Raw genomic sequence first — 71,317 nt, 5'->3', positions numbered from 1 at the left:
TTATTGAAAGAAATATAGAAAACATCTATTCTCTCACCTTGTCAATGAAGCAGGCAAATTGGTTGTTCAGGGTCTTCATCTGCTCCCTCTCGTGTTCTCGTGCCTGATGTTCTTGTGGGTCAACTCCTACGCAGAGGGGCTTCAGGAGGGACTCATCGACGCTGACCCCTCGGATACCCTCCTTGCTGCAATCGGCATAACCTCCGAAAGTTCCATAGCCTCTGGGTCCGCAAAGACCTACCCTGCCGCTAAAACCTCCAGAGTTGCCATAACCTGCACTGCCCCAACCTGAGCTACCATAGCCATAACCCCCGTAGCATCCAGCACCACTAGGGCTGCCCCCAGCATCGACAATTCTTATGCTTCCACCCAGGTGGCAGACACTCCTGCTGCTGTAGCCACTAACTCCACGTCTTTCGACCGGCGGGCCAACGGAGGCCGTGCAGGTTCGATGTCCGTTTAGGCCACAGACGTCAGAAGCGGAACTGAAGCCCTTTCGTCCAACGGTGGAGCTTGCAAAAAACGTCTGTCTGTTCATGGTGGCGTATTTGAAGTGGAAATAAGGGAGCTGCGGTGTGTGACAGCAGCAAAAAGTGAAGGAGAAAGGACTCCTCTGATGTGACACCTTGACATTACCCCTTATATATGCTAGCGAAGCTGGGCTTGGCTGGATCAGAAAATTAATTCCGAGTTTTCAAGGGTTTGGTTTGCCTAGCAGCAGGTGCTTTGCTACTTGCAATGGTTCATAGTAAACATTAACCACTTATGAAATAATAATGCATTTAAAATGCTTTGTTTGCAAGCTTTGCTCAGAAGATATTCTTGTTTAAAGTATTCTCATTTTATACTAATTATAGCTTAGCGGATGTATTCATGAGAGTCTTCATAGTTTGTTTGCAATTGTGGTTTTTATTCTTCTGTCCCTTCGGTTTTATAATGTGACAATACATTCTGCAGATTTGCCTTTTACGCATATAGTTTCAAGATCTGTCCTTTTTCCTCCCACCAGTGTGCTGGGCTCATGTTTGGTGAATTTTTTCAGTCAAACAGTAAACTTGCCAGAAACTGCATTTTCAGGGTGACCAAAGCTATTTACGAAAGCACGTCAAATGCAGCAAATAGCTTTGTTGGGGGGGGGGGGGAGATAGAAAAAAGTCAAAATTTATAGCATTTGCTAGAACCTACTAAGTTTATCCAACAGATCCTCAATTGGATCCATTTGATATGTCTGCACCTTGACCCCCATTATATAAGAGTTTTTATATCCACTCAAATAAAATCATAATTTCTTTAGGTTTGGTTGGGAATATGTACAAGTAACAAAAACAGACCACAGAGGAATCTCAGTCAAACCATCATGTTCATTGCATTTCTACGCCCCATCTAGCTAATGAAGAGAGCGTTCCTGTCTTTTAGCTCTTGTGGTGAAGTTAATTAATAAGTAAATGCTCTTCAAAAAAGGTTGTTTGGCTGTGCAGTCCCAGCCAATCCTAAATAGATGAACACGTCACCAATACCTTGAAAGGAGAAAATTCAGACACTTTCATTTTTTGCATGGCTTTGGGGAACTCACTGCAGAAGACTTTCGGGTGTTGAAACTAGACTGGGAGCAGGATGTGGACAGGGTTCCTCCCTTGTTTTTGAAGAAGCGTCATCTGGCTTGCAATTTTAACAAGCTCTGTATCATCTTGTCTCTAAATGAAGAACAGCAAAGTTCCCTTCGGGCCATCATTCTCCCACTTGATCTTGGCAGGGACCTGTGCTGCATTATCACAAGAAATCTGTCCTTTCTCTTTTGGCACTATGATCACTGAGCATTCAGAGAGGTAAAGCAGCAAGCACTTCAGACTCCTCTCTCGTGTTAATATGTCGCCGTACAGCTTGTTTATTAAGATTTTGGTCAGATACAAATGCCCAGCACCAAAAGGCACCCAGGCAAACATTGAAAAACCACAGGAACATAGGAGAGACAACCAAGGAGCAATTTGGTGTAAGAGCAACATTTCTTCCACTCCCCAACACGTCATTTAATCACCAGCTAAATGACCAACGCAACTTAAACCACCTCTGCACTTTCTCCACTGCCTTGGGCCTCCCTCAGTGCCTGCTCAGACTGATGGGCTTTCAAGGCAGAAGGTCAAACAACTGTGGCTATTTCAGACCACAGTGGGCATGCCAAAAGAAAAGAGCTGTTTCACGGAACACCCTGCCAGCTGCTTTCACCCCTTTATAACAAAGGGGGACAAGGTCAAGGGGGACTCAGCTTATCCCAGCTGTGACACTATGACATGTGGAGAGCAGTGGTGTTTTAAATAGGCAGGTTTCAAACTTGTTCAACATGCTAAACCTTTGCGGAGACATTTTCCAAGAGATGCTGGGGATCTTACACCCGTGTAACACACAAAGACAACGTGAAACTGTTGAGCACTCCTTAAAATATTCACTCCTTTGGTCCTGAATCCTCCAAAGGGGGGTTAAGTGGGACTTAACTACTGCACAGGTCTTCTGAATGAGTTGCCTGTAACAGGAGAAATTCTCAAAGCTCTCCGTGGTTCATTATTTCTCAAAGGATTCATTGTTTCAACTTATAACAGGGGACTGGACTCAATGATCCAGTGTCTTCCAGTCCTATGTTCGCTCTTTGTTTTCACATTGCTTGAATCTCAACTTCTGAGCACAAAATTAGTGATACCCAGTGTAAAGCCTGCACACGCACACTGCGATTAAACAAGCAAAGTAGGTCTAGGTTGGATATTAGGAAACACTATTTCACTAGGAGGGTGGTGAAGCACTGGAATGGGTTACCTAGGGAGGTGGTGAAATCTCCATCCTTAGAGGTTTTTAAGGCCCAGCTTGACAAAGCCGTGGCTGGGATGATTTAGTTGGTGTTGGTCCTGCTTTGAGCAGGGGATTGGACTAGATGACCTCCTGAGGTCTCTTCCATCCCTAATCTTCTGTGATTCTATGATGTGTACATGATGTACCAGTGCACAGTAATTAACGTGTAAATGTGATGCTGTAGCAAAGTACAAGCATACTTTGATCTTCCTCAAGAGGCTGTTCTTCCCCCTCCAGAACTACAGTGGTAATAAATGTGTGGTTTAATGGGACTCCCAAATACTGGGTTAAGAGATCTATCCATGGCTGTAAAAGTGCATATAAATCAAAGCCTGAATAAAACAAACACTAGTGACCACATCTAGGTCTTGGTTACACCCATCTGAATCTGGAATAATAGTTCTAAAACATGATCTACAAAGGCAGGCCAGAGAGAGAGAATGCTGGTGCCCCAATAGAACTGATTCTCTAGGTGAAGAGTATTCTTAAATTTCTGCAGTGTGATAGGAGGAATGGAGGAGATGGTATGATGGGATAACATGATTTTGGCAATTAATTGATCTTTAAATATTCATGGTAAATAGGCCCAATGGCCTGTGATGGGATGTTAGATGGGGTGGGATCTGAGTTACTACAGAAAATTCTTTTCTGGGTATCCAGCTGGTGAATCTTGCCCATATGCTCAGGGTTTAGCTGATTGCCATATCTGGGGTCGGGAAGGAATTTTCCTCCAGGGCAGATTGGAAAAAGCCTTGGAGGTTTTTCACCTTCCTCTGTAGCATGGGGCACGGGTCACTTGCTGGAGGATTCTCTGCTCCTTGGAGTCTTTAAGCCACGATTTGAGGACTTCAGTAGCTCAGACATAGGTGAGAGGTCTTTCGCAGGAGTGGGTGGGTGAGATTCTGTGGCCTGCGTTGTGCAGGAGGTCAGACTAGATGAGCATAATGGTCCCTTCTGATCTTAATATCTATGAATCTATGAATGCTAAATTGTAATCTCAAAATTGATTCACTGTGAATCATTCACAGCCTGATTTACTGTTTACCCCGCCCCCGCCGCCTTCTATTTGCAGTTTAGGACTATCTGAGTTCTGAAGTATGGTTAGAGGTTCAGTACTGCCAGAACTGTATCCATTCTTATGCTAACCCTGTCCCCGAGCACTATAATCCACTGCTCACCTGATCACTGTCTCCAGGGTTTCCTGATCTCGTTTACACAGGTTTTACAACACACTAACTCCATTGGCATAACTACCAAAACACTCTGGTCATGGGTGGCACGTGACCCGCAGGCTGGGGGAGGCTAAGCTCCCCAACTCCGAAGTGCCAGGAGGGCGGGCGGTGCGGCCCCAGCCTGAGCCGGGGACACTGCACAGGGGGTGTTAAGGCTGATTCCCCACTCTGGCGCTTCAAGTGCAGGTGGTGGGGGCCCACGAGGATTTTAAAAATTAATACTGGCCACTCCAGGCTTGTATTAAACTCCCAAGGTCACAGCTTCACTCTGACCTTGGATGGGTGGATGCTGCCACAACCCAAATGCAAAACCCCTTGGAACCCAGGAAGGCGCACTTGGAAATTCCTTCCTATGGGAGTGCCCTCAAGTCCTTTCACCCCCTGCCCACTCCGGGGAAGAGCTGAGAAAGGAAAACAAAGAAATCAGCTGTTACCACCAGCTAATTAAAAAACATGGCACAAACCTCTTAAGACACAAAAATTCAAATCCTGCTCTTAAAAAAAAAAGTAAATTTTATTAAAAACAAAAAGAAAGAAAATGCATCTGAAAACTCAGGCTATTGCTAGATTTCTTTAAAAGAGTAATTTCAAAAATTAAGCACCCAAAATAGTTTTCAGGGGGTTCAGCTTAAAGGTTATAAGCAACAAAAGCCTCTGGGGTTAAGCACAGGAGGGGTCCACAAGCCAATAAGAAATAAACAGAAATAAACCTAATGCATCTTTCTAAACATTCCTGATCTACTTACATATCTGGGTTGTTAAATAAGTAGTTCTAGATATGATCTGAGGATTTTCCTATCTGGCCTTCAGCTTCTTACAGCTTAACTGCTGCCCTGTTCCCCTCTTTCCCAGAGGACAACAACAGCACACAAAGGGAAAGCTTTCCCCCCCAGTTTTAAAAAGTTCTAGCCTTTCCATTGGCTTTTTTGGTCAGGTGCCCACACCCTTTCTTTACCTGTGGACTTTTTTAACCCTTTACAGGTAAAGCAAGCATAGAAAAGCCACCAGGAAGGACTTTATAGCTAACTGGTTGTCTGGGTGTCCATAAAAGGGAGCTACCCCCCACCCCTTCATTTATCACAGGGGGACTGGAGCTGCGCACTGGAAGGAGGGAGGCTGGGGGCGGAGCCTGGGTAGGGCCATGCCGAGCTATCTGGGGAGGTACAGCCTCCCCCAGCCTACGGTACCCGCCGCCCATGTCACTGGTGTACACAAGCTCAGACTCACTGATTAATGGTGGCTGTTGGGAAGGCATTAAAGCTGGTTGGGAAATGAAATCACACACCAAAAAAGTCAAAATGACATTGCATCTTCAGTTTCTGGTGCAGAGTGTGTTCAAACACTCTGGTGCAGAGTGTTTAGTGTGTGACACTAAACTGGGAGGAGTGGTAGATACGCTGGAGGGTAGGGATAGGATACAGAGGGACCTAGACAAATTGGAGGATTGGGCCAAAAGAAATCTGATGAGGTTCAACAAGGACAAGTGCAGAGTCCCGCACTTAGGACGGAAGAATCCAATGCACCGCTACAGACTAGGGACCGAATGGCTCGGCAGCAGTTCTGCAGGAAAGGACCTAGGGGTTACAGTGGACGAGAAGTTGGATATGAGTCAACAGTGTGCCCTTGTTGCCAAGAAGGCCAATGGCATTTTGGGATGTATAAGTAGGGGCGTTGCCAGCAGATCGAGGGACGTGATCGTTCCCCTCTATTCGACATTGGTGAGGCCTCATCTGGAGTACTGTGTCCAGTTTTGGGCCCCACACTACAAGAAGGATGTGGAAAAATTGGAAAGAGTCCAGCGAAGGGCAACAAAAATGATTAGGGGACTGGAACACATGACTTATGAGGAGAGGCTGAGGGAACTGTGGATGTTTAGTCTTCCGTTGAGAAGAATGAGGGGGGATTTGATAGCTGCTTTCAACTACCTGAAAGGAGGTTCCAAAGAGGATGGCTCTAGACTGTTCTCAGTGGTAGCAGATGACAGAACGCGGAGTAATGGTCTCAAGTTGCAGTGGGGGAGATTTAGGTTGGATATTAGGAAAAGCTTTTTCACTAGGAGGGTGGTGAAACACTGGAATGCATTACCTAGGGAGGTGGTGGAATCTCCTTCCCTAGAAGTTTTTAAGGTCAGGCTTGACAAAGCCCTGGCTGGGATGATTTAGTTGGTGTTGGTCCTGCTTTGAGCAGGGGGTTGGACTAGATGACCTCCTGAGGTCCCTTCCAACCCTGATATTCTATGATTCAAATGGCAAAGTCCACATTCTCCCTTTTGCTGGGATTGCAGGACATAACTGGACACCTAAACTTACTTTTGATGTTATTTTTGTATTTTGAGGATTTCCTGATGATTTATTGGTGTGACCTCTAGCTGAATTCTAAGATATTGACCTTCAGGGGGACTAATCAAATCTTTAAAGTTAAGTACACGCTTAACTGTCCTGTTGAATCACAGCCTAGAGATGAAAGAAACCACAAACTCTTCCACTGCTATTCCACTGTTGTGTAGCAGGTGGCAGCACCTTCTCCACTGTACGGCAATATGGTCCGCACTCCATTCTCAACTGAGACACACGTACACCTCCAGATGAGCATACTGTGATTGCTTCATTGCTCTTTCCAATTATATACCCAGTTTCGTTCCTTATATGGTTTTCTTTGTTAAGGATGGAGCTTGCTTTTCTACTGCTTACAGGTGAGGTAAGAGTAGAGTTGTTTACCCTTATCATGGAAAGAGGTCTTCCATATTTCGAAAATCAACATCTAACTATGCCGGAGACTGCTATTATAGTTAATGTTGAAATGTCATTACTCTGGAAGTAGTTTCCTGGTTAACTACCATGTAAGTAGATCTCCAGTTGTATCACTGTGTTCATACACTATCTGGTACAAAACACTTACGACCTGGTTCTCCTTTACACTTAAGGCATGTCAACACTGCAGTCAGGTGGCATGAACGAAAAAGTTTGGGGACCACTGTCTTAAAGAGAGATCTCCTTATTAGGCACATGGGTTACACAGACAGCTCAGTAGGTGAATGCTACCTTAGTGTGCGTGCAACTCAGGCATGAAAATTTCAACAGGAGCCCATGACCCAGGCAGACCAAGACATAAAGTTTAGGTGTAGAATCACCATGGCCAGAATGAAAAACATGTCCCTGCCCACTGACAGCAATTCACACTGCAATATCCATTCCTGATCATAACCATTCCATAGAAAACCAGACATGCCACATGGAAGTTATATTATCAATAATCCCCTCCATCTCAGAGCAGCTTTGCCAGCAAGATTTTAAAACAGAGATCCTTGTAACTTTTGGTTTATTTAGTGGGTCTCTAGCTGTCTTTAGGTATCTTGTCATGTTATTTATCAACCCCCTTTTGCTAAATGTGTTACTCTTCTCTCTGATTAAACGTATGCTGTCTACGTCATGGGTTGTATTTGGCTCTGAATTCTCTCTTTTCCTATTGTACCTTGGGAAATGTTTCAGGAAATGACGTAATGAGCTCTCTGGGCCTGATTCTCCTCTCACTTTCACCAATGTCAATCAGAAATAATTCTGCAAATCAATGGAATTATACCTCCGTGAAACTGGTGTAATGGGCATCAGAGTTGGCCTTGTAGGAATTGAATTTCTAGAACCTTTTTTAGTTGTCTTTGATCAGTTTAGACAGTCATCCCCTAACGAGGAACGCGAGTCAGAAAAATTGTCAAAATCCATTTCACTCTATGTAATCAGCAGTGAGTATTTACTGTTGCTTGTGTGCAGCAAAGTATTCTGACTGTGTTCTCGGTGTGTTCTGTGTGGCAAAGTCTGTGCTCTTTATACATAAAATGTACCACTATTCCCTGTGCTTTGATGTTTGTCTAAAGCTCTAAACTTTCTTCTGTACCTCCAGTAGAATGCACGAAGAATGAATGTGTTGTCACTGAGTTTGGAACATTTCACATGAGCACAAGAATCTCTCATTCCCAGATTATGTAACCATGCGTGAGTTGTCTACATAGCATTCAGATCAATCTGCCCATTAGAGATTATGAAGTAACCAGCCAAGATTTCGATCCTGTTCAGAGAACATGACATGAGCCAGATCCTAGGCTCCAGTGCAAATTGGTGTTGCTCTAGTGAAGTCAGTTGAGGCACACAGATTGATTCCAGCCAAGGATCTTGCTCATTGTATTTAATCGAAGTTTTAAGACTTACAAAGAGTCTAGTCTCTTTAGGTTTGTATGCTACATCCATCAGGATGGTAGGAGAGTGCCTGAGGCCCACTGTTATATGAGTTAAAAGTTGACTGCAACTAGGGTTATTCTGAAAATAAATTGGAAATAGAACATCAAAGTTGGAAGGGACCTCAGGAGGTCACCTAGTCCAACCTGCTGCTCAAAGCGGCGATCCCCAATTTTTGCACTAGATCCCTAAATGGCCCCCCTCAAGGTTTGAACTCACAACCCTGGGTTTAGTAGGCCAATACTCAAACCACTGAGCTATCCCTCCCTGCAAAAGCTTGTGTCCAAATATGATTGGTTGGTTATGTCACTGGGTAGGGACCGTCGAATCGTGGAAGTCAACGAATGGCTACGCAGGTGGTGTCGGAGAGAAGGCTTTGGATTCTTTGACCATGGGATGGTGTTCCATGAAGGAGGAGTGCTGGGCAGAGACGGGCTCCATCTTACGAAGAGAGGGAAGAGCATCTTTGCCAGCAGGCTGGCTAACCTAGTGAGGAGGGCTTTAAACTAGGTTCACCGGGGGAAGGAGACCAAAGCCCTGAGGTAAGTGGGAAAGAGGGATACCGAGAGGAAGCACAGGCAGAAATGTCTGTGAGGGGAGGGCTCCTGCCTCATACTGGGAATGAGGGGCGATCAACAGGTTATCTCAAGTGCTTATATACGAATGCACAAAGCCTTGGAAACAAGCAGGGAGAACTGGAGGTCCTAGTAATGTCAAGGAACTATGATGTGATTGGAATCACAGAGACTTGGTGGGATAACTCACATGACTGGAGTACTGTCATGGATGGTTATAAACTGTTCAGGAAGGACAGGCAGGGCAGAAAAGGTGGGGGAGTAGCACTGTATGTAAGGGAGCAGTATGACTGCTCAGAGCTCCGGTACGAAACTGTAGAAAAACCTGAGTGTCTCTGGATTAAGTTTAGAAGTGTGTGCAACAAGAGTGATGTAGTGGTGGGAGTCTGCTATAGACCACCGGACCAGGGGGATGAGGTAGATGAGGCTTTCTTCTGGCAGCTCACGGAAACTACTAGATCGCATGCCCTGATTCTCATGGGTGACTTTAATTTTCCTGATATCTGCTGGGAGAGCAATACTGCGGTGCATAGACAATCCAGGAAGTTTTTGGAAAGCGTAGGGGACAATTTCCTGGTGCAAGTGCTAGAGGAGCCAACTAGGGGGGGCGCTTTTCTTGACCTGCTGCTCACAAACCAGGTAGAATTAGTGGGGGAAGCAAAAGTGGATGGGAATCTGGGAGGCAGTGACCATGAGTTGGTTGAGTTCAGGATCCTGACGCAGGGAAGAAAGGTAAGCAGCAGGATACGGACCCTGGACTTCAAGAAAGCAGACTTCGACTCCCTCAGGGAACGGATGGCCAGGATCCCCTGGGGGACTAACTTGAAGGGGAAAGGAGTCCAGGAGAGCTGGCTGTATTTCAAGGAATCCCTGTTGAGGTTACAGGGACAAACCATCCCGATGAGTCGAAAGAATAGTAAATATGGCAGGCGTCCGGCTTGGCTTAACGGTGAAATCCTAGCGGATCTTAAACATAAAAAAGAAGCTTACAAGAAGTGGAAGGATGGACATATGACCAGGGAAGAGTATAAAAATATTGCTCGGGCATGTAGGAATGAAATCAGGAGGGCCAAATCGCACCTGGAGCTGCAGCTAGCGAGAGATGTCAAGAGTAACAAGAAGGGTTTCTTCAGGTATGTTGGCAACAAGAAGAAAGCCAAGGAAAGTGTGGGACCCTTACTGAATGAGGGAGGCAACCTAGTGACAGAGGATGTGGAAAAAGCTAATGTACTCAATGCTTTTTTTGCCTCTGTTTTCACTAACAAGGACAGCTCCCAGACTGCTACGCTGGGCATCACAAAATGGGGAAGAGATGGCCAGCCCTCTGTGGAGATAGAGGTGGTTAGGGACTATTTAGAAAAGCTGGACGTGCACAAGTCCATGGGGCCGGACGAGTTGCATCCGAGAGTGCTGAAGGAATTGGCGGCTGTGATTGCAGAGCCATTGGCCATTATCTTTGAAAACTCGTGGCGAACCGGGGAAGTCCCGGATGACTGGAAAAAGGCTAATGTAGTGCCAATCTTTAAAAAAGGGAAGAAGGAGGATCCTGGGAACTACAGGCCAGTCAGCCTCACCTCAGTCCCTGGAAAAATCATGGAGCAGGTCCTCAAAGAATCAATCTTGAAGTACTTGCATGAAAGGAAAGTGATCAGGAACAGCCAGCATGGATTCACCAAGGGAAGGTCATGCCTGACTAATCTAATCGCCTTTTATCATGAGATTACTGGTTCTGTGGATGAAGGGAAAGCAGTGGATGTATTGTTTCTTGACTTTAGCAAAGCTTTTGACACGGTCTCCCACAGTATTCTTGTCAGCAAGTTAAGGAAGTATGGGCTGGATGAATGCACTATAGGGTGGGTAGAAAGCTGGCTAGATTGTCGGGCTCAACGGGTAGTGATCAATGGCTCCATGTCTAGTTGGCAGCCGGTGTCAAGTGGAGTGCCCCAGGGGTCGGTCCTGGGGCCGGTTTTGTTCAATATCTTCATAAATGATCTGGAGGATGGTGTGGATTGCACTCTCAGCAAATTTGCGGACGATACTAAACTGGGAGGAGTGGTAGATACGCTGGAGGGGAGGGATAGGATACAGAAGGACCTAGACAAATTGGAGGATTGGGCCAAAAGAAATCTGATGAGGTTCAATAAGGATAAGTGCAGGGTCCTGCACTTAGGACGGAAGAATCCAATGCACCGCTACAGACTAGGGACCGAATGGCTAGGCAGCAGTTCTGCGGAAAAGGACCTAGGGGTGACAGTGGACGAGAAGCTGGATATGAGTCAGCAGTGTGCCCTTGTTGCCAAGAAGGCCAATGGCATTTTGGGATGTATACGTAGGGGCATAGCGAGCAGATCGAGGGATGTGATCGTCCCCCTCTATTCGACATTGGTGAGGCCTCATCTGGAGTACTGTGTCCAGTTTTGGGCCCCACACTACAAGAAGGATGTGGATAAATTGGAGAGAGTCCAGCGAAGGGCAACAAAAATGATTAGGGGTCTAGAACACATGACTTATGAGGAGAGGCTGAGGGAGCTGGGATTGTTTAGCCTGCAGAAGAGAAGAATGAGGGGGGATTTGATAGCTGCTTTCAACTACCTGCAAGGGGGTTCCAAAGAGGATGGCTCTAGACTGTTCTCAATGGTAGCAGATGACAGAACGAGGAGTAATGGCTTCAAGTTGCAGTGGGGGAGGTTTAGATTGGATATTAGGAAAAACTTTTTCACTAAGAGGGTGGTGAAACACTGGAATGCGTTGCCTAGGGAGGTGGTGGAATCTCCTTCCTTGGAAGTTTTTAAGGTCAGGCTTGACAAAGCCCTGGCTGGGATGATTTAACTGGGAATTGGTCCTGCTTCGAGCAGGGGGTTGGACTAGATGACCTTCAGGGGTCCCTTCCAACCCTGATATTCTATGATTCTATGATTCTATGAAATCCTGTGCGCACTGATTCAGAATCTCAAGTCAGATCAAAGGGAGAGCTCCAGGGTGTGGGAGTAACTTTATTTTGTGCTTGAACAGATAAAAACAAATTGGCGGCACCACAGAGAGCTGAAGTGGCTTGAGATTAAGTTGATAAGAACTAACTTGAGCAGCAGAGAAATACATCAAATCATATAGAACCTAGGAGATGGTTTAAGTAGGTGAAGAATATTTTTCAAGAAGGAAGAAGGGATACTTGACTCAGAAGGAAGATCTCCTTAAAGTCTGGAATATGAAGCACGTCATTACTAGCTGTCCTCTGGACTACATTTATGGTGCATAAGAACATATGAACATAAAGGCCATACTGGGTCAGACCAAAAGTCCATCTAGCCCAGTATCCTGTCTTCCGAGAGTGGCCAATGCCAAGTGCCCCCAAGGGAATGAACAGAACAGGTCATCGTCAAGTGATCCATCCCCTGTTGCCCATTCCCAGCACCCTCTAGCCCCACCCCCAGCTGCAGCTCCGGTCCCAGCCTCGACTCTGGCTCCAGCCCCCGGCTCCAGCAGGGGCCTAGACTGGTAGTCTCTCTACTTTTTGACACGCTGGGATGAGCAGTAAAATAATGAACAATGCTAGTATTTCAAGTTTCACAGGTGGTGTCTGCGTTAGCACCTGTTGTAATTAACAAGGCCGTTCACACCTCTGAGTTGTTTCAGAGTAACAGCCGTGTTAGTCTGTATTCGCAAAAAGAAAAGGAGGACTTGTGGCACCTTACAGACTAACCAATTTATTTGAGCATCAGCTTTCGTGAGCTACAGCTCACTTCATCGGATGCATACCGTGGAAACTGCAGCAGACTTTATATATACACAGAGAATATGAAACAATACCTCCTTCCACCCCACTGTCCTGCTGGTAATAGCTTATCTAAAGTGATCATCAGGTTAGGCCATTTCCAGCACAAATCCAGGTTTTCTCACCCTCCACCCCCCCACACAAATTCACTCTCCTGCTGGTGATAGCCCATCCAAAGTGACAACTCTTTACACAATGTGCATAATAATCAAGTTGGGCCATTTCCTGCACAAATCCAGGTTCTCTCATTCCCTCACCCCTTCCAAAAACCTCTGAGTTGTTGTTTCAGGCTCTCTGCAAATATAAACTGGCATCACAACATCGGTTAAAACTCAGGGCTTGTCTTCACATACAGTGCTGCCCCAGGTCCAGCTGTGCCGCTGTAACACTTTAGTGACGACGTTACTAAGCCAAGGGGAGGGCTTCGCCTATTGGTGTAATTAATCCACCTCCCCAAGGGCTGGCAGCTGTGTCAATGAGAGAAGCTCTCCTGCCAGCCTAGTGCTGCCCACGCTGCGGGTGAGGTCAGTCTAACTACATCACTCCAAGGGTGGATTTTTCACATCCCGGAGCAACGTATTTATACCTACATACGTTTGTAGGCCTGGCCTCCGATATGTTTTTAAAGCAAACCTTGAAAACTTTTTATTTTAAATGAAACCACACACTTTGGAGAAAAATTCAGAGGCTGGTGTGCATCCTTGCCCCCAGTTCCCTCCACTCTGGGCAATCGTCCATGCCTCTCCTCACAACATAGGGACCATTGCAGAATTAACTTGAGTTATCTACATGCAAGAAAAGGAGGACTTGTGGCACCTTCGAGACTAACAAATTTATTTGAGCATAAGCTTTTGTGAGCTTATGCTCAAATAAATTGGTTAGTCTCTAAGGTGCCACAAGTCCTCCTTTTCTTTTTGCGGATACAGACTAACACGGCTGCTACTCTGAAATCTACACTCAAGTTCCTCCTCTCTCATTAGCCTCGTTGGGGGTGAGAGCAGCTACGCTGTGAAATACGACCCAAGCTGCTGTATCCACATGGATGTTGCACTCTTTTGTGGGTGGCACTATCCTTTTGCCCCTGGAAATCTTAAACTACATTTTTAGAGCAGCGCAGTTTCCTGAATGGAGATCTTGCAATATTCTTCCGTCTGTTTCTCCTCATTATTATACTAATGCCATCCCCGTCGTGTGTTCACAGAGATCATTTCCCCCACATCCAACTCTGGTACGATGCACCCACCTGTTCTCTTCTCCCTCCAGCAGCGTCTTGTATATGGCGATCTTAATATCCAGGGCCAGCTGGACATGCCGCAGCTCCTGGTAATCACGCAGCATACTTCCCAGCTCATCCTTGGCCTTCTGTAGGGCATGCTGCAGTTCAACATATTTCTCCTGGCCATCTTTAAGGGCACAGTCACCCTGTTGCTCAGCATCACAAATGGCTGATCGCAGACTGGCAACCTGTCACGGGAGAAAACCGAATGCATCACTTTCTTTTTCTCTGTACCTTTATCTAGCTTCTTAGCAATAAGAAATAAAAAATTCTCCGAAAGCCCCAAACTCAGAAATATGGACTCAGCCTAAACAAAAACAAAACAAAACCCATGTCTCCTCCTGGGTCATTAACTAACTCTCCGGTATTATGGGGATGGTGGTTGCCCTTCCATAGTTTAAGGCGGAGATGAGGGGTTTTTTTTCCCCCCCAAAGAGGCGTCAGGCCTTGTCTACATGTACAGCACTGAAGCGGCACAACTGCCCTGAGAGAGCTTCTCCAGTCGGCGTGTCTACACCGAGGGTTAGGTCAGTATTACTCACATCTGTGTAACTAACTACAGCACTCCGGGGTGGGGTTTTCCACAACCCTGCGTGATGTCGGTAGACTGATGTAAGTTTGTAATGTACACAGGGGTGAAAGTAAGGCAGTACAGTCTACTGGTAAAAAGTGGCCCCCAGTACCGGCCTGTACCCGGGTGACTTTAAAGCACCGCCGCGGCAAAGAACCCTGCTTAAAGCACTGCCATGGCAACACTTTAATGTCGTTGCCCCTTCCCCCCCACTGCCGAAGTGGGGGGCAAAAGGAGCAGCTGCCCTGGGGCTGGCAATTTAAAAGGGCCCAGGGCAGCACGGGCTAGGCAGTGTGGAAAGGTTGGCTGGGGGACGCTGACCCCCCAGGCCCACCCCTTCCACCTGTGGCCCTGCCCCCTTCTGGGGGATGGAGCTGGCCCCCATACCGGTAAGTCTTTGGCGTTACTTTCATCCCTGAGCGTACACCTGGCCATAGCCTCCTGGTGATTATAGGTGGTGTTGGTAGCAACACCTAGGGTTAAGCTTGCTTAACACTTCGCCTTATAAGAAAAATGAAGGATTCAGGGAGTCCTCCCAAATCACTTAGGGTTTGTCTACACAGCAACACAGTCTGGACTAAGGGAATGCAAGTTGTAGAGCACTCTAATGAGTTGCACAGTGAGTTGCTCCATGTAGATCCGGCTAAGGAGCTGTGCAGACAAGTTCTTACTCTATGAAAGCAGAATTATAAATGGATCATAGTTCTGGGATACTGTGTGTTTAACTTTTCTCAAAAGCTTAATGTGTTATTCACTGCCAGAGGTTTGTTGGACCAGTTGTTTCATCTCCTATGGTTAATCCAATGGCCTGATGTCCATTGGCCACTGTCGGAAGACAGGATACTGGGATAGATGGACCTTTGGTCTGACCCAGTGTGGCTGTTCATATGCTAGGCTGCCGATAACTCTTCAAAGAATGTTAGCAGGATTTTTTTTTTTTTTTGGTCCCTTAGGCAATTAACTTTGAAAAGGAAAACTATCTGGTCAGATTTAGTGAAGCCACAGATATGGAACCACCGTGACATTCAAAAGAAGAGAGCATGGTTCAGTCATATAGCTTCTGATTTCAATGCTATATACACAAAATAAATCCAGTCACTGGGGGTGGCGGGGAGGGAGGCGCCAAATGGTCTGTCGTACCGGTTTCTTCACATTTTCAGAGTCACTTTGCAATCTCTGGATCAGCCGTCTCAGCTCTGCAATCTCATGCCGGTTGCATTTTAGATCATTACAGTATATACCCTTGGCCTCCTGAAGTTCCTGGAACTGATAGCAAGAAAAGAAAAGAAAAGAAAAGAAAAGAAAAGAAAAGAAAAGAAAACCTTGAAAAGTTAATATCAAGTAGGATATTCAAAAGTCCCGAAGTGATTTAGGAGCCTAAGTCCCATTTTCAAAGGGCCATATTTTTTGTAGTTAATTAAGTGCCTAAACATGCAGATAGGCACCTAGTGGGATTTTTCAAAAGCACCTAGGTACCCAGTATCAATGGAAATCCCAAAATGAGATGCTTAAATGGGATCTTATTTTCAAAGTATGGGTGTACAGAACTGGAGAAAACTTATAGGTCCCTGATTTTCACACAACTGGGCACTCAAAACCCAAAATCACTAGTCATTGAATATCTTAGCCAAGTCAGATTTTCTGAGTCCTTAAGGATGCTCAACTGGTATGGACTTTAACTGGGGTTGTTACTGTCCAACACTTCTAAAACCCATTCCCAAAGGGACTGATGCTCCAGTCCCTTGCACTATTTTTAACCTAATGTTGCACCATTGGCTTTGATGGAGTTATATTGCCATGGAACCAGTGTAACAGAGGGCAGAATTAAGCCCACATTGTTCTCACTGATATACTGTGTATCAGTGAAAAGGCATTGTATTCTGTGCTTATGTTTTCGTGCAAGCATTACAGATACATCTCCATACACAATAGCTGTGTGATTACTCACTCTAGCAAGGTGCAAAGCCTCAACTTCTGCTTTGCTTCCTTGAGCAATCTCCTCATACCAGCATCCAACACTTTTGATGATACCACTGATGTCCAGATCTCGGCGGTTGTCCATTTTCACAACTATGGCGGTCTCACAGAGTTTTCCTTCTATCTGAGCAATTTCCTACATGCAACATAAAGTCTTATTCAGCTGCCAGGTGCTTTCCTCTCCAGATTCCTTCTTTCATACTCCAGGATATGCTGTCTCTCTAGAAACACATTGCTAATTGCTTTGATCAAACTATGAGCTTGGAAGTAAATCCCATATCAAAGGAGCTTTGCCTTGGGCAATATGGGGCTTAGAGGTTCTTGGAAAACACATATTTCTCTTCCTTAACTGAGAAAAGAAAAACATGGGCACATGATCTACATTTAGCTACTGCAGAATAATGAGAGAAGGTCAAATTGGGGCCTGCTCTTCCTCTCTTGACTCAGATGTCTATTGAATCAACAATTCAAAACCAAATGAAAAATGGTCATTTACTTTTTGGAAACAGCAACATTTTGGTTTTCCATTTCGGTTTGGATATTTGGGGGGAGGGCTTACTCCCCTTTTTCTCAGTCCCCACCCCCAAAAGAACTTTAAAAAAAAGTCAGACAAACTGTACGTGTTGGGGGAGGGGAGCTTTTTCACAGTTTTGAAAATGTTTTTTTCCCAAATTTGCAAAGAGTTTTGGCACCCCAAAAAATGCATTTTTCAACAAATTTCTACTCGCCATAAAAATGTGACCCGCCTTGAGATACAGATACTCACTGCAGTGTAGACGTAACCATAGGAAGAAATTTGAACTGGTTTCCATCCTGCCAGTTGTTCTGCACTGGTGGACCCCACGTACCCTCATGGACTCGGAATGGGTTGCAGGATTGGGACATAAGATGCTTCTAGGAGAAGTTAGTGTTATTTCCTAGAGGACTAGACTGAAAAAAAAAAAAAAAAAGATTCTTACCCCCGCGTACACACACCTCAGGAATTCTGTCTCCTGCTTCAGTCTTTCCACCTTTGCTTGCAGTTCCATCTTGGCCTTATAGACACAATCCACATCCTGAAAAAAGGTCACAGATACTCTGGAATGATTTATATTCCAACTCTGAGTAAATGGTGACTTGGTGACTGTGGGGAAAACCTACAATCAGTTTCAGTCTGGTTTTTTTTTGGAGCAGAATCTCTCGGATTACGAGGTTTCGTTGAGAAGTTCAGATACCACCCAGAGCAAAACTGTATAATCCTCCAATTATAGGACAAGGTATGTTGAATATATATACACACAATATTGGCCATCCTTAGCATTAAAAAATTTGGAGTCATTCCCAAAAATCATGAGACCGGTTTTAAAATCATAAATTTTTAAAGAGTAATAAATGCTGGGTTTTTGTTTCTGGGCCTACGTCACATTTTCAAGCTTTTCTCCACTGCCACACTGGCTAGAAACTTATTCTCACATAATCTGCAACTGACACCGAGGTAGGAGGCGTTGCAATCACTTGGGAGGGCCAGATTAGAATTCAAAACAATCTTAACAAGTTGGAGAATTGGTTTCAGTAAAAACAAGTACTTCACATAGGAAGGAAAAAAAAAATCAAATCACAACCGCAAAATGGGTAGGCAGTAGTACTGCTGAAAAGGACCTGGGGTTATAGAGGATGAAAAATTGAATGAGAATCAACAATGTAATGCAGTGGTGAAAAAGGCTAATATCATTCTTGGGTGCATTAACAGGAGTGTCGTATGGAAACCACGGGAGGGAATGGTCCCACTCTGCTCAGCACTGGTGAGGCCTCAGCTGGAAACTGTCTCTAATTCTGGGCACCACACTTTAGGCAAGATGTGGACAAATCAGAGAGTCCAGAGATGAGCAACAAAAAATGATCAAAAGTTTAGACACCCTGGCCTGTGAGGAAAGGTTAAAAACACGGGGCATGTTTAAGTCTTGAGAAAAGAAGACTGAGGGGGGACAGCATAACAGTCTTCAAATATGTTAAGGGCTGGTATTAAAAAAGAGCACAGGGATCAATTGTTCTGCATGTCCACTGATGGAAGGACAAGAAGTAATGGGCTTAATCTGCAGCAAAGGAGATTTAGGTTGGATATTGGTGGGGGACGGGGGGACGGACATTCTAACTATAAGGGTAGTTAGCCTGTTCCAGAGCTTTTCTATAGAGGTCATGGAATCTTTATCTGTGGCTCAGACTTGGCTCTAATGACAGGTTTCAGAGTAGCAGCCGTGTTAGTCTGTATCCGCAAAAAGAAAAGGAGGACTTGTGGCACCTTAGAGACTAGCAAATTTATTTGAGCATAATGAAAGCTTATGCTCAAATAAATTTGTTAGTCTCTAAAGTGCCACAAGTCCTCCTTTTCTTTTTACTTGGCTCTAAGGGGTTAATAGAGCCCTAGGGGAGACTGCGCAGGAGACAGCCAATCAGAGAAGGGCTGAAGGGAGCAGCCAATCAGGGCCAGGCAGGCCCATATAGAAAAGGGAGTGGCATGGCAGAGGAGGGCAGTTTTCTGCTGGGAGCCCAGGGAAGTAGGACTATCGCGGGAGTGCTGAGAGAACCGCCAGCACCCTGGACAGAGCTCTCTACTAGCAGGGACCGGGGGGGATCGAGAGACAACCTCTTTGGCTATTTGGAACTTTGGAAAAATCAGATACAATCCTCTTTGGAACCCCCCCCCCCTTCAGATAGTTGAAGGCTGCTATCAAATCCCCCCTCACTCTTCTCGTCTACAGACTAAATAAGCCCAGTTCGCTCAGCCTCTCTTCGTACGTCATGTGCCCCAGCCCCCTAATCATTTTTGTTGCCAGGCTAAGGCTATGTCTGCAGCGCACTTGGAGGTGTGACCACAGCCCGAGCTGGGTAGGCAGGCCGGAGACTCTGGCTGTGCGCATGCATGGCTAGCCTGTGCCCTTGCTATTTGGAGCTGGTGTGAGCCTGCCAGCCCATACTGCAGTCCCACAGCCGGCTGCGGCGGAGACATACCCTAAGAGGGACGATGATCAATCACAAACCCTCCACCCACTCTCGGACTCACCAGGACACAGAGTAAGTGTGTGGTGTGAGCTGAGAATCAGAAGAGCTTCTGCACGGTGCTAATGAGGTGCTTGGCTCCGTTTTCTCCTCTGTGGACTCATCCCTGCCACGATGCAAGAGTAACTTGGTGGCTGTGCAGCCCCCGTCTCATTAATGCAGGTCACTCTCCCAGTCAAGTGCGTCTATTTTTTTTAAATCTTGCACAGTGCAGTGATACTAAGACTGTGGCTGTAAATGTGTCTCCTGCAGCACACGACATTGAACCATTGATTTAATTAACAACCAATCAGGAGGATTTTATTAGATTATTAACCAATTAAGTTATCAATTTCCACTAAATTCATAGAATCTCAGGGTTGGAAGGGACCTCAGGAGGTCATCTAGTCCAACCCCCTGCTCAAAGCAGGACCCATCCCCAACTAAATCATCCCAGCCAGGGCTTTGTCAAGCCTGACCTTAAAAATATCTAAGGAAAGAGAGACAAGTTCACTTGTTTGCTGTGAGGAGATAGATATATCTAAACATTTTCCCTGTCATACTGTTTAAATATGGCTAGTACTATAGTAAATGAAACAATGAATTCACATGACTGTGGTTCTTTTGGGTAAGGTTGATCGCTAGTTTGGCTCCTGAACCACAGAGGTCTGAGTATCTTCGCGCAAAAAGATCAGGTCTGCATAGGGTCAAACATGGCTAATCCCTATATTCTTTTCAGACACTAGTAAAAACGCAAAGCCTTGGACAACCAGTGACTAGGACACTGGACTAAAAATCAGGACTTCTGTGGTGAAATCCCAGCTCCATGGAAATCAGTGGAAGTTTTGCAACTGATTTCAGTGGGGCACAATTTCCCCCGGGGATTCTATTCCTAGCTGTTCCACTGGTTTTCTGTGAGACTACATTGATGCTCTGTGCCTCAGTTTCCCCATCTGTCAAATTGAGGTAATAATGCATCCCTTCCTTTGTAAAACACATCGAGAACTGTAGAAGAAAAATGTTAAACACCAAGGACCGAATATTATTGTTAAATCTGGATGGTTAAATTTTATTATATATTCAGTCCAAATTGTGTGTGTTTCAAAAAGACAACAATAAAGGAGACAAAAAATACAGAGTGTATCGTCTGACTATGGTTCCGATTTTCAAAGGCAAAAAGAGCAACTAAGCACCCAATGCACACTGCAAGCTAATTGCCTCTGGTGGCTCCCTTAAACAGCCAAAAAAAAAATTGTCAATTTCTGAAATTTGAAAAAGTCAAGAAAAATGTCAGTGCAATTTCTACCTCTAGAATTTTGGTGTTTAAAATGTTCAGAAAAGGGGGGAAATTTGATTAAATGTTTGAGAGATTCTCCCCCCACCCTTTTTTTTAAAAAAACCAGCTCTAGCAAAAAAGATAATATCAACCATAATGCTGTAAAGCAATATACCTGTCTTGTCTGCTATCTGGTCTCTAATAGCGATCAATGCCAAACATTTCAGAAGATATGTAACCCCCTAAACACCTCTCAATAAGCCAATCCTCTCCAGTGGGAACATTACTTCCAAAAAACAACAAAAAGACTAATTTACAGGGTGAAGAAGGAAGATCAAGGATTAGCGTAACTGCAGGTTCCTGACAGCGCTACCAGTCATGCCCACGTGGAGCAGAAGCAGGAGCGAATGAATTCCTAGCTGTTTTAGGGCCCTGCTTGGACTCAGCCATAACTAATGCAGTTCCAAACCTGAACAACTAGAACAACTGGATTGGATTCTGGCATGGGGGACAATCCCCCTGGAGCGAGTCTGGAGCGAGGTGTTTTCTTTCTCATATAACTTAACATGGGTGTGGACAGAAGGAGCAAACATCTCTTCTCTCTCCAATGATGCAACAGACACAGAGATTGGCATTTTTGACATATCACGTTAATATGAAAACATTCTGTGGGGATCTCTCTAAAAACTTGCATGGGAAGAATCCATGGCTCTGTGCCCAAAAAGTAGAAGACAACTGGACTGCAATGCAAAGCTGCTTGAACATGCTGTGTGTTGGGTTGAGAAAAAGAGCTATATTCTGATCTCAGTTGTCTTTGTCAATCCAGAGTAACGTCAGAGATTTCTGTAGGCTTCAGCCTTGCCAATTCTTGTGGTTTTTAACTGTGAGTCTTGAGAGCGGATGTTTTTCCTAAAGCCCCAGCTCCTGGTGTCATGTGAGTCTGTGTCTGTGTGTGTTTCTCATATATATATATATATATATATATATATATATATATATATATATATATGGTTTTTGTACATTTCTAGCCTTTGTAATTGTAGAGTAAACCTTGAAAACATCACACACACACACACACACACCCTAAATGCTCACAATCCAGAAGATAAATAAAGGTTTATTCCCCACCTCAAATGAGCTGAGTGTTCCTTAGCCTCGGCTAACAACCGGTGCCAGTTCTTCAACGACACTAGGACATTCTTGTCCTGAAGCCAGCAGATCCAGATCCTTGTGTGGAGCAATCCCAGCAAGTCCTAACTCACATCCACCCTGGCTGCCAGATCAGGGGGCATGGCTGGGGAAAATTACACTCAGTTACAGTGGTGAAGGAGGCCATGAAAGAAAGGTGTGGCCAGGCAATTTCTATGCCTCGATTCACACCAGCTGCCCAAATGGCTCCTTGGAGCCACAAGCTGACAATACAACCCTCAGGCAGCTCTTAATTGTTCTGTGGTAGGTGTGGGCGCCCGGCTTAGCACAGTTGAGTCCATAGATTAGGGGATCATGAAGGATGATCCGTTCTGGCCTTAAATGCTATGGCATCTTGGCATGACTTCCCCCTCCTAAGAGCTGTCCAGATTCTTTTCATGTGTTGTTTAATATTGGGGATGGTTTCACTAGCATTAAAATATCTATTTGGATTCAGATGATGGAGTGTTTTGTTTACATGCCTGAGCAAGCTCTCCTTTTTTTATTATTATTTATTGTTCTGGCTGCAAAGATAATCTCTGCTAAATTCTTCCCTGTCAGGAGTTTTGGAAAGAGGCCCAGGAGAAAGGGGGAGGGCGTGCAAGGGAATCATTTTCATCTGTGTTCCTTTGGAAGGTGAAGAGCACTCAAGCATCTCCAGATCTTGGGAGCACTCGTGACCAGAGATGAAATCAGTTCCGTTTTTGCCACTACTGCACAAGTTCCTTTCTTCCACCAGGTGGTGCTCGCTGATGCACCTCTGAATCTTTTAGTAGGGATGGGAATCCACTTTGTTTGTGTTGTCATCAATTTGCTAGCAACAAAACCAGTCGTCTCCAGTTAGTGGTGCGCTTGCATGCAGTTAGTGGTGCCTCCAGCACTTGTGAGGATGGGTGCTCCTGGGCTGACACCCTGCCTCTGAGTGCAATTTCACTGCATGGAACGGCGTATCTTACTCAACTCTAAGTAACCCAGTGAACCAGCCACAATCCATTCAGCAAGAGCCAGCTCAAAGCACTAGATAGCGAAGTTTATTTAGAGGCAGTGGAACAAAACAAATGAATCATTGAAGCTAACAAAGCAAATCCTCAAGCAAAGAACACAGGAGAGCGCTTGGCTCCTCAACCCTGGTTAGACCTGGTCGCCCCATCTCTAAAAGGATATATTGGAATCGGAAAAGGTTCGGAAAAGGGCAACAAACTTATTAGAGGTATGGAACGGTTGCTGTATGAGGAGAGATGAATAAGACTGGGATTCACGTGTGGGAGTGGGGCAGCCCCTGGCCCTACCCTGGAGGCTGGGTGGTTTCCAACCATGGCTTCCAAGGGCCAGTCCTGAGCATTAGCCCTCCTTAGCCCCTAGGTTCCTGTGTGAGACTGAACACACATCAGGGCCACGACCCCACTGCAGTCCCAGCCCTGCAAGCCTTGGGAAGGGGTGGAATTTGCCCCACACACACGGCTTCATTGGCCTGGCTGGAGGGTCACTGCCCGCCCCAAATATGGAAGTCAAACTACACCTATGCCTGAAAGCCTCCTTCTGCTACAGGCTAATACTCTAACCACAAGAGCACCCTTCTTTCTTGTAAAAGCAGGAGAGTATAGCTTTGGCACGGCTATTTGAGGTTGATGTGTGGTATTGGAGTAGAAGGCTATGCAGGGACAATATCATTCCTTTTGTACCTATTCTATAATAAAGCTGCTCCCTCTGACCCGGAAACACCAAGGGAACAGAGTGGCTGTGAACCCCACCTACCTGCAGTGCGCCTATGACAGCTTCACGCTCGGCAAGCAGCAGGCACTAATGTCATATCCACCATCCCCATAGAGGAAGCCAGCGATAGGACACTTGTTCTTCAAATCCAACCATTGCACAGGCTTCAAATAGCTGAGCCTAGCATTTAGCCTCTCTGTGGGAAGAGCCACTAGATGGCGCCATGACTCACTCCACCGCTTCTACCCACATTATTAAATGCAGTATTGCAGCAATGGTACCACTCAGAGCAGCACCCCAGTGTGCTAGGTGCTGTACAAATACAAAGCAAAAAGACAAATAGGGGTCTTAAACAGTAGGAGTAGAGTGTATTCGGCACTGGTTGCGATCACTGCAAAATTACTGGGTCCAGTTCCGGTTCCCACAGCTCAAGGAGGATGGTAATAAAGTGGAGGGGGTTCAGAGAAGAGCTGGAAGAATGATTAAACAGTTGGAACACGTGCCTTACGATGATAGGCTCAAGGGAGTCAAATTTATTTAGCTTAACAAGGAGAAGGTTAAGGTGTGACTTGATCACAGTTTATCAGTGAGCTTGGCAGAATTCGATTGTTATCATTGTGACGGATAGTACCCATGTTTAGTTTTAAGCATTTAAAATGATATCTATTTACATTTTCCCAGTTGTGGAAAATTATGAGGGGGGGGGTTCAGAGAATGGCAAGGGGGTCAGCCACTAATTTAATGATGGTAGATGTTGAGATTGAAGAAGTTAAAGCTTAAGGTTAAGATTCTTTTGCCCTGAACCTCATGTGTTTATTTACACAGTGCATGGGTGCTGGAACAATTCTATAGTGAGGGTGCTGCAAGCCATTGAACCAAACTGTAAACCCTGGATATGATGGAAACCACTTCAAGCCAGGGGTGCAGCAGCACCCCCAGTTCCAGCACCTATGCACCAGTGTACAGCGTGTTGAAGACACTCCCAAATAAGGGAGGGAAGATTTCACACCAAGTTTGCATTTAATTTTCACCGGCATAAGTGACTACACAAGATGTAAGCTAACAGAGAACCGGACTGTAATGGTCATAATGTGATTTCAATTGCGCCCATGTCAAACTGGAGTCAATCCACCAAGCTAAGTGGAGTCACTCTCAATGATGCCCCTGAGATCTAAACTGCAGCAATGCTGGTGGTGTTGCAATTTCTCCTCCTCCTCCTCCTCCCAGCCCCGCATCGATAACCAGTTCCCAGTCTCACCCTGTCCGTGAAGGAGGCAAATTTGTTGGAGCAGATCAAGACCCTCAACCTCTCCTGCACTTGCATTCCCTGGACCTCTGTGTCCATCGCCACATTTCATAGGGCAAGGAAGTTCTTCCGGATGGTTGCTTTATGGATACCACCAAGACTGCCATCTGGAACTCGGCCACCAAACCCTCCAACACCCCAGCCACTGGTGCCAAAACTTAAACCATCCCCGATGGCGCTGCCCAGAGTGGCACTACGGCCAACACCTCCAGCAAAGTTGCCGATCGCTGCACCTTAGCTGACGCCCCCACCACTCCCAACGCTTCCGCTACCACAATCTCCGCCACGGACGTTACCTAGGCCAGCAGAAACCCTTACACTGCCGTCCTAGTTATAAAGACTGTTGCTGCCCAAGGGCAGCAGAACCCAAACTGCTGGCCCGTCTTAATTCCCCCTCCCCCACCAGCAGTAGGGTAACCAGAGATACCCCTTCTCCTACCCACTGACACGGATCTGGAACTCAATGGCCAGATCATTGTGGCTTCTTGGAGAAAGAAAGGTTAAACAACATCAGTTACAGGAGATCAGAGGGGACCAACAGCACCCTGTGGTGGGAGAGCAGGAGATGCTCCCGATATGAATTTGAGGAGCAAAGGCCTTGGTTGCTATGAAAGTGAGAACATTACTACAGAAGATTTGTGAGTGGAGCTTACCTGGGAGTAACGAGTTCTCTTGTAGTTATTCAGCACTTTCAATCTATCAGACCACTTTGAAGGGTCAAAACTGCTTGGCTTGTAGCCTTCACCCGCCAGGTGCTGTTTTATGGAACATGCTGTGTTTTGCACAGCGGGGCTGGGTTACAGGATCCAAAGCAGCTGTTCCGCGGTACAAGCAGGGGGCTGCTTTCCTGTCTTTCCCATCAGTATATTTTTTAAAGCATTGTGCTAGGGCACATCAACTGTAGCCCCATTTCTTCCACAAAGTCAGGACACTCTGAGACCTTTCTTGCTTGTGAACACCCGCATGTAGTTAATTTACAGTGTCTCAGTCCCGCCACTAATGCATTTTGGTGCTTCCCCACCTTTGCGCTGTTTTCCAGCTTTCTGGCCCCTTCTCCAAAGAGGGGGTGGGGAGTGAGTGGGCCCTACTCAGAGGGCTCCCCTAGCTGGCTTTCCCCTCCTTCTGTCTCTCTCCCCCTTTCTTTTCAAAGACTGCCTTCCTGTGCACTTTTTAAGCCCCTTGACTGGTAATGGGCTAATTAGCTCATTTGCTTCCTAACCCAGGTGTGGCCTGGTAACCAGGCACACTCCTGATCAACTAGGCCTTCTTCCAGGAAATCTAATTAGTGCTAATGGAGATGAGACTGCTGACTCAAGCTCCATCTCTAAGAACTCTGTCACAAGGGTCTAAATCAGGGGTGGGCAAACTTTTTGGCCCGAGGGTCACATCGGGGTTCTGAAACTGTATGGAGGGCCGGGTAGGGAAGGCTGGGCCTCCCAAAACAGCCTGGCCCCTGCCCCCTATCCACCCCCTCCCACTTCCCACCCCCTGACTGCCCCCCTCAGAACCCCCCACCCACCCAACCCCCCCACTCCTTGTCCCCTGACCGCCCCTCCCCGGGACCCCCTACCCCTAACCGCCCCCCGGGACCCCACCCCCTATCCAACCCCCCCTGCTCCCTGTCCCCTGACTGCCCTGAGCCTTATCCACATCCCCGTCCCCTGACAGGCCCCCCGGGACTCCCACGCCTATCCAACCGCCCCGTTCCCCGTCCCCTGACTGCCCCGACCCCTATCCACACGCCCACCCCCAACCACGCTCCGGGACCCCACCACTTATCCAACCCCCCCACACTCCCTGTCCCCTGACTTCCCCCTGGGACCCCCTGCCCCTTATCCAACCCCCTCACTCCCCACCCCCTTACCATCCTGCTCAGAGCCCCAGGACTGGCAGCCGTGCCACCCGACCAGAGCCAGCCATGCCACCGCACAGGGGCAGGCCCACGGCTCTCGCAGCCGCATTGCCAGTCAGGAGCTCACAGCCCCGCCGCCCAGAGCGCTGGTGGCGAGGCGAGCTGAGGATGCAGGGGAGGAGGGACAGCAAGGGAGGGGCCGGGGGTGAACCTCCCCGGCCAGGAGCTCAGGGGCTGGGCAGGACGGTCCCGCAGGCCAGATGTGGCCCGTGGGCCATAGTTTGCCCACCTCTGGTCTAAATGCAATGCCCTCTAGCAGGAGATGCTTTGCACAGCTGAGCTGACAAAGCAGAAATTTGGACTAGTTCCTCTATAGCAGAGGTCCCCAAACTGTGGAGCATGTCCCCCCCCCCCCCCGGAGGGCACAGAGGAACGTTCGGCGGGGCGCAGCTGGGGCCTGGGCCAGACCCCATGGGGGGTGGGGAGGAAGCACCACCTAGCTCCTCTCCTGACCCTGGGCTCTTCTCCCTGCCCCGCACCTGAACCCCGGGGGTGGGGGAGGGGCAGGGGTACAGGGATAAGGGGGGCCATGACCCTGAAAAGTTTGGGGACCACAGCTCTACAGGCAGAAGAGTGGGTTTCCTGACACAAGTTTTCACAGCTGAGAGGCATAAAGAAGACGAGCATGTGAGGGTTCAAATAGAGAGTCAAACAGCCACCTGAATCACCAGCCATTGCTCAGGCTGGCTCCATGGTGTTGATAATGTCTTCTATTGAAAATCAATGGGAGTTCAGCACCGAACTCACTTAATCACTGCAGTAAATCCCGCTAGAGGCCTGGCTGCCCCTTAAGGCACCTAACTACCTTTGGGAATCTGCTCCTCAGGAGCTTAAGTCTCATGGAAAGTCAGTGGGATGGAGGTGCCTACGTTACTTTTGAACATGGGACTTAAGCTACAAAGTTCACCCAGGTGCTTTTGAGCCCCGTGTCTATTGGATGCCGCGTTTCGAAGAGTCAAAGAACTGCACAAGAGCCAGGTATTAAGCATGGTCACAATCCCCTGCCCCTGTTAATGCTGCCAGCTGCCAGTTTTGTGCCATGCCTCTGCCCAAAGCACCGGCCCCAATTTGACCCAGAGTGGGGGGATCCGTTCTAAAGATTAACTTGTAGGAGTTTTGCAGTTACCAGGGCCGATCTTGCAGGGGTCTATAAAGCACAGAAGCAGGAGCATTGGGAGTGCAACAACAGTGCAAGGAGTCCATGTGAAACTTCAGCTTGTACAGAATTCCCACTCGCTGCAAGCATACCTGATCCCCAGGGAGGGGCAGCAGATTTGTATAATTTTTGGTGGTGCCCAGAACGGGTTCAAGTCCCCACCCCCACACCTGCCCTAAGGCTCTGGGAGCAGGTTTGGGTGTGGGAGGGGTGTGGGCTATGGGAGTGAGTTTGGGTGCTGCGTGCGGTCTCTGGGCTGGGGTGCAGGAAGGGGGTGTGGGCTCTGGGAGGGGCTTTGGGGTGCAGGATCTGGGATGGAGTTTGGGGGCAGGAGGGGGGCGTTGGCTCTGGGAGGGAGTTCGGGTGTGGGGTGCAGGCTCTGGGCAGGGGGTTGGGGTGTAGGAGCGAGTTTGGGGTGCAGACTCTGGGAGGAAGTTTGGATGCGGAAGGGGGTTTGGGGTGCAGACTGTTGGAGGGAGTTTAGGTGCAGGAGGGGGTGAGGGGTGCAGGCTCTGGGAGGGAGTTTGAGTGTGAGGTTTGGGCTCTGGGCTGGGGCAGAGGGCTGGAGTGCGGGGGGGGGGGGTTCAGCACTTACCTCGGGCGGCTCTTGAAAGTGACCAGCACCCCCCTCTGGCAGCGACTCCAAGGCAGGGGGCCGGGGGTCTCCAGGCGCCACCACCCACAGGCACCGCCCCCGCAGCTCCCATTGGCTGCAGTTCCAAAGGCAGGGTCGGCGCTTCGGGCTGGGGCAGCATGTGGAGTCACACCTCCCGGGGGCCGCAGGGACATGCCGGCCGCTTCTGGGAGTGGCGTGCTGCGCCGAGCGACGGTGGGCAGGAAGCCACTTCAGCCTCGCTGCACTGTCGGCAGTGGTGGCGGGGGCCACTGGGTCCTTTTAAAGCCTGCACCCCTCACCCCCTCCTGCACCTAAATTCCCTCCGACAGTCTGCACCCCAAACCCCCTTCCGCACCCAAACTTCCTCCCAGAGCCTGAACCCCTCACCCCCTCCTGCACCTAAACTCCCTCCAACAGTCTGCACCCCAAACCCCCTTCCGTACCCAAACTTCCTCCCAGAGTCTGAACCCCAAACCCGCTCCTACACCCCAACCCCCTGCCCAGAGCCTGCCCCCCAAACCCTCTTCCGCACCCAAACTTCCTCCCAGAGTCTGAACCCCAAACCCGCTCCTACACCCCAACCCCCTGCCCAGAGCCTGCCCCCCAAACCCTCTTCCGCACCCAAACTTCCTCCCAGAGTCTGAACCCCAAACCCGCTCCTACACCCCAAGCCCCTGCCCAGAGCCTGCACCCCGCACCCAAACTCCCTCCCAGAGCCCGCACCCCCTCCTGCACCCCAACCCCCAGCCCAGAGCCCATACCCAGCGACGTGTGGAGACCCCCGGCCCCCTGCCTAGGAGCCACTGCCAGAGTGGGGCGCAAGGCACTCTGTGGGAGGTGTTTAGGGGCTGCAGGTGGGGCCACGGGAGAGACCTGGCCCCTAACATTGGTGGAGCCGGGGCCCTGTGCTCTGAATATTGCTGGAGCACGGGCACCACGGGCCCATACAACTTGCTGCTCCTGTCCCCAGGAGACCCATAGAGAGACATGGGGTAGAAAAGATGGTTTTGACCACGGACAATTTCTATTATTCCATGTCCCAAAGCCATCTCTTATGCAGCATCAATTTTGCTACTTTGTCTCCCGCTAGCACAAATAAGTGTGGACACGCATCTGGGGCGGCAGATTCTTAACGGGTATAAATCAGCGTAGCGCCATTAATGCCAGAGAAGCTATGCTGATTTATGCCAGCTGACGATCTCTAGCCCATAGCTGTTCACTTGGCAGGAAGTCCGGGGTTCTGAGGCTTAAGAGATGAGCTGTGCAAATAACGGACTTTTATCGGGCAGTTCCGTAAAAAAATATTAAAATTGCTTTGGCTGGAACCAAGAATGATCATTTTTTGGGACATTTTTGGCAAATTAAACCCTGGGGGGAAGCAAATCATTTCAAAACCAAAACATTTTAGCTCTATATGTTTCATTTCCGTTTTGACCCTTTGTAAACATTTTTGATTTTTAGCCAATAAACTTTTGAAGTGACAAGCCATTTGGGACCAAAAACATCAGCAGGTTTTGTTTCCAAAATGGCAAAAGGAAACATTTTTATTTTTACCAGAACAATTTGGTGAAACCAACACAAATTTGCAAAATGTTTCAGTGTCACCAAATCATCATTTTTCACCGGGAAAAAAATATAGGACAATTTTTTCCCAGCTGTAGTTAACAATCTATTAACAATTTTTCAACGCAACAAATCCTGCATCTTGGCAGGGCGTTAGACGAGATGACCCTGGCAAGCCCTTCTGATCCTATGATTCTTTATTGTCATCCATCTTCATATGTTTTTAGTGGATATGGAAACCAAAAATAATACCTGCAAAGTCCTATGGAAGTTCGGCCAAAGACTGAGTAACCTAGTACATCAAGGGTGTGAGCCTAATTCTCAGTTACCGCAGTCCCGCAACAAAAGACGAACCCAACCAGGAGTTTAAGGCAAGAGCCTAGTTTAAAAACTCAGCCGTGTGACGTTAATGACACAATGCAGTTTATTGGTGATGCGCAGAGTGAAAAGCAGCTGGTCCTTTAACAAGAATGAGGCATTTTATGAACATCACACAGGAGCGGGCCCGCGGAAAGGAAATAGGAGGGACACGTTGACTCAGGGCCTCTATTAACGTTCACGATGCTAAATGGGTGGGATTCATGCCCTCTGCGGAAAGCCAGGACAATTCACCGTATTCCTTGTCCTGACCAAGCCCTGAAACACATATGAGCTGATGCAGTGAAATTCAGGAGAAAGTGGCGGAGTGGAAAAACCCAGGGTTACTTTATGAGTGTGGAAATAACCTTGGACATCCACAGCAACCAGAACGCTGAAAACGTAGGGCCTGACTCTGATTTCACTTACACTGGCGTAAGTCAGGAGTTCGTCAACGGGCCTGATTCTCTGCTATCCTGCGCAGTTATTTATGGGGAGTCTCACACACACATTGCACCACGGCAGGGCAACAGAGAATCGGACTTGATGGAATTACACCAGTGCAGGACAAACATAAGGGAGAGGAGAATCAGGCCCCCGGGCACTACACTGGACTAAAATTGGTGCAGTTGACTACAGAGCCAAGTCCTGAATGAGGCAAAGCTATAGGAAAGTATATCCGCGCTGCTACAGTTCTCTCAGTTTCCCAATGAGCAATGAGTCAGATGCCATCTCTACTCTCTCAGTTACTCCCATTCAGACCTATTGACTTCAGTGCAACTGAGGGCAAAATTTTGTCCCAAGATGAGGGGTTTTTTCCCCATGAATGTTGAAAGGTGAGGTGGGAGTTCCCGTCGCCAAGCAGCAAAAACCTGGGTTAATTCAAAGGTCCCTGAGTTGAGTTTTTACGCTCTATCTAATTAATTTTTTGCTTGATGAAGAGGATGTCGAGATATATTTTACGCTAGAGCTGCTTCCCCCTCCCGAAGTGACCCCCCCTCCATAGCCAAAACCGCTTCCTCCTAAACCAATCCCACTTCCGCCAACACTGATCCCACTTTTGCCACCAATTCCAAAACCACTCCCACTGCCAATTCCAAGGCCGAAACTGCCTCCGCCACCACCAAGACTGAGGCCACTTCCACGACCTCCACCTCCTCCACCAAGGACATATCTGCTTCCAACTCCGCCACCGTTGCCAGCTACGCTCGTGGTGCTGTTGACCACAGCTGCAAGAAAAAGATCCCTCTGGTTATTCAGAAAGCAGCTTGTGATTTCCAAAGAGAGACAAATTCTGGTGTTACATCTAACTAAGCTGGTTGGAAATTTTCTACCACTGTTTTATGAAGGAAATTTGGGGTTTTGACCAAATGAAATTTTTCCTTGGAAAATTGCAATTTTTCTTTGAAAAACCAAATGCCTGAAAACCTAAGTATTTCAATTCAGAAATGCTAATGAAGTGCCTCATGGGAGTTGTAATTCGGACATGTGCCTCATGTCCCCATTCCCCTCTATGGGCCAAGCTCCACAGCTGGGCAACCGTTCCCATAATGCATCATGGCCAAAGACTTCATAATGCACAGCCTCTGTTCACCAAGAGGGGAGACCATGGTGCATCATGGGAAATGTAGTCTGACTAGGGACCCCCGCCTATACAAGAGAGTGGATGTATGAGACACCCAAACTACAACTCCCCGAGGCACTGTGGTGGCATTTCTGAATTGAATTTCTTCAGGTTTTGGCTGAAATATTTTGTTTTTTGCTATTTTGGCCAAAATATCAAAAATACGCACACTGCTTCATTTTCAGACCAGCTCTAATTCTGACAAATGAAAGTGAATCCTTGAGATACTTACAGATGCTCACAGGATCAGCATATTCTCCAGACATCCTGTTGGGGAAAGAAAAGTAATTAATGTAAATCACCCCATAAATCACTATAATACAATTACTAAACTTTGAAATATAGAGGGCGTAAATGCTTCCCAAAAGGACAAGGGGTCTGATTCTCATTCACACTAATTATGACAAAATTTTCAAAAGGTCTCAGGGGCAGATTTTCAAGGGCTCTGCACCCAAAATTTTCATACAAACCCAACATCTCATGATCAGTGGAACTAGAATCAAAAGGCCAACGTTCCCCGCCTGGACTTTTATTGGGAAGACACCAGGGGAACAGAGAATGTGGGGAGTTAGTCTGGAAGCAACCCAGCCTCATGGGCAGAAACTTTGTTGATTTATTCCAGCTGAGGATCCAGCCCCATAATTACCACACACTATTTGTGTATTGCATCTACCTGCATTCTTCTCCCTCCAGCAGTTTCCTGTAGGTGGCAATCTCAATATCCAGGGCCAGCTTGACGTTCATCAGCTCCTGATAATCACGCAGCAAACGAGCCAGTTCATCCTTGGTGGTCTGAAGGGCGTTCTGAAGATCAGCAAGCTTACCCTGGGCATCTTTGAGGGTCAGCTCCCCGCGTTGCTCAGCATCGGCAATGGCCGTTTGCAGCCCTGCAATCTGTAAGGGACAAATCATGAGATTCTAGTACTGGGAATTGTGATAAGGCTCATTCATGTCTGCGGAATGAGTCTGGAGATGATACTTATGCTGACTCACCCTACCCTTTGTTTGGATTTGGAGTTGTTTCTTTTATAAGCTTGCTTAAGTGATATTTTGAAGGTTGCTCTGTGGGTGATGTTTTGACCATAGGATGTGCCTAAATTGGGCCACAATGGCTATAAAATATGTGCTGCCAAGGGGCAGTCAGAGAAAAACAGGAGAAAGTCCATGGTATTGAGTAAAGAGGATAGTAACCTGTGTACGCGTGCATGATCAGCGTGTGATCAGTGGTAACGAACCACCTGGAAAAGAGCAATAATCAAATGAAAACAGTGTGGGCGGCAAAAGTCCTGCAAACAGAAGCTTGCACAGGCATCCTGCATGTGTTGCATAAAACATGTAATACTGTACTGGATGGTGATGGAAAGAGAACTGATGGATTTGTAATTTGGATGTGTCTAAAATGTGGTAGACTGTAAGGGGTAGTCGGAGGTACATAGAAGAAATCCAGCAGGACCCCCTACGCCACAAGAGAAGGCAACTGGCCATTGTCTTTTTCCTGTATATCTGTCATTCGTCGCTTTAGTAGTAATTGAAATCACAAGGCATGCTTTTGGGTCAAGTCAAGGTTTGAATTAATAAACCTAAGAGTATGTGCCGCTGTAGCACTTCAGAGCCGAAGCAACCTATGCTACCGGGAGGGGTTCTCCTGTCGCTGTAGTTAATCCGCCTCTCTGAGAGGCGGTAACTAGGGCGATGAAAGAATTCTTCCGTCAATCCAGTGCTGTCTACACTAGTGGTTAGGTCAGAATAGCTATGTCTCTCAAGGGGTTGGATTCTTCACACCTCCGGAGAGATGTAATTATACCGATGTAAAATCCTAGTGTAGATCAGGCCTGAGTGTCCAGCAGCCAGTGTCACCCAAAGGGCAAGCTATGTAGTTCGTGGATTTCTAGCCCCTTGGATTTCTTTCTCTCTTTGCAAGATAGAAGGAAGAACATGGGCACTCAACTCTTAAACCATTTTCGTCCCTGATTTCTCAGCCTTCTATGAAATATCTCTAAGGTCCTGACAGAGAAACACCTGCAAACAGAAGGCTTACGACTGGGAGTAGTTCCATTGAAATTCTTAGGGCAGGTCTACACTATGGAGTTAAGTCGACCTAAGTTACGCAACTCCAGCTATGTGAATAATTATGGTGTCTATATCGCGGTGTCTACATCGCGTTGGGTCGACGGGAGAAACTCTCCCGTCAACTTACTTTACGCTTCCTGTTCCAGTGGAGTACTGGAGTCGATGGGAGAGCAATCTGTGGTCGATTTCGCAGGTCTTCACTAGACCTGCTAAATCGACCCTCAGTGGATTGATTGCCGCAGCGTTGATCCATGGTAAGTGTAGACATACCCTTAGGGTAGAAAGTACTATGGATAAAATTCTCAAAAGTATCTGATTTAGTAGGCTAAGTCCCATTTTCAAAAGGAATGTAGGCCCAGATCCAAAAAGGTACATACACTCCTAACTTCCAGTTTCAATAAGGGTTAGGCGCCTGGGCTCATTTGATAATGCCTCTTTAAGTGCCTAAGCCACTTTTGAAAATGAGATTTAAATTTCTAACTTACTTAGACACTTCGGAAATTTTTGCCTTTAGGTGCTTTTGACAGGTTTACCCTACATTCCTTACTGTTGTAAGGGTCAGATCCTGCATATATAACTGACTGAATTAAGCAGTTTCCAGGAGTTCTGATATTTATTATTGGTTTTAATGGTGACATACCAATCCGGGTCATGGAGGAGAGCGTGTTTTATTCCATACCAAATGACATTCCTTTCAGAATGCCAGACAGCACTGTTTGAGATACCTGTGACTATTCCAAGATGCCTTGAAATGTCAGAATAATTTTGCACTTAAATATAATTGGCCATATCCTCAGCTGGTATAAATCACTGCAGCTCGATTGATTTCAATGAGTCAAAAAAATCACAGAAATATAGGGCTGGAAGAAACCTTAAGAGGTCATCTAGTCCAGCCCTCTGCACTGAGGCAGGACCCAAGTATACCTAGCTACATGAGGATTTGGCCTAGAGAGCTTAAACAGAATCCTTTGACTTAGCAGCTCCTTACATACCAGAAATCCAGTATTTCTAACCCCAACCATTCAAAAATCCACAAAATCATAAGACTGGCTTTAAAATCATACGTTTTTGTGTGTGTCCAGGTTTTTGAACCTTTATGACACAATGGAGACTCATTTCCAAGCTTTACTCTGCAACCATGAGAGCTAGAAACTTAATTAAAAAACAAAATAAGTAAATAAATAAATATAAGTTGAGATTCTCAACAAATAATTAGACTTAAAGAGCCGGGGCTTTAAGCAAAACACCAGCTATCACAAGAGTTGGCAACACAGAGAGTAGGTATCTCTCACAAGGTCACAGAGCTCATTAAAATAGTATGAATAAACACCATAAATCATGTCAATTCCATATTAAGATCTTTCCCACCTGTTTTTTCACACTATCTAATTCAGCTTTCAGCCTCTGGATCACCCGGCTCACTTCAGAGATCTCATTCCTGGTGACCTTCAGGTCTTCACCATGTGTCGTGGCTGTGACCTGAAGCTCTTGATACTGAAAGACACAAGCCATAAGGGTCATTAGAAAAGATTTTCATAACTGGAGTTGAAGACATGTTTCAAATTTCCAATTTCCCAATTTCAAATTGGGAAAAAATTGAATGCAATTTTCCCTCCTTTTTTCTACCACTTGGATGATTTTTTTTACGCTGTTGAAAATTATCCTAATTTTAACATTTTTCAAAAAAAATTCATATTTAAAATAAATAAATAAATAAATTGGAGGAGGAACTAGATCGGGAGATGGAAAAAACTGCTGTCCAACCAGCTGTCAGCATAATATCAAAGGAAATGTTTACCAATGCGTGTGAGATATTCAGATCATAGAGTCATAGATTTTACAGTCAGTAGGGACCACTGTGATCATCTAGTCTGACCTCTTCCATAGCACAGGTCACAGAACTTCCCCCAAATAATTCCTAGAGCAGATCTTTCAGAAAAACATGCAATCTTGATTTTAAAATGGTCAGTGATGGAGAATCCACCACGACTCTGGGTAAATTGTATCAATAGTTAATTACACTCACCATTAAAAATTTACACCTTTACATTTACACCTTTACATTTAGCCACATTAAAACACATGTGTTTGCTTGCGCTCAGTTTACCAAGCCATCTGAATCAGTGACCTCTCCTCTTCATTATTTACCACTCTGCCAGTTTGTGTCATCTGCAAACTTTATCAGTGATCATTGAAAGTTTTGAAAATTTTATCCTCTGTCTTTATTACCATTGGGCAGTGGATGGAAGCTTCATTTCATGAAAGATTTGAGGTTTCAAAATTTGTAATTCTCCGTGAAGGCAAATTCAAAAAAAATATTGTTTGGGGATGATTGAAACATTTGTTTTTGAACAATCCAAACATTTCATTTTGATTTCCAACTGTTTCTTTTGTAATATATTATCTCATTTTAAAAATTGAAATGAAAAGCCCTTTCTCCAGGAAAAAATAATTGAAATGTTTCATTCTGAACATACTCAAACTTTTTTCCCCTCGGTTTTCTTCCGAAACGAAATTCGGGTGAACTTGACCTGATTTTGTGAAGTGTTTTGATTTTGGCTGGATGGCTTAGTCCAAAGGACTATGGCTCCATCAGAATTTCTCCAGCCAGTCTTTAAGTTTGTTTCATAAGGCATTGAGCACACTTTTAGGCCCACGTGAACAAATACTTTAATAACAGTTACTAAGCAGTGATATGACTGACATTAGAAAATCCATATGGGTCCCCTCACTTATCCATAGGTATCATGTAAGGATATTCCAAGGGAATCATATTTTGACCCCAGAAAATGAGAGCACAACTGTGGAAGTTGAGGCTGATGGGATTAGGATGGCTTGATATGCCGAGGAGCACCATGGGTAACCTCCCCTGGAAAACCTGACTTGTGGTCACAGTGTACTAGACTGACAGAGCTATTGTCATTGAGAACATAAGAGACTGGTTGAGAACTTGGTTCTATTCCCATCTCTACCACTGCCTTGCTGTGGGACCTTGGGCAAGGCATTTGGCCTATCCGTGCCCCAGTTTCCCCATCTATTATAAAGCCCTATGTAATGTATGGATGAAAAGCAATGGATAAGAGCTAGCTGGTGATACACCAGTTCCAACTGGGTCTTGCCAGGGCCTCTTAGATTTACAGAGTCACAGAGTTTAAGACCAGAAAGGACCACAAAATCATATAGCCTTACCGCCTGTATATCACAGGCCACCAGCCACACCCAACATTCATTAAACAACTGAAATTAGACCAAGGTATTGCAGCCCTCAGGAGACTAAACTCTTAAAGGTACAGTTCCCTATGCTAGGCACTATTATTTAAGAAGGTGAGGACGGATCATTTTGTGGTTAAATTAATCAGTAGAACTGGGTTCTATGCCTAGCGCTGTCACTGATCTCCTGGTTGACTTTGGGCAGGTCACTTTCCCACTCCGTTTCCCCATCTCTGAAGTGGTGATAAGAAGCCGGCATTCTTTTGCCAAGTGCTTTGAGTGCTATGGCTTCAAAGCACTAGGTCACAGCGACCTCTGAGGAGAATTCTCAGTCTACTCTTATACGCTCCTTAGCAGCATGATGACTCACCCTACTTTGGTACCAAGCCTCCGCCTCAGCCCGGCTCCTGTTAGCAATGTCTTCATACTGAGCTTTGACCTCGGCAATGATGCTGTTCAGGTCCAAATCTCGGTTGTTGTCCATTTGCAGGATGACGTTGGTGTCTCTGATCTGTCCTTGCACCTGAGCTAGTTCCTGTAGGTAACACAACACTGAACATAGTATTCCACTCATGACCTGAATCATTCCAGGAGTTGCATCATGCAGAGAAAAATGTGACAGGTCTTTCGATTACAACATTGTCATTGGGGAAAGAGCAATGTGGTCCCATGGGAAGGAGCCTCTGAATAGGAGCCTTACCGCTTCATAGACAGCTCGCAGGAAGTTTATCTCATCAATGAGGGAATCCACCTTTGCTTGAAGCTCCACTTTTTTCGTGTAGGCAGCATCCACTTCCTAAAAAAACACGCCAAGTGTTGGGACAATGCTACCAAGGACAAGAGCTATTGGGTATGATTCTGATCCTGTTTATACTCAGGGTTTGTCTTCACTGCAAAAGTTATCGCGAGTTACTCCACTCGAATTACAAGCTCCAGCCACACTGGAAACAACACTGAACCAACCCAGAGCTGTAGCCTGTAGCTGAGTCCCCTGCATTACTAGCTTGAGCATCGACAACACTTTAGCCTCAAACCCCTCCTCCCACTGACGGGCCACATAGGTCAAGTTGAAAACGCTGCTCAACTTGAGCGAGAGATTTGTGTGTGTGGACAGGAATTGGGTTGGGGCCACACTCAAGACATACCTAGGGCTAACACTGCATTGAAGGCATAACCTAAAGCTGCTTTACATCAGTCTGGCCCGCCAAAGCAGTCTGGCCCACCAAAGCAGTGTAAAGGGGCCTTTGTGCAAATGGCCCAGGCGTGGGAGTTATATTACCTTAGAGTTTGGTACCAAAACACCTTGGAGGATCTAGGTCTTAGTTACTGCAGATTCAAGCTGATGTAACTGAGAGCTGAATTTGGCCTTTTAAATGTTTTGGCTGCATTTTCTAAGGTTCTGTTTATAAATGGTTAACGGATGTTATAAGCGTGTTACAGACATGTATTGGTGGCGGTTATCACCAGTTTGGTTGATGGTGTTATAAGCAACCTACTGGTCTGTTGGACTCCATAACAAATGACAATAATCTATTTTTTTAAAACTATTAACTAATACATGTTTTAAAAGAGACCTTAATATAAAGCATGGCCAATTTTTCTTTGTCATTTCTTTCAAGAAAAATACACCTGTCCCCCCAGAAATGACAATGCAATAAGTAAGACACTTAAATTAATGCAACAACTGTGACTATCAATACAGGATGGATTTGTCCTGGATTTTAACAGCAATTATAATACATAGGAATTTTTCTTTGCAGTATTATCGTTTTGTTTCTTGTTCAGTGTCTACAGTTCTAGACTTCTGCAACAGCCTGCTGCCTTATCCTCAGATAGCTACAGAGTAATGAGAGAGAGAGAGAGAGCGCGCGATGCATTGCCCACCTTTTTGAGCACCACAAATTCATTTTCTGCAGATGTGCGCCTGTGGATTTCCTCTTCAAATCTGTTGGGTAAAGAGATGTGTTTGAAATCTAGCTTCTCAACTACGAGGCAAAAGTAGTAAGCAGTAGTGCAAGGCATGTGTCTGCCAGGTTCTCACATACAATGCTAATCTCTGGCAACTTCATTTGGATGATGACTGCTAACTTTGCAGCCTCCAAAGTAACACTTTGTTGCAGTGGATCAGAGACATTATTCAACACATTACACTCTTCATTCAGTACACCAGTAGTTTGGACCTGGAGCGTTGCTGTTTTTTTCTGAACAGTATAATAGTTTTGTTGTTACATCATGAGTGTGTCCCCTTTATCATCTTTGAGACAAGATTATGTTTATCTTGGTGTTTATGGCTGAGATTTCCAAGAGAGTTTACATGGAGTTAAGCACCCAAATTGTACGAAAAGATACTACAGTGATGAGCATGTTAGACGGATAAGATAAGATAAGATGATATAAAATAAATATGTCATTGGTTAGATTAGATAGATAGATAGATAGATCAAGGGGGTGCATGGGGATAGATAGATAGATAGATAGATAGATAGATAGATAGATGATTTCATATGCTATAAAAATATTTTTTTCTGAGGTTGATGAGCATACCATAAAATCTGTATACAGTTCAAGGCAAACAGATTGCTTATTATGTTAGTTATGGCTCTGAGAATTGTCCTGAAAGCAGAGCAGATTTGATTATCCTGTAACTACACGATTTAAAAGCTCTTGTTATTTTAATAGGAACAAAAATAGCTCCTGCATGAACCACAGCCAGAAATCCATGCCAAGGAAAGGCAACAAAACCATTACATTTCCCAGGTTGGTCTTTCTGACTTACTTCTTTCTGAAATCTTCCAGAGGATCCTGCACGACCCTCAGCTCTCCATCTAGCCGACCTCTGTCAGTTACTAGGCTATCTAGGTGTCGCCTCAGGCTGTTGATATATGCCTCAAAAAGGGGGTCGATAGGGATCTTAGTGATTGTGGTGTCCTGCTGCTGCAAGAGGTCCCATTTGGTCTCCAGCACCTTATTCTGCTGCTCCAGGAATCGAACCTGAAACCCAACAGGCAAGAGGATATAATTGTTGGACAATATCCCCATGGCATTGGGCCAGACTCTGCTGTCAGTTACACAGGTGTAAATCAGGCTCAGCTTCATTGAAGTTGATGGAATTACTCCCACTAAGAGAGATGAAGCAGAAATCCTTCTTGGTTCTTCTTTTAGAATCAAGACGAGAGGGGAAGCTATCACATCAGAACATTGATGGACCAGCTCCTCAGCTGGTGTGAATCCACTTAGCTCCGTTGAAGGCTTTGGAGATATACTGATTAATGCCAGCTGAAGCTTTGGCCCTATTGATGGGAGCCAGTTTACAATAGCTGCTGATTTGTGACAGTTAAGAATCTGGCCCTATATAAGTGCTAAGCAGAGAGGCAGAATATTCCACTGTGACATTTTCAAGGAAAAATTAAGATAAGGCATAATAAAAGGAAGTTGGTTATCCCCAAATAGCTGCATAATAAATAAAAAATATTAATAATAAGTAATAATAATAATAATTAGATAGATAGATAGAGGGGGTGGATGGAGATAGATAGATAGATAGATAGATAGATAGATAGATAGATAGAGGGGGTGGATGGAGAGAGATAGATAGAGGGGGTGGATGGAGAGAGATAGATAGATAGATAGATAGATAGAGGGGGTGGATGGAGAGAGATAGATAGATAGATAGATAGATAGATAGATAGATAGATAGATAGAGGGGGTGGATGGAGAGAGATAGATAGATAGATAGATAGATAGATAGATAGATAGATAGATAGATAGATAGATAGATAGATAGATAGAGGGGGTGGATGGAGAGAGAGAGATAGATAGATAGATAGATAGATAGATAGATAGAGGGGGTGGATGGAGAGAGATAGATAGATAGATAGATAACTTTATTAAACCATATAGTAAGTACATTGAAGTCACTTTGGACCGGATTCACTCATGTGAGAAGTCCCATTGAAATCCACGGGCTGACTCACACGCTTGATGCATCATAGTGCAATTGCGCCCATATTTAAGTATCTTGTCAAATCCAGTCCCTTACAGCTGAGATTCAAATCAGCTGCTGTGTTGCGGAGGCACAAATGTGTGACATACAGCCATGGAGACAGAGGGAGACACATGGGTGGGGGCATGGAGAGGAGAAAGAGAGAGATTACGTTTCATTTGTACCGTTATAAACACCTGAAAAAAATGTGCTTGGCAATAGCATTGCCAATAACTCCTCGTTACTGCATGTCGTTTTGCGCATTCATGTCCAACCCGAACCCGGGGCCCTGACTTGACTTTTCAGTCAGTCTTTACTTGACACCAATAATAGGTTGCATGAGTAAGGAATGAGTAAAAATGGAATAAGAACCTAACTCCTAACCAGGATGCTGCCTCGAGATGTGGTCTTCAAGGCCAACATCCAAAAGGGCTATTAACTCCTTCTTCTTCTGTGGGACACGGATGTCTCCCGTGCTGTTGGATTCCTCGTGCCTGGGATGCTGAATTGTTGGTCTCACCTTGTCGATGAACGATGCAAATTCGTTGTTGAGGGTCTTGATCTGCTCCCTTTCCTGCACTTTCACTTTCTGGACCTCCGGGTCAATTTCGATGTTGAGGGGCGCCAGGAGGTTGGGGTTGACGGTGACTTGCTGGATGCCGCCAGGAGACAAAACAGGGCCTGCTCTGCCTCCACCACCGAGCCCGCTGCCACCGTATCCCCCACCAACCCCATATCCTCCACTGACATACCCACTAGAGACAAATCCACTACTGCCACCAAATCCACCACCACCACCACAACCAGCACCACCGAATCCAAGCCCCACGCTCCGGAAGCCTCCACCCCCTATGCGGATGGAAGTGCTTTTGTTTCCGCCCAGGCTATGGAGGCTTCTGCTGCCAAAACCACCACCGTACCCTCCGCTTCTTCTCCCAACGCGAGACAAAGAAGCCGAACTGAAACCCGCTCTGTTGCCACTGGAAGTGATGGTGGTGGTCGCAGCGTGTCCACTGAAACCCCTAGCCCCGCTCCCAGACTTAGAACTGAGCTTCCTGTTCATGGTGACCTGTCAGAGAGAAGAAACCAAAGAGTGTGACTCAGGATGAGAGCAGAGAGAGAGAGAGAGAGAAAACGAGACTGAGCCCCCTCTGAGATGGAAGCTGTGGCTTCTCCTTATATACTGTTGAAGGGCTGGGCTTGGTTGGAGCTAGTTAATTCATTAAGATTGTTTTCGGGCTTGGTTTTGCCTTGCAGCAACTCACCCTTTTCAACCCCCTTACACATTCACCTTTGAAGTGGATAAAAACACAGAAATCGCTTGTCGGCGTTCATGGCATGAAATTATGTATGTTACACAATGATTGTCTCACCTTGCTTGTCTTTTTTTCCCCGCACAGAACACATTAATGTAAAATAATTAAAAGGAATCTACAAGGTTTTTAATTATTAGTGTGAATGCTCTGCAACATTTTACTTCAAAGCTGCATGCTTGGGACATCTCCTTCTCTCCGTTAGCAACTAGAAGTTTCATGGCCACATTCAGCTCCCACTTAAATCGGTTTTATATTACAACTTTAAGGGGCTTAGGCCCGGATTCCCGAAGGTGTTTAGGGTACAATGTAAAGAAGGCGATTAGTAATATCTATCTATCTATTCTAAGTGACATAGGCACTTAGGAGCCTAAGTGTCATTGAAAATCAGTGGATCTTAAATCACGTAGGTGCTCTTGAAAATTTCACCCAGCTCCTCAAATAGTGGATATTGGTGCAGCTGCTGGATCTGGCTCTATGAATTCCTTGAAGTTCACTCTCACTTTACTCAGATTTCATCCCCGCCAGAGGCTGCTGTTGTATTGTGACCAGTGCCTATCGCCAAGATTGTCTCACTGTTTCCTTACACTCCCCCATCTGTCCGTACCCATCTGTTGTCTCTCGTCTTATACTTCAATTGTAAGTTCCTTGGGGCAGGGACTGTCTTTTTGTTAAGTGCTTGTACAGCACCTAACACAATAGGGTTCTGTTCCATGACTGGGGCTCGTAAGTATTACACTAAGACAAATAAATAATAATACACTGGCCAAACAACCTGCACTGCTAGTTACCCATGTTCTACCAGCTCTGGACCTATCCCAGCACTCCTGACTGATAGGTAAAGTCCAATTTCTGTTCACTGGGAATTTTGCCTGTGCTACAAGTGAACCACTGAGCCTTTCTTCTGCAAAGAGCAGGGTCTACTGAGCATCCACAGCTCCAGCCAAAAGCAACGGGAGCTCCAATTGCTCAGCATTTCCGAAAGCTAAGTCAATATGGTACATTTCACAAGCACTGTGTTTTCCTGCTATAAATAAAGACGGCCCCCTTCTGGTGTTTTGTCAGGAGCCTTATACTTAGGAAACTAATAATGAGCTTTGGCCTCCGTGAAGCATTTTCTTCCTTGCAAGAGCGCGTGTCATGGCAAGAGGGTATTAAGGCTCTTGAGTATGACTGAACGATATTGATGTTTATTTATAATACATCGAACAGCTAATATTACATTTCCTCTTCCCCCAGAGCACAAACGTTTGTTGGGTCAGATCCCCCACTGATGTAAATCAACATCGCTTCACTGATGTAAATGGAGACACGCTCATTTACACCAGCTGAGGCGCTGTTTGAAAGTGAGGTTGGAACAAAGGCCTGATTCTGATCTCAATTACCCCACAGCAAATCTGCAGTAACCCAAGTGAATTCATTTAAGCCTAATTGTCCAGTGCCTTGCATGCTGCATCGTCAGTTTCACCTGTGCACACTAAGTGAGCATAAAGTCTGTGTCAGATCTCTCCCTTTTTGATATAGTGCATGTGAAAATGACTGCACAAGGGGCAAAGGTGGTGGGGAATCCGACACTGTTACTTTACAGAGCCCACACATTTCCACGTACGAAAGGCCAAAGGCATGACTCTTCTCCCATGTAAACTGACGTGAGTTTCACCACTGACTCCAGTGGATGCATGTTTGGCTGCCAAGCCCTGAGTGAAGCCACCGGGAGTTTTGCCAGTGGTTAAATGAGAGCTGGGATTTGGCACAAACCCTGGGAATGGCGAGGAAAGTGCAAGGGGCTGACCTAACTTGTGCTTTCATGCAAGAGCTTGGTTCAAAACTCAAGAGAGCAATAGGAATTGCAACAATGCTGTTTCCCAGCAACAGGCAGCGTCGAGCTGTTTGCAAAAACTGGTAGCATGGTTATTTTATATGCACATCAGAACAGCATTTTTGGAGCCTAGCCAACCAGTCACAGGTGTTGCATTTAGTGCTGGACATCTTCCTGGCCACTGACACTAGCAGATTTTGCATGGCTATACGACAAGGCTCAGGAAGCTGTCCCACAGGTGTGAGCATCTTCCATGCTTGCAGCATGCTCAACCCTGGCAATGTACCTGCCATTCTACTGTACTGTACTCCTAGGTGTATGGCTCAGCAACATGGTATTTCTTATGCCTGCTTGCTTCCTTGTGTGGCGTTGGAATGATGGGTGCCAGTAGCAACTTGCATGTTCCTTGACATTCATGTGTTACCCTGTCCATGGAGCATGGACCCCTGAATATCTGTCCAGATTAGGCTCTCATCAAGTCCAAGTTGCCAAGTACATACCACAGCAGTAGTATAATGGTGTGGACTTTACAGACCCCCCATTGACAAGCCTGATGCTTTAATCAGCCAGGCGGCCCCTAGAGGGAGAGTTTAGAATGCTAGCGGTCCTGGGTTCAAATCCCAGGCCAGACCTAGCAGAAATAGAATTGCTTTCCCTGTAGTTCTCCTGGTAGCAGCTTGGGCTGCTGCTGCTGCTTCAAAGCTCAGCTTATGATGGGGGTATGGTCGTTGCAACTCTGTATAGCAGTGTTTCTAGTATGGGTGGCAGGAAGGCGGCATGAAATTCTCCGCCTTGTGTTATACTCAAGATCAGATTAGAAGTTATTAACAGTCCCTTCTGGCTTTTAAAAGCTATTAAAATAGACATGGCTGTGTAGCAGACCATGGACTCACCAGTGCAGCGCCACCTGCTGGTCAGTCCAAGAATTAGCTCTTTCCCGCCTCAGAGCGCCTCCTGCTGGCTGGTTTCTCCCTATTGGTACCTGCTTCCTCATCTCCACCACCTCTGGCCCCGTGTCCCTCCCAGACCCCGGTGCCCCTTTCCTTGGGGCACTGCTCACAACAATGCCCCCACATTCTGGGTCTCCCCTCCCAGGGGAACCCCCAATCCCTATGCCCACATTGCCTCAGCAGCTATTGCCAGTCATTGTCTAGCCCCCCTTCTCTGGGGCAAACTGTAGTCTGTAATGGCCACTCATCATTTGCAAGGGGGTTGGACCTGCTGCCTTCTAGCCCAGCTATCTCCCTGCAGTCCCAGCACCTCCTTAGGCCTTCCTACCAGGTCTCAGCCTGAGGAGTAGCCAGGCCTGGGCTCCTCAGCTCAGCCTACCCCTTCCCCAGCAGTCCTCTGCCGAAGCTACCCTGTCTCTCTCAGGCAGCTAGGTCCTTCTCACTCCGGCCCTGGAGTGAGACTCTCTCAGCTCCTTACTCACAGCCCTCTTATCAGGGCCAGCTGTGCCCTGATTGAGCTGGCCACACCTGTGGTCAGCTACCTAGCCAGCCTCCCTCAGCTGCTCTCACTCCTCCTATCCCAGGAGCGGGGTAGCCACCCTGCTACAGGCTGTTAGTACAATCCAAATCCTGGGACTGGGACTCTGACTGCGGCCAGCCTTCCGAGGCTAAAACTGTCTCAGGCCCTTCTTCTCGCTAGCAGGCAAAATGCAGCAGGCCCCTTACCCCTTGATAAAGAAATGTCAGGAAATTAATCTTAGCACCCAGCAGCTCCCACCCTGGCGTTGCAGTGGTGTTTTGTTAACGTAGGCAGCAACTGCACCCTTGTAGGAGCACGGGCAGACGCACAGCAAAAGGAAAATCGAGCAACGCCGCGTAGCTGAAAATGGCCGTCGGCTAGCTGCAAGCCTGGAGAGCAGTGTTTTAGGTCTTGCTGGCTGATGTTCTCTCCTGACCAGAGGTAATAAACAAACAGGAGCTTTAATTAAAGTCATTAGTCCAAGCGGCGGGGTGGGGGACATCTTGTTAGTATATAGGCTTGTTTGTCAGCCTGAGACAGAATTTGGGGTTAGACTTTTTGATACTCTTATATCTCATGCTAATATGTGTGAAGAACAATGAACAAAGACACTGTGTGCTGCATTTCCTACAACCAGAGGGGGCTTTTAGTACAACAGGAAGAGATAAAGGAGAGAGCAGTGAAAGTGTTACAGGGTATGGTGGGAGAGTAATATATGAGCATACACTGGAATGCCGCCTGGCTCTTCTCTCAAGCCAAGATCAGGAACCAGTTGGAAGGGGAAGGGGGCTGGGGGAAAGGCATAAGATACACTAAAAGCCAAAGAAAGGCCTGTCTTTGTCCAGAACATAATCTCAGCCCTCCCATAAAAATACAAAAAAGTGTGGGAGGGGGAACGAAGACCCCAGACCCATGACCCTCCAAAACAGAACATGACCATAAGTCGTAAGGCGTGCGACCAAGGGCATGCGTTGCAGGTATATTTGGGCCTGTTAAGGAGGTGGGAAATGGGGAGGGGGAAATAGGGACACAGGCAACGCTCTGCAGCATCAGAGCTGGGAAGGGGGACATGGGGTAAATGCTCTGCAGCATCAGAGCTGGGAACGAAAAACTGGGGAACAGACTCTGCCGGCATGTAGAGCTATGAATATGCTTGCTTGGAACTAATCCCAATAAACATCACATTGCCCGCCCTTCAGACTGCTGGTCTTCTGCTTTCAGTCTGCATGACAAGAACCAGGGGTGGGGGTGAAGGGAAATCCCTCTAACACATCTCTCTGTTTTAGGTTTGATTCTCGTCTCATTGTCAGCTGTTTTATACAACTCCTCCTCCACTGCGCCCTGTGATGCTTGTCCAGCCATGTAAAGTGGCATTAAAGCAGGCAGATCCAGCCCAGCTGAAAACCCCCTCTTGCTAGGGGCCTCCCCATCCGGTTAAGCTCTACAGTTTTTCCTGCTCTCATCTTCCACTGTGTATCCAAAGCACACTGTGCTATGGTCATTATTTCCTTTCCAAGATCCCTGGAAACCAGAGAGTAAGTGAAAGCTTGAAAAATGTGACCCACCTGTATCTTCCAACACTGAAAGGCACGGGAGGGGGAAAAAACATGGAGGGGTTTTTTTTGTTTGAAATCTCGTGATCTTTGAATGATTGGAGTTTGTAGAGCTCCAATGCCATCAAAAGAGCTAAAGCTGATTAGCACCGCATGTAATTGGGCTGATTTCTTTCGCAGCCGTGTACAACTGATATAAAGCCATATGGGTCAGATCCTCAGTGTACCACCTGCTGAGGGTTTGGCCTCAGATGACCCACCCACTCAAGCTCTCTCACGCTCTGAACCCTGACTGACAGCTGCAGTTTATTGGGGATACACCAGGAAGCATGGAATGTTCAACAGTGCACATCAGCACGGAGGTGACCCTTGCCACCCAGTACGCACGCAACATACAGAAACCACATACAGACAGAGTGCATCCTCCTGGCTGGTTTGTCCAGTGAGGACCTTTCCTGAAGCCAGAGGATTTTCTTGAGCTCCCTTTGAATCAAAGACACTTTGGGGGCGTGGAATATGAAGATAAACATACAGAAGTTCTCTTGCTAGAAATTAAGAGCCGAAAACTTTCGCAAAGGCCACGGCTATAGCTGGAGTGCACTAGCAGAATAAGAGTATCCATATACTGCACTCGCAAAGCTGTGCTTTTTGCATAATGTATTCCACCCTCCCTAAGCAAAACAAACCACACTGGTTTTGCCAGTGTAAATGTGTCTACAATAGGGGATCCTGGTGGCAAAGTGGTACTGATCAGGGATCACGCCTTGGAGACCAACACAGCTATGTTAGCAGAAGGCTATAGTGTAGACAAGGCCCGAGTCCTTATTCAAGCGAGACTCCTATTGACTTCCCTGGGAGTTTTAAGGCCTGGTATACACAGAGATTGTGTACTAAGAACTATTTCAGTTGGGGGGGTGTTTTTGCCAAAATAGTTATGCTGGTACAACCCATAATGTGGACAGTCATATAAGAGTGCTTCTACCATATAGTATCAGGGGGTAGCCGTGTTAGTCTGTATCCACAAAAACAACGAGGAGTCCGGTGGCACCTCAAAGACTAACAAATATTTGTACTCATTGTTTTTCTACCAGTATAACTTATTGCTCTGCCTGTACAGGAATAAGCTATATTGGCATAAACTGTTTTTTTAATAGTATAACCGCATCCACACTATAGCACTAAGTGTACCAGTGAAGTGAAAGTGGTACAACTTTTGAGTGGCGTCCAGGCCAACAGATGAGTTGGAACTTCCGAGATTTGTCCCTAAGAAAGGAATGCATCTTGTTTATTAGCTGTAATGTTTCATACCTCTCTCAGAGCAAGGAGTACAAGGGGTTACCCTGCTGAGCCAGAGAGTGGGCCAAATTCTCCTCTTTGTTACACCTAAAGCTAGGTGAAAATTTTTAGGTGAATCCTTTTTTCGCTGAAAAATTGGGTTGATCAAAACTATTTGTGAATTTGGGTCATTTTCAGCAAATAGCTTCAGCTGAAAAAGAAAAAGAGTTGGAATTGCCGAAATGAAATGTTTTGACTTTCCATTTCGGAACGACGTTTCGCTCAGTGATTAACGTAACTGTAAATTGGAAAAAAAAAAAAAACATTTAGCTATGTTGAAAACCCCATGAAAATGAAACAAAATGCAACTCAAAACTGAATATGTTTTTGTTTCAGATTGAATGAAACTTTATTCAGTATGAAACTGTTTTTTTTCCAAATTTTTGAGTTGACACCCAAACCGAAAAATCAATTATTTGCCCCACCCTAGTTATTCCTTCATTTTCAATGGACCCGCACCAGAATTTTGGCCCATTGGGATTAAGGTATCCAATGCAAGGAAACTCAGAGGAGGTTATGGGACTAACTCTGTGACTTTCAAAGGATCCTAAAGATGTACACGCTGCCGTAGAAAGTCAATGGGAGTCAGATGCCTGAGTCCTTTAGCCCCATTTGAAGGCCCTGGCTTAGAAGAACAGCACAGAAAATGTAGCTTTCATAGCTACAACAAGAAGAGTGGGAACACACAATGCAGAGAGCAAGCTACAATCCATGATAGCATCCAGACTGCAGAAATGTATGGGATTTTTCTAGTGTAGTATATAGAAAGTTGGATACAAAGCGCAGTAGAGATGGTGGGTGGGAAATGAATTATCTTCAGGCTCAAGATCTTTTTGGTAAAATTTTGCTGGGAGGGAAATTCACAAGAAACAAAATCTCTGGTCACGTCAGTTGCGTTACTGTGATGTTGCCAGTCACTTTTTCAGTGATAGTGTTGGGTGTGAGCATGTGGATATTTGTTCTCAACAATAATAATACCTACCTCATATACAGTGTTTTTCATCAGTGGATCTCAAAGCGCTTTACAGAAGAGGTCAGTATCATTATCCCTACGTTACAGATGGGGAAAGTGAGGCACAGAGCCCTGTCCAAGGTCACTCAGGGAAGAAGTGGGAGAGCTGGGAATAGAACCACGATCTTCTGAGTCCCAGTCCAGTGCTCTGCCCACTACGTCACAATAAAGGAAATCTGTCACTCAAGTGATAGTGACTACAATTCCTAGGCTTTAGCATATGGTGGTTCTTTTGCTTGAAGAGGTCGTCGATATGATTTTCACACAGGAACTACCTCCCCTGCCTCCATAGCTGTATCCTCCAATGCCTCTTCTGCTTCCAGAGCTGGAGCCGCCTCCTCCGACACTGATCCCGCCTCCTCTGACATTGAGCCTGCCTCCTCCTCCTCCCCAGCTTATCCCACTCCCGCCTCCGGAGCTGCTGCTGACTACCGCTGCAAAAGACCGAGATGTTCAAGTTATTCCAGCTGCAGCGTGTCACAAACTAGCTTAGTGGGTCATGATCCACACTCTACCCCCTTTTTGGTGGCTTCCTGGGATGACCAGGGAGCCTGGCTCATGAAACACCTGTCCTCCAACACCCATGAGGTGTCCCAACAGTATTTCCAAATCAAGGTATAGTGGGGTTCAAATTTTTGCCAAAAATAAAAAAATTTCCATGGGGAGGAAAAAACACATTTTCCAAACAGCTCTAGTTAGGGCCTCTATGCATCACTCAGGTAGTGCAAAGGGTCTTTAATCCGGGTGCAAACGCACAAGTGAGAAGTCTTGCGTTTGCATTGATACCACTGCTCATCCCCTGCGTGGCATGAGAAGCATGTCAGGGGAGGGAAGGCGGCATATTGGCTGCAAAAGGGGGCGTGGTAGAGTATAGTTCGATGCTGCCAACCCTCCACTGGCACTGGGCTTATTAAGAACTGTACACTAATGGTGCAACTTAGAGCAGCTACTGGGCTGCTCTAAGCATCATTAGAGCCAGGGCTAGTGATAACCACCAGGAAGCCGGTTCCCACTCTGTCTTGTGCTGAGTGGTGGTCGGGGGAAGGAGAACAGAGGCTTCCAGTTTGCCTGTTCCTATCTTTAGTAAACAGATGCTCGGGTTACTTACAGATGTTCACGGCACTGCCACACTCTCCAGACATCCTGTTGTGGAAAGAAACACCATTTAGATCATTGATTTAGCCTGGCTGCTAGAAGTTAGGACACACCCTGAAACCTGAAGTCAAGGGGAGCCAAGTGGCTGTAGAATTTCCTTCCCAATAGTAGACAAGGCATGTGCTTTCGAAAGGGTGCAGTGCAGCTCCTAGCTCTACATTTCAATGAGGTCAGACGGTCCTTAAAGCTGGTGTGGAGCAAGTTTTGGGTGCCTCCCAGAAGGTTTGGACACCTCTTATATACCAGCAAGCACAGCTCACTGCAGACTACCAGGGTGTGGTCACACTGTGGGAGAGCAGTGGTTGGAAGAGGGTTATTCAGCCCTCCAAGCTCAGAGTTTCCCCAGCCACTGGATCTCCATCTAATCACCTGTAGGATAGAGCTGGTCAAAATTCAGAATTTCCATCTCGTGGGAGATTCTAAAATTTGGATTCATCCCAAAAGGGACGAAAAGTCAAAACCTCTGGATTTTTGGTTAAATGAAACATTCTGCAGACAGTGTTGAACCTACTGAAATGTGTTTCGACTTTATCATTTCAAATACGTTAAAGTCGAAACAAAATGTTGCGATTATTTCCTGTGAAAATGTCGATGAAACTGATAGAACCCTGTGAAATATTTCAGTTTTGTGGAATCAGCCAGCAGAAACCTGCGAGCACGCTTATTTGTGGGCAAAAAAAGTGTACACCAACAATAACAGAGGCTGCTTTGCAAAAGTCAGGACCCATAGATATATTGCACCCACCTGCATTCTTCTCCCTCCAACAGTGTCTTGTACGTGGCAATCTCAATATCCAGGGCCAGCTTGATATTCAAGAGCTCCTGATAATCACGCAGCGAACGAGCCATCTCCTCCTTAGCTTTCTGCAGGGCCATTTCCAATTCAACCAGCTTTTCCCTAGCGTCCTTGAGGGTAAGCTCCCCACGTGCCTCTGTCTCAGCAAAAGCCGACTGCAGTTTGGCACACTGCAAAGAAAAGAAGAAAGCAAGCTAACCATGTGGTCATCCATTCTCAACGCCTCATCTGGAGCCCCATGGCCATCAATGAGCATCTTCCCATTGACTTCAGCAGACTTTTTAACCAGGCCTTAAGAAGTTTAAATGAGCTCTTTATCATCAGGCCTTTGGATCATCTCTACTCCATGTAGACCAGAACTAGTACCTAGATACTATGGTGAACGACACACTATAAATGTGATAGATTGATGGACGGAAGGAAAGAGGCATTAGATGGAAAGAGAAATGAACTTGGTGGATGAGAAAGAAAGAAAGAAAGAAAGAAAGAAAGAAAGAAAGAAAGAAAGAAAGAAAGAAAGAAAGAAAGAAAGAAAGAAAGAAAGAAAGAAATTTCATTCCTTCTTGGTCGTTATGGTAACTGAATTAGATCAAGACAATTGTGTATAATGCCTCACAATATCATATACAGATGTTAAATTCCGTAGGCACTTTTTTACTATTCTTCTGGGAAATCATGAAATATGTGGATGAGACTTGATTTGCCCTGGGACTAACTCCTTTCTTTCACATTGTAGGGCCTCTCCTGTCATCTTTGGCATCACTATGGGCACCATGGCAGTATTCAGGACAAGAAGAGCACATCTGTCACTTTTTACTAGCGGCCAGGGTTCATAGCAGAGCTGTGTGGATGAAGGATATTTTGGTTACAAAAAAATAGAGAAGAAATGGTTTTGTGTTGAACCGAAAACAAAATGTATCAAATTTTTCAGCAAATCGGAAAAGTCAAAGACAAAACTTCACTTTAGATCATACTTCGGTTCTCCACATTGAAACATTTTGTGTCGATGTTGACTGAATTTTGGATGACATTTTTCCCCCAGCTTTAGTTCAGGGTGAACACGTTTGTTTTACATTAAGCAGAAACAACCTCCTTGTTTTTAGCATCATTGCAGGCACCGTGGCGGTATTCAGGACGAGAAAAGCACATCGGGCAGTCTGCCACGGGGTTGCCCTAGTGTCCAGGGTCCATAGTTTTCTATTTATCAGATGTGCTCTACCTGGTTTTTCACATTTTCAAGTTCAGCCTGCAGTCTGTGGATCAGCCGGGTCAGCTCCGAGATCTCCAGCTTGGAGTTTTTCAGATCATTGTCCTGTTTTCCAGCAGTGACCTGAAGCTCCTGAAACTGATGGCCAGAAAAAAAGTAACTGTAATAGACTGTATTTTCCGAAGGCAGATCTAACCTGATCAGGGCTAATTCTGAGAAGCAAATAGGAGCTACATCTGCTCCACACCTGCTTTATCATGATTTTGGGGGATTAACCAATCAATGGGAGATGGATATATTTCCCAGCATCCTTAATTAAAGTGACAGGTACCTCTCTGATTCGTGCGTTATATTCTTTATTCCTTAGCTCGGTGGTTAGGGTGCTATCCTGGGACTGGAGAAACCATAGCTCAATTCCATGGTTTACCACAGACTTTGAGAGACCTTGGGCAAGTCACTCTGTGCCTAAGTTTTCCCATCTGTACAATGGGAATAATACCTGCCGCACAGGGGTGTGGTGAGGATAAATACATGAGGCATTCAGATACTATGCTGGTGGGGGCCATAGGTAAATTTTCAGATGTTACTAAGAAGTCAGAAGAATCAGTGTGACAAGATATCACTACTATAAACACTGTATTAATTATATTTAGTTCACATATGTGGCACTGAATTGGAAAACTCTATTTTATCCACAGAATAGGTGCACAGAAGATCTGGTTGACTCTTTTCCATGTGGCAAAGCCACGAGCATTGTATGGCTCCATACCTTGAAGCCACACAAGGACTCACCTTGCCTTGGTACATGGAGTTGGCTTCAGCTCGGCTCCTGTTAGCCATGTCTTCATAGTGAGCCTTCACCTCAGCAATGATTCCATCCAGGTCCAGGGCTCGGTTGTTGTCCATAGACAAGATAACGCTGGTGTCACTGATCTGTCTTTGCATTTGTGCCAATTCCTGAAAATCATACAAAGACCCCATCAGTGAGTGGCCCTTTCTCTCTAGATGCCAGATGCTGATTAAATTGCAGTAAGGGCAGTTTAGGTTGGACATTAGGAAAAACTTCCTAATTGTCAGGGTGGTTAAGCAATTGCCCAGGGAGGTTGTGGAATCTCCATCATTGGAGATTTTTAAAAGCAGGATAGTCGGGGATGGTCTACATAATACTTAGTCTTGCCGTGAGTGCAGGGGACTGGACTAGATGACCTCTCGAGGTCCCTTCCAGTCCTACAATTCTATGATTCTCTCTAGAAACCTGTTGCTCTCGTCTATTATCATTCTCTATGTATTTCTTCCCCCAACTCTTATCGCTGTCTTTCCAGCTAGCTCGCGATCCCATACGTACGTACTTCATAGACTATCAGGGATGGAAGGGACCTCAGGAGGTCATCTAGTCCAACCCCCAACTTATTTAACTAGCTACTGAAAATAAAAATGAGGGGAAATGACTCATATGGTTAGATGTTGTACTGAGCCACAAGGAATGACCTCACCGCCCTTACCCTCCTTTACTCATGTCTTATTCAAACGCCCACTGACATTAATGGTTGTTCTGCCCGAATAAGAACTTGTAGTTTTGTCCCAGAGTTTACCCATCAGACTAACTCTATGCAGAATTTTCATGGGTGTATATTTTTTATAGGTAGTTGGTCTCCAAAAGCCCACATCTACCAGGCTGGTCACTTGTATCTGTCATTATTTCCTTGCATATATCATCTAGCCTGCAGGGTGTTATTCTCAGGTATGTCTTACCGTTACAAGCAACCTCTTGACCAACATCAGGGAATGAATCGATGACCTCTGGAGCTTTAAGTATGAACAGCTACAGCTTGAGCTATAGCTGCAGAGTAGGGAAGGGGCTGTAACAGCTCATATTCTCTGGGAATTAGGGGGACTTGTAACACACACTCACCACTGGGTTACATTGGGAACATAGGAATTGCCAGACTGGACCAGATGCAAGGTCCATCTAATCCAGCATCCTGTTTCGGACAGTGGTCAACACCAGCTGCCCTGGAGGAAAGTGCAAGAACACTACAATAGGCAGGGCCGGCTCTACCGGTGTTGCCACCCCAAGCAGCGCGCCGAATTGCCGCCACCTCGAGCAGCTGACAAGATGGGCGCTGCCGCCGGATTGCTGCCACCGCGGAAACGCCCTAACGGCACACGGACTGCTGCCCCTTGCAGATTGCCGCCCCAAGCGTCTGCTTGGAATGCCGGTGCTTGGAGCCGGCCCTGACAATAGGCAGGCGAGGGAGAGTCTGCTCTCCATGATGGTCTCAGCCTGATTCTTAACAGGGATTTCTCTGAAGCATGGATTTTTAGCTCTTCCAAAACTCTTATGTCTTATCTAAAGGACTATAGAACCTCTGCAGTGATGTTCTTCCTGAGGGAGCCCCACCCTGAAGTTCTTCCACCAGTGGAATTCTCTTTGTACTCTGTATGAGTTTTACCTGGGTGCGTACCGAGAGTCTAACCCTGACATCAACTGGAGTTTTGTCACTGACAACAGTGGGAACAGAGTCGTGTTCTTGCTAAGAACATCAGGATCAGATTCTCGGTTTTGTCCTGGCACCTTGCATCATAGGTGTTGGAATTAGGGGTGCTGCCTAGTGGTTTCCATTATATACAGGGTTTACAGTTTGGTTCCATGACTCTCAGCATCCCCACTATAAAAATTGTTCCAGCACCCCTTGCCTCATTCACACCAGCGTAGTGAGGGTAAAATAGATGTAGATTTCTGCCTTTTAGATTCAGTATCATTTGCTCTCATTTTTGCACTGGTGTATATACAAGATGCAGGTCAGTGGAGAATGTGGCATTGAGTGTTGGATCTTTCGGCAACTATTCTACTGTCCTCCAACTTCTCCTGCTATTTAGACCTTTCCGTTCCTTAGCATTGGGCCATCCTGCCATGTTTGTAAGTTTTCTGGAAGCACTCAGGAGCTTGCTTAGAAATTCCATCCCTGCAATGTTTCTGGTGACAGGTATAAGACATATGTAAACATTTAAGGTGCCCTAGAAAAGTGCTAAATATGATGTGGGGCATCTCTGTGTGAATTAGGAAGAACAGAGAACATCCTCACCGCCTCATACAGGGCTCTCAGAAAGTTGATTTCATCTGTCATGGCAGCCACCTTGGCCTCCATCTCCACCTTTTTCATGTAGGCAGCATCCAAGTCCTGAAAAATGGCAATGGAGATCATTCTTTCAAGCTCAGGGGACAGTTTCGAGAACAGGAAGGCCTGATTTCCCTTTGCCTTGCTCCTGGTGTGGTAATTTCCACTAGTACAAAGTAAATGGAAAGTGGATGCAAAACACCAACAGGTCAGAACAACAGAGTTTCACGTGGGCCTTGCACAGTAGGCAAGATACTTTGGGACCAGGGCATAGGCAGCCAGGTCTAGTGGTTGGAGCAGGAGACAGCGTCAAGCCAAGAGTCAGCACTGGAGTCACAGACCAGGAGGGCAGTAACCAGGAACAGGTCAGGAAAGCATGGTTAAGGAGTCAGGCAAGAAGGCAGGATCCAGTGTAGCAGTCAGGCAGAGCCCAGTTTTGCAGACAACTTCCTGCACCTCTCTTTGGGTTTAAATAGCAAGCCCTGACCAATCAGAGTGTGCGGTGTTCCTCCAGTCAGGCCCAGGGAAGCCCTCCCTGATGTAACTTCAGGTTTCATCCTCTCTCCAGCTCAGTTGTTTCATAGGGACACAGCAAGTAGGAACAGCGAGGTGACAGTCAGCTGTGTCCCCTGGGGGCCCAGCTTTGATACAAGGACACAGGACTGGAAGGGACCTCCCGGGTCATTGAGGCCAATCTCCTATGATTGCAGGTCACCCTAGTCATTATAATATATGAATTATATCTAATTCATCTAAAAATTAGTTAGACTGTTTCCTCCACTACTCCTACTGGGAGGCTGTTCCAGAACTCCCTCTTCTCATGGTTAGAAACATCTTCTAACTTCCAGCCTCAATTTATTCCTGACCACTTTACACCCATTTTTTCTTGTGCCAACATTGTCCATTAGCTTAAATAGCTCTTCTCCCGCCCTGGTGTTTAGGTCTCTGATGTATTTATAGAGAGCAATCATACCCCCTCGTACTATAAAGTGCCACGTGGAGAGAATCTTCCCCAGTGTTGGTCAGACTGGGAAATGTATTCCATATTCTAGATAGGTTGACTTTGCTGCATCCAAAACACCTGTTGCTTGTGTGTCAATCGATACCGAGTAACTCTGCGCTTTCAGGGCCAGAAAGCGTTGGAATAGCCCAGTGCAAAGCAGCTATCAGCTCCACTTAGCCAGTTAATCCAGATTTGTGGCCACTTTGCATTATCAGAGCAATGTGCAAAGCAGCCAGAGGATAGAGATTAGAACTGGCCAAAACCTTTTTGCCCAAACTGCGTTTTGATTGAACATCGTGTTTTTGGCTAAACTAAATTTTTCATGAAAAGTGTCTGCTTTGCACAGAAAATATTGATAATTTTGTCACAGTACCCAATGGCTGAAAATTGAAATATTTTTGACTGAACCCAAAATATTTCAATTCACACTGTGCCTTATGGGAGTCGTAGCTCAAGTGCCTTACCCTTCCATTTCCTTCTATGGGCTGGGCTCTCTGGTTGGCCTACATCACCCAGGATGCACCACTCTCTCCTCACCAAGAGGCACCAAAGTAATGCATCATGGGAGATGTAGTCCAGCCAGAGAGCCTGGCCCACAGATAGGGTTTCCAGGTATCCTATTTTCGACCAGAACACCTGGTCAAAAAAGGACCCTGGTGGCTCCGGTCAGCACCACTAACTGGGCCATTAAAAGTCCGGTTGGCGGCACTGCTGGCACAGCAGGGCTGGCAGGCTCCATACCCGGCTCCATGCATCTCCTGGGAAGTGGCCGGCATGTCCCTCCAGCTCCTAGGCGTAGGGATGGCCACAGGGGCTCCGCACGCTGCCTCCATTCCAAGCGTTGGCTCCACAGCTCCCACTGGCCAGGATCTGAGGCCAATGGGAGCTGTGGGGTGGTGAGCAGAACCCCGTGGCCCCTCCACCTAGGAGCCGAAGGGACATGCTGGTCGTTTTCCAGGAGTTACCTGAGGTAAGCACCGCCCGGAGCCTGCAGTCCTCACCCCCTCCCGTGCCCCAACCCCCTGCCCCAGACCTGAGCCCCCTCCTATACCCCAAACCCCTCATCCCCTGCCCCACCCCAGAACCCTCACTCCCAGCCGGAGCCCTCACCCGCTCCAGCACCCCAACCCCCTGCCCCAGCCTGGTGAAAATGAGCAAGGGAATGAGGGTGAGGGAGAGCGAGCAACCAAGGGAGGGGGGATGGAGTGAGCGGGGGGCAGGGCCTCAGGGAAGGGAAGGGGCAGGGGCCGGGGCAAGGGTGTTCGGTTTTCGGCAGTTAGAAAGTTGGCAACCCTACCCACAGAAGAGGAGAAAGTGAGCATAAGGCACCTGAACGACATCTCCAATGTGACCCCATAGCACCATTTTGAATCAAATTATTTTGCTTTTTTAGCCAAAAGATTCCAGTTTTCCATATTTTGCCAAAAAGTAGCAATTTTCCATGGGAAAAAATACCTAGTTTCTAACCCACTCTAGTATAGATGCATCTGGCCCTAACGCTGAAATACATAATGTTGTATTCCAATGTTGCCTTCCACTTGTATGCTAGCTGAAATTTAACAACTCAGTCCTTTCCAACTGTGTGACTATCTGTATATAATCGTCACCTGTCTGTCTATTTGCACATATACCTGCATTCCTATAGACTTGCCTGGGAATCCCACTCTTAGAAATACAAACAGTTTAAATAAAATCAAACCAGGATTCTATTGTGTATTTTATACATTTCTAAAGTCTCTCACCCAAAATTTATAAACATTTATTAAATAAATTTCATGACCTTCTGTCCCAGTTAGGTAGGTCAGTATTGTCTGCCTCTTACAAATGGGGAAACTGAGGCACACAGCAGGAAAGCAACTTGCCCAAAGTTACTCAGCATGCCAGTGGCATTCAGATGCCCTGGCTCCCAGTCTCTTGCTTTAACCACTAGACTTCATTGACTTCAACTTATGCCAATGGCCAAGCCTTTTCCTAATAGCATATCTTTAAAGCCACTTCCCTTCTTACGAACGGTCCAAGGTTTCCTTTGTTTTATTTGTTCTTATTTTTGTACTATCTTCTCTTCCCCATGCATGCCCCCTGCCAACATTATTGTTATGTTCATGGCATACACACAGAGAAGTTAGATAAAGAACATAAAACACCTTTTCTGGAAGGTTGCACTACTTTGTTTCTTAGAATCCAGACTCCTAACACACAAGAACCAAAGACAAAGAGAGACAAATCCAGCTGCTCCCTAACAAGGAGAGGCCTGGGTCACCTTGCTGAAGGCTGATTCTTTGCAGAATGATTGCTCAAAGCCCAGATCGCACGCTTTCCTACAAAGCCCCCGTAGCCTGCAAGCAGGATCAGGAAATCCATCACACTTAAAGGGATAGCATGTCATTTTAACACAGTTTTCAATACATCACAAATTATCCTGCTGAATCAGGACCCCATCATGCTAGGTGCTGTACAAACACCTAGTGAGACAGTGTCCCTGCCCCTGGTAGCTTGCAAACTAAATAGACAAGACAGACACAGGAGAGGAAACAGAGGCAGAAAATGACTCGCCCAAGGTCACAGCCAGGAGGAGAACCCAGGTATTCTGAATCCTAGCCCAGAGCCCTAACTACTGGACCAAGGCATATGCTCCAATTAGCACCCATCAGAGTGGAGCAGAGACAACCATCCCTTAATCTCTGATAAGGTGATGCTCACCTTCTTCAGCAGCACAAACTCATTCTCCGCTGCCATGCGTCTGTTGATTTCCTCTTTGTATCTATCAGGACAGAAGACAATATGCAGCACTGCTACTGACATGTCCCAGATAACATAAAAGTCACAAAAATACCACAACCAGGTAAGCTACAATGTAAAATAAAATTCAGAATGAAAACTTTCGGATACAAATCTTTTTGTTTCAATATTTTCCCCTGTACGGGAATTTCTGTCAACATTTTGATACAATTTCACATACACAACACACGCAAAATTAGTTTGGTCAATTTTCCTGTTTCGATGATGTTTTTCCAATCAGCACTGCTTACAGTTCCTGCGCTCTCCCTGCCTTGGTAGACGTGCTGGGTGGGACTTCCGAAATCATTCGTTGCTGGCGTAACACTGCTCCCATTTTCCCAGCAATGTCAATGGGAGTAGAGTTAGGCCAATGCTCAGGGCTTCCGAAAATCCCACCCGGCACCCTTTTGCACTCGCTCAGGTTAAAAATCTCTCATCCAGCATTTGCAGCATTGTTAAATGCTGCACCGTGTCCAGGGACTTCCTGCAAAGCACCAGCCCAGAATTAATATTAGGCCTGGCAGAATTCAATGCTTATGGCTTTATCGTTTCGACGGATAACATTGAGGTTTATTTTTAAACTTTTTTTTCCGATTTTGTTATCAATTTAAATGTTATAAATTCTCAAGCAGCAGTTTTCTTATTTTGCCTGTCAATATATTCTGATTAACAATGGTTGACATTTTTTTCATTGGCTTGTGCGTATACAGTGAAATCAACGTGTACCAACATTGGCAGACAAAAATCTAATCCTTCCCAGCCTAATTGTTATGCAGAATAAAAGGACCAGAGTTTTAAAGGTGTTTAGTAATCTAAAGCTGTAGACAGACACGAACAGGGTATACTGGCCCTTAAATATATAAGGGGCCAGAAGACCCCATTCCAGAAAGCGGGAATGAATAAAAACACTTGCCGTGGAAAAGTAGTAATGGTCCCAGGCAGTGTTTCCCAAACTTGGGACACCGCTTGGAAAGCCCCTGGCGGGCTGGGCCGGTTTGTTTACCTGCCGCGTCTGTAGGTTCGGCCGATCATGGCTCCTACTGGTTGCGGTTTGCTGTGCCCAGCCAATGGGGGCTGCGGGCGGCTGAACCTGCGGACACGGCAGGTAAACAAACTGGCCCGGCCCGCAAGGGGCTTTCCCTGAACAAGCAGTGTCCCAAGTTTGGGAAACACTGGTCCCAGGAAATTAGCAGTTGGATGGGGGAGGAGGGGAACAGGACACTGTTCCTTTAAGGACCCAGGACCAGGAGCCCTGCAGTCTAGGATGAGCCAGGGCTCTCCTCTCTTCCAGCCAATCAAGAGGATTTCTCTGGAGGAGGCCAGTATATAGACAGTCTTCTCCCTCAGAACAGGGGAGAGGCTGGTAGGAGAAGGAAGCTAGATCCAGAAGGCTGAGCTCCAGCTAGAAACAGCTACGAGTGGCAACCCTGCGAAGACCAGATGCTGGCAGGAGAAGAGCTCCACAGTGGTGGGCAGAAAAGCCAGAGATTGGAGTGAACCCCTAGGGTTGCAATGCTGGATTTTATTTTTGAGACACTAAGGACTATGTGGAACCGTCTGCAATCATTAAACCAGCCCCAAGTAGAGGTTGCTACTACTCACAAGACAGACTGTGTGGAGCTCATCAGGGGGCCCGAAGACGGACAGTAGAGAGACTGTGCTGCAGGGGGACCTCTGGCCATGAGGGGGCGCTCAGTGGCAGCTCTGTCACAAACACCTAGTGGAATTTTCAAAAGCATGTCGGGAACTGGGCACCTAGGTGCTTTTGAAAATCCCACTCGGTGCCTTTCTGCATCTTCAGGAGGCTAAATACCACTAAAAACCTGGCCCTTAGTCCATGGAGAACATGAATGTGACCCAGTGCTTTCTTCACATACTTGTGCTTCAAGTCGTCCACCAGATCCTGCATGTTCTTCAGTTCTGAGTCCTGTCTTCCCCTCTCTCCCACCAGACCATCAAGCTGCTTCTTTAGGCTGCCAACATAGGCCTCAAAGACGGGCTCCAGGTTGTTCCCAGCATTTGACGTGGGCTGCTGCCGCAGCAGGTTCCATTTGGTCTCCAGAACTTTATTCTGTTGCTCCAAGAATCGGACCTGAGGTCCAAACAGAGAAAAGAGGCGCCAGACGTTGGAGACGATACTCCGGAGCACTGGCAGGTCAGTTACCCTAGCGACCTGCTCATCTCCCATTCCATCATCAAGGAAATCTTGGTTAGCCTTAAACAGGATTTGGTCATTTTCTATTTTCAATGCAACGGAAAGAAAAAAGATCAGATCTGTTTATTTATCAATCTACCCCCTACACACTCCACTATTGATCAACCAATTGATGGATCTGTGTATCCCCCTACACACCTCTCTAGCTGTCCTTAGAAGTGGAATAACGATGATGATTATTTCAGCGGGACTTGGGCACATGCTTAAATTTAGGCCCAGGCTAAAGTGTTATCACGACTATGGATGCTTTGCTGAATCTGCGCTGATGATGACGGCTATTAAAATAATTAATAAACGACCGGGCCCACCTTGTCGATGAAGGAGGCAAACTTGTTGTTGAGGGTCTTAATCTGCTCCTTCTCCTGCACTCGCACTTTCTGGATCTCCGGGTCGATCTCCAAGTTGAGTGGCACCAGTAGGTTCTGGTTGATGGTCACCTCTTGGATGCCACCAGGAGGACAAAAGGGGAACCCAGGGTTACTCCTCCCACCAAGTCCTCCACCGAACAACCCACCACCACCAAAGCCACCAGCCCCACCACTAGTGCCAAATCCACCACCAAAGCCACCGCCGAGCCTCCAGCCTCCACCAATCAAGCTATTGGAAATGCTTTTAATCCCGCCGAGATTGTAGAGACTTCTGCTGCCAAAGACACAGTGTCTACTTCGTCCTCGGCTCAGAGAGGTGCAGCTGGATCTGCCCCCACTGGAAACAATCGCAGAGACACTGCCGAAGCCCCTGCTGCAACCTCCCACTCTGGCGTTCAGTTGCCGACTCATGGTGGCTTGTTCCAAGAGGACTCCGCAGCACTATTAACAAAGCTGCAGCATGAGAACAGAGCTGGGACAGGAGTAGGAGCCCTCTGACATGACAGCTGCTCCATCCTCCTTTATATGTCTTTGAGCTGGGGTTGGAAGAGCAGGTGTAAAGAAAACAATCTCAGCTATTCATGGGCTTGGTTTGCCTGGCAGGAAGCCCATTCTTTATTCCAACCCGCTAAACACTTAACTTCAGCTAAACACACCCCCGGCACAAAAATGATTTTCTTTCCAGGGTGGATGGGTGTTTTGATGGTAAAATAAGCACTGTGTGACAGTCCCCAGGTTGGCCAACACACCGGGGTTGGACCAGCGACCGCCAGAGCTAAAATCATGAGCGACTGCCTCTTTCACTAAATGATGCGCATTAAACAAGTAGAAGCTTTTCTGGGATTTGAGGAAGGATGGTCCAGTGGTTAGGGCATTCACCTGCCATTTGGGAGACCTGGGCTCAAGTCCCAGCTCTACCACAGAATTCCCATGTGACCGGGGCAAGTCATTGACCCTCCTTCTGAGCCTCATCTATGCAATGCAGATAATAGCACCTCATACCTCATAGGGGCGTGTGAGGATAAATACATTAAAGATTGAGAGGTGCTCAGATACTACTGTAAGGGGCGGGGCAACATAATTATCTAAGATAGACCTGATGTGAACCTCTGATGCTTCCTTTGTACCCAGAAAATAACCCATTGATGAGTGCATGTTCCAGACCCTACTTTGTGTCCAATCCACAGAGGATATGAGTCTGTTACTACCCCTGTCTAAGGAGCTGGAGCAGCTCATGCTTTTAGCTCTGGAGGTCCCCCATTCAATCCCTGATGTGTCAATCAAGAAGGCAGCCTTCAGACAGAGGCTATGTCTAGGCTACAGACACAAAGCTATGGCACTGTGGTTGTGTCACGGTAGTGTAGACACTTCCTGCATCAACGGAAGGGGTTTTTCCATTGATGTAGGTAATCCACCTCTCCGAGAGGTGGTAGCTTGGTTGACCGAAGAATTCTACAGCATCTACAGATAACATCTACAACATCTACAGTCAACCTAGCTACATAAAACAGGGTGCAAAATATTTCACATCCCTAATCCATGTAGTTGGGCAGATCTAATATTTTGGTGTAAGCAGGCCTAAGTCAGATGCCAATGATGATGTTGCAAAGTTAACATTGTTAAGTTTTTCACTGTCATCAACGCACATAGGAAAGGAGAGGAAAGCTCGGATTATGAAGCTCTACCCCAGCTTTCCACAAAGTGACTAATTGGCAGGGCATGGAAATTGTATCAGTTAGGGCAGGTAAGACACATGGAAGGGCTGCAGGTGGAATCGCAACTGGTGTCATTATCATGAAAGACGGCTCAGCTTTCAGAAGTTTGGGGAATACTTTCCTAAGATATTCAGTACGGTCAGTTGAAAAATTTTTCCCACCTGAAAATATGGTTCTGTCTAAATTTCCTATTTTCCACTGGAAATTTTCCAATTGCAAAAATGCAAAACCACTCAGCGAGTGTGAATTTTTTCGCACTGTCTCTCACTTTTTCTAGTGAAAAAAATGGAGAAAAAAGGGGGTAGGGGAAAGTACAAACCCAGGGTTGTGAGTTCAATCCTTGAGGGGGCCATCTAGGGATCTGGGGCAAAAATTGGGGATTGGTCCTGCTTTGAGCAGGGGGTTGGACTAGATGACCTCCTGAGGTCCCTTCCAACCCTGATATTCTATGAAATCCTGCAGAACTGCAAATGGAAATCTGAAATTGTCATTTCTACAAACCAAAATGACATTTTACGTTTGAACAAAATGAAATTTTTCGTTTAATTTCAAATCAACATTTTTAAATCACATGAAAGTTTATGTTGTGTTTTGATAGATCCTACAGAAACTGGGAGAGGGGGGAGATTTTGAAGGAAAATGTTGGTTTTCCAAACAGTTTTGGAAAATATTCTATGTAAACATAGATTGTTACTATTATTATTATGGTAGCAGCTCAGAGCCCCAGTCATGCAGCAGGACCCCAGTGTGCTAGGTACTGTACAAATACAGAACAAAATGATGGTCAATTTCCCAAAGAGTTTACAGTCTAAGTAATGCTGGATTTTTTTATTATTATTTAATAGATCTTATGTTTAATACATCTTGCATTTTGAGCTGGATGGGAATCAGATTTTCTGTTCACTATGATATTCCTTGATTTCCAATTTTTTTTCCTCAGGACTGAAATGGAACAAAAATTTGAAACTTCTCATGAAACAAAATTCTGAAAAACAAACTCATCAACACACTTTGCTTCAAGAAAATCAAGATGTTTTGTTCCAATTTCAACCTTTTTTAAATCCTTATGAATGTTTTATAATATAAAAGAACATTTGAAATGAAAAATAGAAATGTTGCGGTCCAATAATGTCAAAATGGAACAAGCTTATTTAAAGGCTTTCTTTCATTTATTTCCCACTTTCTGCAAAAGGTGTCACTTTAGATGAATCAGGATTTTCCAACAGAAAAACCTTACACTGGAAAATTTCTGAGAAGCTTTACTTACATTTGTTCTTTAATAGCACGGACTCTGATGCACCTCATCACTGAAAGTGAACAATGGAAATAATTTGCCTTATTCTCCTGGTAAGGAAGCAATTTTAGGAGCTGTCACAGTATGAACAAACGTACAGCTCTAATGACTTTCTCTACACGCAATTGTCAGTCTTTGATCTTGTCATATCGCCTACGTGCAGAATGCTCTGCACTGCGGTCACCCTGCGTGTCTTAAAGATGATCATCTTTTTCTGCCAGAGGCATGGGAATTCTAGTCATATCAAATCAGTATCAGGAACTGGTGAGGGAACACAGCTGTTTGTGCTAATCTTATTAAAAACCCAGTTTGGCAATTCTCCAATTTATCACTAAAGCATGATTGAGAGGTACGTGACAATGATAGTCTTGTAAAAAAAAATTAATTGATTGCAAACATACGTGAAAGATTTGGGCCAGAATCTCTCCTCCTGTTTTGGCCACTTTTCACCACTTAGCTGGCAGAATCTGCACCTAACTGAATATCCCTCTCACTTGGCTGGGCTTCTTCCCTGCTTCAAAATATACACTGCCACGCTCAGCCTTCTGCAAGGAGATTGTTTTTCTCTTTGTTTGCTAGCTTCTGTTAAGAAAATCAGTCTTTTAACTCAGTCCTTACTTTCAGTTTTCAGCTCTGCAGCAGCTTCCCAGTTGGGCTTCTTCTCTGGGGCAGCAGTCCCAGGGCTGTCTCTCTGACCACCTGACCCCCCTTGCTCCAGGGACCCCCCACAGGAGTTAGCACCATTCAGCTGTGATTTTCCCTCCCCAGGCATAGCGTGTCTCCATCAATCCCTCCTCCACTTGCCCACTCATCACCCTTTATATGGCCCAGGTGTAGTCCAGTCCTGGATCAGACTCACCAGCTCTGGGCCAGGGGAGTTGGGCCTAATCAATCCACAGGGACCAGTTACCCTGTGACAATCCCCCAAATAGGAAGCTCTTAGCTGGGGTAAAATGGCATATCTGACTTTGAACGAACTGCCCCTGCCCTAGCCTGATGTAGGGGAGATCTTTTGAGGGGGATGTCAAGAATGGGAGGGGACCTGTTCGGTGTGGGGTCAAACAAAGTGCTCGACCTCTGGGGAACCACAGTCAACCGGTATAAGTGAGAGCAGCCCCAAGGCTGTTCTAACTTAGCATGGCCTGGAGCAGCTTGAGATACAGGAAGCTGTAACCAGCACTCTCACTGGCCTGTCCTCCATGCCAAGCTGACCTCATCACCGGAGAAAATCTTGGCTTTTATGACTCTGATTCTGAGTTGTGCCCCATGTAGAGTGAGGAGGAAGGGGTAAAGATGGCCGTAAGCCACCTCTGTGGCTCTCATTCTGGGGAAGCTCAGCAGGCAGTTCTGGTTATCTTGTCCCTGTGCTGAGGGATCGTCATATCAACTCTAACAGCTCACATGTTTAAAGTTCAGTGTACTCTAAAGGGCTTTGCCCTGTGCATTCAGCATCTTGTCGGATTGAGCCCTATAACTAGTCACTTATTTTTAATTCAAGGAATGTGACTGGTCAGCCTGTGTCACATGGTGTCATCTCTCCTCCCTGATTGGCTGACTGAAGTTTTTTAAACAGAAGCATAACAAATTTGCAACGAGCGTTGTTGTCGCTGTGTTGGTCCCAGGATATTAAGGAGACAAGGAGGATGAGGTAATATCTTTTATTGGCAGAGCTGAAGAAATGCTCTGTGTATGCTCGAAAGCTTGTCTCTCTCACCAGCAGAAGATATTACCTCACCCACCTTGTTTCTCTGAATTTTCAACTAATGATTAATATGGTTTCTGGTCCAAATATCTGGATGAACGATCATTTGTAAGTCACGGTTCATGGATGGTCAGCCTGAGTCACATGGTGTTGTTACAGTTGCAGCTAGCTGATTGGATAACTGAATTTTTTTAAACAGGAGTTTAACAAACAACTGTTTCTGCTCTGCATATTTGGTGGAATGACCATGCACGCTGAAATTTCTGATTTCTTGACATTTCAATGAATATGTTACAATTGTTCAAATACCCTTACAAACAGCAAAAAACGTGACCAACCCCATCAGAAAATACCAATCCAGAGCTGCCTGAAAATTTTAGATAGAAACATTTTTTAAATGAAATGAAATGGCTTTTCAAACTAATCACAAATTTTGTGTGAAAATGTGGGCAACAGTTTTTGTTTTATTTCTTAATTTTTTTTTTTTTGGTTTAGTTTGTTTCATCAAAAAAACGGAAAGATTTGAAATGAAACAAAAGTTGCCTTGAATTTTCCAATTTTTTCATTTTCTTCCAACGTCATTTTTTTTAAAAAGCAAAAACTATAAAACTTGGAACGAAACACTTTTTTTCATTTTGTTTCAAAAGTCGTTGGCTTGCTTCTTTTCATTAAAAATCCTTGAAAGAATAATGAAAATTTTCAAATGAAACCATTTTCCCTTTCTTTCAACATTTATATGGAAAATACTTACAACCAATTGTCCCCAAACCAGTTTTGTTTTCATAATTGACCAGCGCTACCTGCTTCCGTTTCTTAAAGAATTCCAGGAAGGAAATGTGGGTACCCGGATAAATTCTCTTGATGGTTTTTTTTTAATTATTTGCCTTTGAGGTACAATGTTCACATACTTTTAGCATACACTCCCAATTAAACAGGGAGTGACATATACCCTTGAGGATCAGTTTCATGTCAGCAGTGTGGGTGTTCTGAGCTTAATTAAACCATTTTAAATGGCAGTAAAGGTGGTAATTATGTATGTTGGCGCTGGATCACCATTTAGTCACCCTTGTGTGAAGTTGTTCGCCACTGAGCTGTTGGCTGCAAAAGAAAAGTTGGACGAGTGTTGGAGCTTGCGAACTTGGCTATTGTTGCTGTTATCTTTCATAAATACTCCCTTGCTTGCCTGTTGAGGATGTTGACGGGAGAATTATTATTTGACGAGTGTTTTGAACATGTAAGGCACTATATGATTTATTAATTATGATTATTATTACAACATGCTTTTCTGTAGCACCCATTACCATAGTATCCACTCTCAAAGTTATCATAACTAGGACCTGATTGTGCAAGGTGCTGTACAAACACAGAACAACAAAACCGGGCTGTTTACCGCATACAGGGCCTGGAAGGGTTAAAATGGCTGAGTGGGCCAAAAAACTGTCCAGGGTACATCTGGAGAAGTGGACAGGGAGCAGAGATTTAAGTAGACCAGGCTCAGCTGGGCAGGAAGCTGGCAACAGAAAGGACTGCAGGGAGGTAGTCTGCAGTCACTGGCTGGGAGGAGCGAGGTGTGTTAAATCTAGAAAGGGTAGTGCACAGTTATTCCTTGGGAAAAGGGAGTTAGGAGGCTGGCAAACCCAGAGAGGGCAGAAGCCAGGAAGGTAGGAGCTGGATCAGGGGTAAAGCAGCCAGGAAGAGGATTGTAGACTTTGGATGCTGACCAGAGGGCCCCTGAACTGGAACCCAAAGTAGAGGGTGGTCCCAGGTTCCCCAACCAGCCACTGGGGATGTGGCACCGACCAGGCAGAGGACAGTGGACTCCCTGATTTGTTCCAGAAAGAAATTTGTTGCATACCCCGGAACGGGGAACCATGTAGTGACCTGGCCGGAGAGCCAAGTCACGAAAAGGAGGCTATGGTTCCTGGATTGAGAGGAATCTGCAGGATGAAAGGACAGCGGGGGAGACACTGCCAGAGGAGGGTGCAGTCACTGGCCAGTGCTAATCCTCTGAGCAACCAGGAGAAGGCGCCTCCTGTGGTGAGTGGACCCCTTGACAGGTCCCAATCCCAAAGAATTTACAAAAATAAGAATAATTAGATTAAATTCTCTTCCCAGTACTGCCAAAAGAGAGGCATCTGGTTCCCTGTTTGAACACTCCGAGGGTCCAAGATGTTTGGATCCAGGGTTTTGGTTCTGGGCCACTTCAAAAGACCTCACATAAGGTTTCACCTAGCTCTAATCCCCACAGCCCTGCTTAGCAAAATGTCACTTTAACCTGAATGAATTTCCACCGAAGATTGACAGCCCCAAACACGCTGTCTGGCCTATCAGATGCTCCCCTTTGAGCCTTCAAATTGCCGGTGGGGTGGGCAGAGTGTCAACTCATTCCATTGAGTTGTTTGCACATTGCGTGTGATCCAAAAAAAGACCTTAATTGCCTCGGTAAAACCAGTTGGTCATTTCCTGTCACTTCAGAGAGCACGTCTGCCACCCCTAAAGGCATCGATTTAATTAATATCAGCCTCCCCTAGCTAGTTCCCACCCACACAGGACAGGTGTCAGGAGCCAGAAGAGAAAAGAACTTGGCTGAGTGCTATAATTGAGGACTGTAACAGCTCACATCCTGACAGGTTTCAGAGTAGCAGCCGTGTTAGTCTGTATTCGCAAAAAGAACAGGAGGACTTGTGGCACCTTCGAGACTAACAAATTTATTTGAGCATAAGCTTTCGCGAGCTACATCCGATGAAGTGAGCTGTAGCTCACGAAAGCTTATGCTCAAATAAATTTGTTAGTCTCGAAGGTGCCACAAGAACTCACATCCTGTAACACACAGCCACAAGTGGGTTACAGAGACCCGCTACCAAAGGCAAAGTATTTAGCAGCAACAGCACTGTGCCTCTTGCTGCAACAGCCTTTCTCCGAAAATATCTTGCCCTTCTCTTCTAAACGCTGAATAAACACTTCAGCCAGAATTGCTGGTTCAGAATTCTCTTGCATTCTTCCCTATTATATATAGCTTATAGGTGTGTGTGTGGTGGTAAAAGAAGATTGCAGACCTGTGTTATTATAGTGATAGTCTCATAAATGTCCTGCAGTGTCTGTGACGCCTCTAAAGTATCCGTCAGTGACTTTTCAATTTGCCGGGCTATTAATTTCCCTTCTTTCCTGGGGTGTATTGAAAATGGCTTTAAAATTACAAGCTGTCCCTTTAAATACTAAAGGGTTTTCTGGTCCTGCTTGCAGGCTAGGGGGCTCTGAGGGAAGCCTGCAATCTGGGTCCTCAGCAGTCAGCCTGCAAAAGAACAAGTCTGGAGCAAGGTGGGTGGAGTTTTGCCCTAGGCAGCAGCCTGCTGTGTGTCTTTCTCTGCATTTTGTTGCTAGGTGCTAGATTTCGACCAGCCCTAATCAGAGCAGCATGAGACTTAGTGTCCCTATTTTACAGATAGGGAAGCTGAGCAGCAGAGAAGGAAAGTGACTTTCCCGGGTACATTGATACCTCCCCCACCCCAGTTTACTACCCTTCTCACACTGTGACTCCGGCCACCGGGGCTTCTCATCCAATGAGTACGCTCATTCAAATGAGTGCAAGCAAACATGGAGGACAGGGCTATGGCCCTCCTTATTCAGGGCAGACCGTAAAGTCGATCACCAAGGGAATCGTTGTCAAGACCTGGGCCAGAACCCAGGTTGCTTGTGTTCAAGCGCCAGGCCCAACCCACTGGACGATTAACACAGACAGTCTAAGCCTGCTCGTTCATGTGCTGTAATCTGTCCTAAACTGCGTTGAACTCAATGAGTATCGTGTCTTTATCAGCAGGCACGGTGCCTGCAGGCTGCAAACAGCTTCCAAATTTCTACTGCCGATCCTGGAATTCCAAGGGAATCTTATCCCCAATTAAGCCCCAGGCCCGGTACATATGAAAAGTTCACAGGCGTTACCTGCTTCTTCAACTTCTCAATTTCAGCTTGCGGGCTCTGGAAACACCTGATTAGCTGTTGGTTCTC

At 46.1% G+C, this 71,317-nt stretch overlaps 3 protein-coding genes across 3 annotated transcripts in view; all 3 read right to left on the bottom strand.

The window, feature by feature from the left end:
* Positions 1–538, bottom strand: part of LOC144277867 (keratin, type II cytoskeletal 5-like) — a 7,370-nt gene extending 6,832 nt beyond the window's left edge. Inside the window, exon 1 of the mRNA XM_077838899.1 lies at positions 38–538. Within this exon, the coding sequence (XP_077695025.1) occupies positions 38–538 (501 nt within the window). The remainder of the gene's footprint in view (positions 1–37) is intronic.
* Positions 539–31,484: 30,946 nt separating this feature from the next.
* LOC144277470 (keratin, type II cytoskeletal 4-like) lies at positions 31,485–42,521 on the bottom strand. The gene is made up of 9 exons (XM_077838232.1): positions 41,979–42,521; positions 40,253–40,467; positions 39,361–39,421; positions 38,177–38,272; positions 37,847–38,011; positions 35,635–35,760; positions 32,870–33,090; positions 32,429–32,463; positions 31,485–31,801 (listed from the first exon to the last, which is right to left on the bottom strand). Exons 1-9 carry the CDS (start codon positions 42,519–42,521, stop codon positions 31,485–31,487), a joined length of 1,779 nt encoding a protein of 592 aa, XP_077694358.1.
* Positions 42,522–50,173: 7,652 nt separating this feature from the next.
* Positions 50,174–63,012, bottom strand: LOC144277866 (keratin, type II cytoskeletal 5-like). The gene is made up of 9 exons (XM_077838898.1): positions 62,542–63,012; positions 61,896–62,110; positions 59,941–60,001; positions 56,205–56,300; positions 53,911–54,075; positions 53,131–53,256; positions 51,861–52,081; positions 51,069–51,103; positions 50,174–50,394 (listed from the first exon to the last, which is right to left on the bottom strand). Exons 1-9 carry the CDS (start codon positions 63,010–63,012, stop codon positions 50,174–50,176), a joined length of 1,611 nt encoding a protein of 536 aa, XP_077695024.1.
* Between the last annotated feature and the right edge of the window lie 8,305 nt (positions 63,013–71,317).

This window comes from Eretmochelys imbricata, chromosome 20, assembly GCF_965152235.1.
Source record: "Eretmochelys imbricata isolate rEreImb1 chromosome 20, rEreImb1.hap1, whole genome shotgun sequence".
NCBI lineage: Eukaryota > Metazoa > Chordata > Testudines > Cheloniidae > Eretmochelys > Eretmochelys imbricata.
The sequence above is the reverse complement of the archived record's forward strand: the minus strand, read 5'-3'. Positions and strand labels throughout refer to the sequence as shown.

Bases quoted from the DNA above. Each gene is read 5' to 3' on its own strand.
- LOC144277470 (XM_077838232.1), bottom strand. From the start codon at position 42,521: ATGAACAGGAAGCTCAGTTCTAAGTCTGGGAGCGGGGCTAGGGGTTTC. The intron at 40,468-41,978 runs GTGAGACCAACA...GTTGGGTTTCAG, and splicing joins TTGCATCGTTCATCGACAAG to GTTCGATTCCTGGAGCAGCA. The intron at 38,273-39,360 runs GTGGGCAATGCA...GTGTTTTTTTAG, and splicing joins AATTTGTGGTGCTCAAAAAG to GAAGTGGATGCTGCCTACAC.
- LOC144277866 (XM_077838898.1), bottom strand. From the start codon at position 63,012: ATGAGTCGGCAACTGAACGCCAGAGTGGGAGGTTGCAGCAGGGGCTTC. The intron at 54,076-56,204 runs GTGAGGATGTTC...TATGATTTTCAG, and splicing joins TGAGAGCCCTGTATGAGGCG to GAATTGGCACAAATGCAAAG. The intron at 51,104-51,860 runs GTGGGTGCAATA...TTTCCACAACAG, and splicing joins TTGGAGGGAGAAGAATGCAG to GATGTCTGGAGAGTGTGGCA.